Raw genomic sequence first — 60,948 nt, 5'->3', positions numbered from 1 at the left:
TACACATACTTTGATTTGAAATCAAGCTGAGGTGTTACTTGAAGATGATGTGGTTTGAAGGTCGGATTTAATTTTCAATCTGAAAACTTAAATCTTTAATGTATCTTTTCATTCCCTTTTCCCTTGTAGAGACTGTTATGTGCTTTTATTGTGCATTCTTCCTGACTACTGTACCCCCCTTTCTTTGGGAGTCAGTTGGTTGTGTCTTTCTTACCTGCAGCTGGTTAAAAAAGTGATTTCAATTAATATAACGAGGGAAAGGTACACTTATATTCATACTCAAAACTTGGCTACTCCACCAATCATTGCAATTTCCTTTTGTTGTTAAAATTAAATGTTGTTAGAAGGTGATTATCTCACTCCTCAGCTACTTCTGTTAGCTGGAAAAAAAACCCATTTGTCTTAGAATGTTACAAAGACCTTTTTGTGATCGTCCCACACAAGGAAACAAAAACCGTGAGGCAAACTCCACTCCACTTGCAATTGCCTACTTTTCATATCATGAGGTGTGGTTGTGCGTCACAGGCTGTGGCTGTGGACAAAGAGCCAGTAAGTCATCAAACAGGTTCCACGAATGTTTGATTGTTCTCAACAGGCACCATAGGAAAGTTCCATTTTTTGATGGGGGGTAAAATATTCAACATAATACGTCCAAAATTCTCTTTGGTCAAAGATTACACTACACTTAGCATTGAGCAAATTGAAAAAATCCTTTTGATACAAATACATTTTATACATCAATCGATCAATCCATTTTCTTCCTCTCATTGGGGGTCAGCAGCCTCCAGTCAAATTACAGAAGCGTGGAGGTGAATCCAATTTTATCTTGCTACTACCGCTTCACCGCCCGCCTTCCTTTCACACCAGAGAGGTGTCATTCCATGTCCCTAGGACCAGTCTGTGATGCCAGGGGTCAGGATGCCTATGTCCCTGCCTTTGCCTGCCACCAAACATACATTGCACCTGTCCCTGATGCCAATCCCTGCAGGTGGTGGGCCCACATTAACACACACTTTTAACTACTTAACCATTTAGAGACTGGTAGATTTATTTTCTAGCATGTAGGACAACCTATGTGGTACTGCATTGTGTTCTCTCATTTTTAAGGCCCCCCTGGAGGACACTTAATCACACTTTCTCTGCTCACTTTTGATTGGGTGCGCCAGGATGGGCTCCTAATGGTGTCATAATTTTCAATAATAGTAAAGTTTTGAGTTGACCAAAGCCTTGTGGTGATCAGGACGTCTCCAAAAGTGCAGCCACATTATCTTAAAAAAAAAATACATGCAATTCTCCATAAGCATTTAAAGGATAACTACCGTTTTTTACAACCTGGACCTTATTTCTAGCAAAATATATGATCATTTACTCACCCAGATAACTTTGGTGTCATTTGGCGTCGTTCGGACGAAATTAGATCCAGTGTAGCGCCGATATATCCATATAATGCGAGTGATTGGGGCACCGAAGCGCAGCCTCTATGAGCATTATCTGCCACGAAACTAGTTCATTTCACCAATATTTTGTTACGATGCGCTAGCGCTATTCCCCTCTGAGTCCGGCCTCGTCTGCTGTCAACATCCGGGGTCTGTAGGTTGAGCTACTACCTCTGACCTGGAAGATGTTGTCTCTGAGCTGCGCGCGCACCCGCGACAGCCGGCTTGTTTACCTGTAGCTGCTACTGCTAGTTTGACCCCGGATGTTGATAACGGACGAGCCCGGACTCAGAGGGGAATAGCGCTAGCATATCGTAACAAAATATTAGTGAAATTAACTAGTTTCGTGGCAGATAATGCGTTATATAGAGGCTGTGTGTCGCTGCCCCGTTACTCGCATTATATGGATATATCGACGCTACACTGGATCTAATTTCGTCCGAACGACGCCAAATGACACCAAAGTTATCTGGGTGAGTATATGACCATATCTTTTGCTAGAAAAAGGGTCCAGGTTGTAAAAAACGGTAGTTATCCTTTAATGTGTCTTAAAAATAACCAAGGTTTATTTACCTGAAACCCTCAGTACTTTAGGAACTAAATACTCCTCAATATGTTAAATTTATTTCTGACTAAGATGTGTTGATGAGAAAACTGATTTTTCTTTTCGCTGCAGAGATTTGATGATGAGAAAAGGAACTTTCTTGTTGCTTTTGGGAACTGGAGGATTTATGGTATTTTACCTCCATAAAGAGGTTGAAGACATCTTCAGGGTCCAATATGTGAAAAAAGACGATGGTCACATGATGCCATCCACCAAAAACAGCTCCTATGTGTACTCCTGGCCAAGATGTCAACAAAACACGTCTGTGGCCAACGTCACCGGCTTCAACTCTCTTCCTCTTAATATAAAAGACTTTCTGTACTATCGACACTGTCGCCATTTCCCAATGCTTTTGGACATTCCTGACAAATGTGGAGGAGCTGAGAAATCAGCAGAAGTCTTCCTTCTTCTGGTCATTAAAAGCACTCCTGTGAACTCCGACCGCAGAGAGGTGCTGCGCAAAACCTGGGCTAAAGAGAGGTTACACAATGGTGTGTGGATCCGGAGGATCTTCATCTCAGGAACAATGGATTCTGGTTTTGAGAAAGAAAGACTGAACAAACTACTGGAGTTTGAGCAACGTGAGCACAATGATATCCTCCAGTGGGACTTTAGAGACACATTCTACAACCTCACCTTGAAGCAGATACTCTTCCTGGAATGGATGGAGAGAAACTGTCCAAACGCTTCCTTCCTGCTCTTTGGGGATGATGATGTCTTTGCCAACACAGACAACATGGTCAAGTATCTCCAGAGCCTCAATGACAATAATGGAAGGAAGCATCTCTATACTGGCCGTCTAAGGCAAGATACAGGGCCAATTAGATCATCTAGGAGCAAGTATTTTATCCCAGTACCGGTATATAAGTCAGAATCATATCCCCCCTACTGTGGTGGTGGAGGCTTCCTCTTGTCTGGTTATTCAGCTTCGGTCATATACAGTATGTCTCAGTCCATCACCATTCTTCCCATTGATGATGTTTACATGGGGATGTGTCTGGCCAAAGCAGGACTCGGTCCTGTTTCCCACAAGGGTGTGAAGATAGCAGGACTACGCCTTCCCTCCACACTAGATAGATACGACCCTTGCTTTTATAAATACATTTTAGTCGCACACAGATTCCTTCCAGCTCAAATCGATCTTATGTGGCACAAATTACACGATCCCCATCTTAAATGTGGCGTGATGAAATGGTTTATTAGCTTACTTGTGTTGTATACCTAATACCTTATCTAAAAGGTAGAGCACTCAGGCTGCTTTTGAAGAATAAAATCAATCATTTGTTAATGACAGTAATGTTGTTGGTTGGTTGTTATTGGTTACAATCAGAAGAACAATGTACACAGCAAGTGTTATAATGTGTGTCATGGTCAGTGGATTACAAATACAAAATGGTAGATCCTGACTTTAAGTGGACATATGCTTTTTGGAGTTTATACAGTGGGCTTTAAGGTCAAAACACAACAACACCTGAGTGTGTTTTATGAAATGTTGTGTTTTGAACTTCAGGGCCACCGTAGATTTCCCTTTTCTTTAGTGTGTTGTGTACGTTTTTGTGCATGTATAACATCTGAACATCTGAATAGAAAACATTTGCTTATTTGGGGTCAAAAATGGTGTTGACTTGTCTACAGTATATCACCAGCTATTGGAAACTTTTGCTTTATTTGCAGCTGTGAAATATACATGTCTTTAATCAAAATCAAAAAGATGATCAGATCTGGGAACTGCATCAAAACTGACTCATACATAGATACCAGCCACCAAAATAGGCCTGATTTAAAAAAAAAAAATCCAGATCCATACATTAATCCCTGAGAAATGAACGTGAATGTGAAAAATGCCCTATCTCACTATGTTAAAAAAAAGTTAGGAAAGAAATTCCTAGATCTGTGCCTTTGATCTGAATCTGCAGATCCCTCAGAAGTTTTTGTGTAATCCTCCTGACAAACAAACCAACAAACCAACAGACAGGTGAAAACATATCCCCTTGGAAGAGGTCATAAAAATACAACCAGTATTCAAAAACTATGGCCAAGACATCTCAAAGTGACTTCACATTTTAGTCATTGTCTTGACAAAACATTTATTCATGATTTTGATTCAGCCATGTGTTTTAAACACATCAGCATTTCATTTTTTGGAGACACAAATGTAAAATTCACATATGTCATCCAACACATCCTTTGCATTGCGCATTCCAATGTGCCTTACATTTTCTAGCTTATACTGTATCTTAATTTGTTATAATAATGGCATGAGCAATGAGTTGTAGTTGAATATCTTTTAATTAATTTGACAAAAATAACTTAAATGAGGGCTTTGCGCATTTAAACAGTTTTTCCTCTTACACATGTTATGACTGTAATTGACTACAAGTTACCACAATAAAATGAGCCACACTAAGATCTTACATAGGACACAGTTGGACTAAAAGTGTATTTAGCGATAGATTGTACACATGTACTCATAGAACTGAAGTTACATCCAGGTAACTTCTATTTTTCATCTGCCTTTTGTTGACCTCTTTCCTGGTGAGGCAGGAATTTACATCAAATCTGCTTGTTTGTAAATGATACTGGTAACAAAAACAGCTTTCTCAGATCTCTCTGTAAACTGAATTTTGAACTTTAACCATGAGACACAACAAGGCTCCTTGTTAGCCTTTCAGGTTCTCTCTCTCGTCCTGCATGATGGTTTCAATTTGGTTTCCCAGGCTGGAGAAATACGGCCGCTCCTCAGAGTTGAACCCCCAGCACTCCTTCATCATACCGTACACCTGGTGTTACAATGAGAAAAAACATAAAAATCTTCTGAGCAACCCGATCTTGACACAACTTTACACTTTTAAATTGCATGCAGTGCAACTGCCTAAGTTCAATTTTGCATGCAGCTTATATACCTCTGTGGAGAGCAGATACATTGTCAGGTGTCCTTCAGTTATGGTAACAAAAATAAATATGTGATGGTCGCAGTTTGGGTTAGGTTTAGGAAAAGATGACATAAGTTATATACGTTACATCTGTTATATTATGGACTAAGGCCTAAGGGGGTTTATGTGTAGCAATGCCGTCATGCAAAGATCTATGTTACGTCACGTGGGAAAAAAGATTTCAGATGGGCATCGGAAAATAGAATTTTGACTCTTAAACATTCAAACTTTGACCAAAATTTTAATTTCCGGATTCGAATCAGAAAAAAGGAATTACTACTGGAGGAAAAAAATACATAGTAATCGACCTGCCCTTTAGGGTATTTACAATCGAGATCAGAGACTTCCAAAAAGGTTCCTGTTTTTCAGGAAACAACCCACATAGAATGAACATACCTTGGGTGGGCAGTTTGGAGGAGAGGGTAACCTCCAGTCAGTCTTCAGAATATTTGCCAGATGCACTGAAATGGATGGACCCTGCACATTGTGTCCAATCTCCTGCATGTATAGCTAAAACAGTGAAACCACAATGGTGTTAACAGTACCGTTACACAATTATTGATAGTTTAAAGACATTGTCCCTCCATATACATATCAATAGTAAACCTTCTTACTCTCTTTGGGTTGGAGTTCATGTCGCAGTAGGAGAAGAGCTCGTGAAGAACGACGCCAAAACTCCAGACATCTGACTTGTGGGAGAATTTGGACTCGCTGATGGACTCTGGAGCGTACCTGCAATTAGATGAGCATTGTTTGGTCAGGAACTGAACTCAAGATAATCTTCATTTAAAGGATGGCTACTTATCAGAGCAAAATCACACAGTAATCACCATATTCTCTGACTTTAGATCTTTGATTATGTCCTATTTCCTACTGGCTGGCTTTATCCAAAACATTTGTTTCTGTATTATCAGATAGAAAATTTGACGTTTTGGGAAATACACTTATGTGATTTCTGCTGCAGAGGTATAGATGAGAAGATTGACACCACTATTGTATCTGTATGTTAAGTATGAGGCTACAGACAGTAGCTAGATGGCTAGCTTAGTTTAGTGCAAAGACTGGAAACAGGAGGAAACAGGAGGCTTCCACACAACCCGCCACAACAATTTTTGCAGCAGGGTCCACAAACTGCAGAAAGTTACAAATTTCTGCTTTAACACCTTTGATTTAAGAGTATCTTAGGTTTCAAACATGAGGTAAGCTACCAGAAAATGGGGCTCTCTCCAGGCTGAGTGACTCGGTAGTACTCCTTGTCGAAAGGAATAATCTTGGTCAGCCCAAAGTCGGCAATTTTCACCAGCGTGTCACTGGCCACAAGGATGTTTCTGGCTGCGAGGTCTCTGTGCACATAACGCAGGGACTGCAGGTACTCCATCCCCTGGGGAAATGTGAAACAGCAAAAAAAAAGAAAATGAAATACATTTGACCCTTGGTATTATCTTACAGTGAAAATGAAGTTAAAAAAATAAAGGGTCATCTCACAGAGAGCTATCTTTGTTGTATATTTCAGAAGAATAAAACAATTTATTTTTTTTGACGCATGCATGGAAGGCTATAACATGTGAGGTGGTTCTGATTCCTGATTGCCAAAACAATCTTCTTTTCCTTCAGGATTCAGTCCAAATTCTCGCCAGATATCTCCCAAATAAACACTAATAAATAAATGCAGTAGAGTTACTTTCCTGCAGAAATTTCTGTTACTGTTTTTCCGGGAGGAATTACCTCTATCTTTTTCTTGAGGATTCCTCTCAGTGATTGTTTTTGTGAGGGACAAATTTGAATGTATTTTTCACCCAATAATGAAATGTTTAGCTCATATGTTTTACTCTTCTTACCTTACAGATCTGAGAAGCAAAAAGCAGCATCCGCCTGGTGTTGACGTTATGTCGGTTACTATCCAAGTAGCCAATGAGGCTGCCGTAGGGGAGGTACTCCATCACCAGACTCATGCTGAGGCGACCTGTGAACGGGCAAACATTAAAATCGTTCAGCAGAGGAAAACCTTTTTAAACTGAGAAGATGCTCCACATCATCTCTCATTTCTTGAATCGGTCACAAGTCACTCTGGACAATGGTGTCAGCTAAAGACTCAGATCATGCAGGGGAGATCATGAAATACACATAGTGTATTTTTAAGAAAGCACCGTAGGAAACATACAAATACATGGCCACCTTAAAAAGCAAATGTTAAACAAACTAGCACTGAAGAGTAATGAGTACTGGCCACGCATATAAACATTGCAGTTTTGCAGTTCAAAGAATCATGCACATGAGTCAAGGTGCATGCAGCCTGTTGCCTATTATTGGGGCGGAGCTGGAGCTGTACCTCCTGGCGGTGAAGTTATGCATCATCTCGGACAATGTCTCCCACTCACTTCATGATGAGCTGGTCAAACGCAGGAGCACATTCAGTCAAATACTCTAGACTGGCACCTGAACTTATTACTCCCTGTTAACAGCCATAACTCCATAATAATTTCTGATAATATAACTTGTACATTTTTTTTGCAATTGTTACAGTCAAGATCAGTTGGACATTTTATCATCTTATCTTTTAAGTTCATTAGAAAACATGAGTAGATTTATCTCAGTGATTTATTGGGTTTTACAGGATGCGTATTTATGGGGAGGAGTATTTATTACTCACTTATATTAAAACGTGAGGTCGGACACATACTAACAGCAATGGAAAATTGCCGATCAGAGAACATGAAATTTAAAATAGGAAATAAGAACTAAAATCTAAGCAGTGTAACAATTTTGTTCCTGAACTGGAGTTGATTATTTTAATGAGCTACAGTGAGTTTCTTTATTACCCGCGCTGTAGCAGACTCCTCTGTATTTGACGATGTAGTCGCAGTGGAAAACACTGAGGGTGTTGACCTCCTTCTTGAAGTCCTCCAGGGTCGACTGCTTGTTGGGCTGCAGCTTCTTCACAGCCACCAGCTCGCCCGTGTGATCGCCCAGTGGGTCGTAACGGCAAAGTTCAACGCTGCCAAAGTTTCCCTGGAAAGATTTTGTGGCAGTCAGTCAGTCAGTCAGGGTACACATAAAACGGAGGTTTGTTGTGAGAAGAGAGAGCTTATCATATAATACTTTTTTCTCATATAATATGATGATGATAGAAGCTTTAATTAATGCTGTCCTCCATAACATCAATACGCTCTGGTCTGATTATTCATCAGTTTGTCCAGTAAACACAATGTTTGGGGCACCACCAATTAACTCTTAATGATAATTCAGGGATTAAATTGAAATGCAGTCAGTTACTGAATACAATTACATTGTACTATTTATAATTAGTTACATATTCATGAGATTATGATCATTAAAGTGCCCATTATGTACATGCTGTCTGTTGAGTGCAGACTTACTTTCCCCAGAAGGGAGATGTAGCGTAAGTGTCTCTCCTCAAACAACGTCTGGTCGTGTTGAGCTGGGCTGAGGGCTCTCCACACAGGGCTCTGTGTGACCGGCTCAGTGGCGTGTAGTATCACATAGTCTGCCACCAAACAAGAAAACTTCACAGTAATGGTTTTTGGTTATCTCTTCTCATTCAGTAGCCAGATTCCTAAGGCACTACCCGTTTTGAGAAAGACTTTCAGGATCAAACAGAAGGGAAATTAACAACCATTAACAAATTAATACAAAGATAAAACACATTTCTAATACACCGTGCTTCAGAATCAAAAGCTGCATGCCTCACAAGTTAAATTATAAATCCAACAAAGAGTTGACTTTTGGCAGTCTTTGCCTGAGTAATTTGCCCTCCACACCAGCAGGTGGTGCTATGAGTCAGCATAAAATGCCAGGCGGTTGAGCTTGGATTGAACAACTAAACTTAAAAAAGGATATTTTTCTACCTGTGAGTCATGCTGTATTTGTTTCTGAATGTTGTGTATTTCTTTGATTAGTATGTTTTGTATCTGGAACTGTGTTTTTTTAGTGAATCATATGTTTGTTAAGTTTTGCCAGGAAATAGCCTCTGTACTTTTCTTTATTTTACAATGACCCATTGAGGAATAATGTAGACACAGTTCACATGAAATCAGAGTGGACAAATAATGCAAATGATAAGTAAATAAATGAACATGCCAATCATTATACTACAATTTGGATCAGATAGTCTGCTAATGCAATTTGTAAACTGTGATTTTGCTGTTCTTTTCTGTACAGCTACATCTATTGCATGTCTGTCCGTCCTGGGAGAGGGATCCCTCCTCTGTGGCTCTTCCTAAGGTTTCTTCCATCTTCTTCCCCCCCATTAAAAGGTTTTTTTTCCCTCAACATGGCAAGTTTTTCCTCACTTGAGTTGGCATGCCTTGTTCCTCAGTTTTGATGTGGCGTATCTCTCCTTCCTATATTCAATATATTGTATTCATATGATCACAATTGATCAGAAGATTTTGGTACAGTTTATCATTTTTTTTTTACTGAAGTAAAGAAACTTCAACTTGATATATTTTTAGATGAGTGGTTTATACTGTCTGTCTCACTATCAGCTGAGTAATGCTACACGTGATCATTACCTGAAGTGATCAGACTGTTGAGCTGACGGAGGATGCTGCGACAGGAAGGTCTGAAGGCTGCACGGTAGTCCATACACTGACTGATGAGATCAGCCAGCTCTGTCCACTGGGAGGAAGGCAGCTGCCGGCAGCTCTCATAAAACTTCCGCTTCTACAGGAAACACATAAGAAGAATGATTCACTATATATTTCCTGCACTTACTATTTATGATTTTAATTGTTTATATGCCTTCTTCTGTTTTTCTTTTTTCTTAGTTTAATTTCTGTGTTTTGGCGAGATCTTTTTAATCATTGCTAAACTTAAAAAATATGCCATCTGACCTGTGATTCCAGAGGGCTTATTCTGTACATTTTGATGTTGGGATAGGGTGAAAATCAATACAATTTCTGCTGTATCTTGATTCAGATGCTCTATAGATGTTGGTTCTTTTAAACACACTGCCCCTTCAGTTTCAGTTTGTTTGAAGGAAGGGTTAGGATGTCCCATCCTAACCCTTCCTTCAATCTATTTTCCCTTTTCAGAACTATAAACAAATGAAGCATATATTAAAGTCACTTGGACTGACGAGCAGCTTATTTAATGGACTTTGATGTTTGATCAGCGCTCAGTGCACAGTTTGACTGATCAGGAATAAGGGGGAGTACCTGCTTCAACTCCAAGCCTTGCAGTGGGTTGTTTCCACTGTTGAAGATTTCCCACACAGTGGCACCAAAGCTCCACTTATCACACTCCAGAGTCAGGTTGTCCGGGGCCTCCAGCACCTCAGGGGCCACCCAGGGGATCCTGTCCAGGATCACTAAACAAACATGCACACAGACATATAAAGGCTAGGTATCAGAATTTAAATGTGTTATACTTTCTTGGTGGATATGAATATAATTTTGTTTATGTTGTAAAGTCTTATTTTAATATTGTATTACTATGCTTGGCTATCTGTTTGTTTCTTTGGTCCATTTTAGTATGGACCTGATGCTGTCAGACATGGTAACCTTTCTTATTTACCATCCTGGCCAAGCGTGACCACACTGATGCCGGGGTCGCTCAGCTTGACGAAAGGAGAGCTGCCCTGTGACGGGTCACCTTCTCTGGCCAGCAGCAGGTTTTTTGCACAGATATTTCCATGAACGATGTTCTTTTCCTCCTGAAAGACAGTTACAGGTTAATGTTGGCTCATTATTGTGTGATTGTCATAGTTTGAGTTTGTGGTTTTGTTGTTTTCTGTTTTATTTTGAAGTTATATCCCTCTGTGTCATGTCTCACTTTCTACTTCCTCCCGTTGTCCATTTTCCCGCCCATTTTGCTCCTCACCTGTGCTCTATCAGTTAATCACCCTTTGTGTATTTAAGTCCTTGTCTTCCCCTTTATCTTTGTCAGGTCATCTGTTTCCCCATGTTAGTCCAATGTCTAGCATCGGCTCCCTGTCTTCTCCTCATGCTTAACCTGCGTTTGCTGCCTGTGTCCTTGTGTTTTGTACTTTGTTTTCGCTGTTGTTCTTGGACTTGGTTTTGCTATGTGTCTTATGTTTCTTCTATGTTTGAATTTTGGATTTTATAGATTTTTTGTGATTAAACCTCACTTTTTTTTCTGTTGTGTGTCTGCCTGTATGTCTTGCGTTTGGGTCCCCTTTGTTAAACCGTGACAGTGGTCATCAGTATCGGCCATTTTGACCAAGTTTCAGACCCAAATTGAATATTGCTTCTGAGGGCGGGTAAATTTTGGTCTTTATAATGGACAAATTATATTTTGGGACTAGTCATGTATTTTAACATCCAAAATCACATCAAACATCACACCCAAATCTACATTTGATATTTGACATGAATAAAGTCACTACAGGTGAATAGGATGACATTTTGAACTCATAGTTATCGCTGTGAAACTTCCCCAGTTGATTATTAATACAATTAATTTCATGGCTACAAGTTTTCTGAAATGTTATGATCAAATATGCAAATTAAGCATTATCTTATTAAAATTAATTGATTTGCATACATTTCCAGAACAGACATTTAAGTTAAAAATAAATACATAAAAATGTGTTTTTGGACTTCCACTTGTGAGAAGAAGAAGTATATGAAAGAAAAATAGCCCACAATTGATCAGTGGACTGGTGTAGACTGGGTCAGTGCCATTACTGTTGTAAGATCTGGTAATTCTCTACCTCAGAAAGTTTCTCTTACCAGAAAGATCAGCACAGACGCGAGCTGTTTGGCTACGTCAAGTTTCCAGCTCACTGACACAGACGTCCCCCTCTTCAAGTAAAGGTCAAGGGCCCCGTACTCGACAAACTCCTGCACCATGATGTCTGTAAGGCACAGCGAGGTTTGTTTCTACAGCTGTACTTCAAACCAAACACAGAGACACAAACGCTCGCCCACAGACGAGGGACTGAGTCGGGGTCACATTAGGATTTCATGTGAAGATAGTTATTTTGCTCAATATGAAGAGAATAATCACAAATATTTACATTTGCGCAACATTATTCACAGAACATTAACACATCTAGAAAACATCAAGCACACTGGCTTCTTGACGCTGATGAGAAAAACAGTCATCAAACTAGCAAATTAAAGGATAGTCTGGAAGAAGCTGCAGTTTGGCTTCAACTCACTTTTTACTCTGTGAACACTAACACCATATACATGAAGGAGGTGTTTGTGAGAAATCTGACTCATCAAGCTGGCAGCTTCAAAGAATGACTAAGAAAAAGGCAGAGACAAGACAACAACATGAGTTAGATGACAAACATTTGAAAAACAAAATACAACAGTAATTCAATCAGAAGAAACCCACCTCCCAGCAGTTTTTGTGAGCGACATCAAGCTCTTTCAGGAAAACTTCGGTCACGTGTTTCTTCCCATCATGAATCTCTATTTTGTAGCCTTTGAAATTTCGAGTGAAGGATCCCTGACCGAGGCTTTCATCCTTACAGGAAAAATACATACAGAAACTACATTAAAGTGTTCTCCATCATAAAGAACATTTTAGCTTTGAAGTACCTTTTTATATTAGTTTGACTTGAGTACCATGGTAGCAGCATTTCTCGTGTAATAGTCATGGTAATGTAGGATTAGTTGTAGCAACAGAGGTGATAGTGCAGGAGGAGGAACTAGTAAGAAAAATAATGTGGAAGAAGACCAGTAGTGGTACTATAGTATTAGGTCTGGTCCAGTTTGAGTTATCTTACCCATTTCAGGTCTTCATATTTGATCATGTGGAACTGGATGTGACTGAATTTGTTCCTTTCAGGTGTCGGTGACCCCTGAGCTTCTACAGCGCTGCTGTTGCTTATGATGATCAGATTTGTGAGCTCTGTAGGAATAGCAGAGGACGTTTTTATTGCTATACAGTCCATGACGGTTGCAAATATGACAGGCACGTATCTCAGTTCAACAAAGAAATGGTGTTTTTTAGGTTGTTGCATTATTATAAATGAGTGACCACAAGTTAATTTATATATCCAGTTTTGTAAAAACTACCCAAAAGTCATACACAAGTATAAAGATATTGTGCTAACAGATTACTTTGGTAAAGTGAATGTCTTTAGTACTTGAGTAAAAGTCTCAAAGTGTCTGATATTAAATTTACTTAACACGACATACAGTACTATCATATGTGGACACTAGTGTGGATGTAAACACTTATTTAAATTCTCTTGATATGGACAAATTTGGATTTTATTTGCTACACAAGACTTTGCAGTGAAGCTACCAGTGTTTTTTTGCTCATTCTGGTGAACTCTGTAGAAAGAAGATGACAGTGGTGAACTGAAGTAAACGTTGTTTTAGTGCTGTATGTTACTATACCACCAGACTATAGAGCAGCTTCTTTCCTCAGGCTGTGAGATCCCTCAGATCATCCTTACAACACCATGAAAAATAGTTTTATACTGTTATAACTTATCCAGCTCAGATAAGCTGGAATCCAACCCGGCGACAGGCATTAAAAATATATATAAAAAATATAATCAGTTTTTAACACAGTATTAACCAGTAAATCTGATCTGAGTTTTTCATTTTGCACATACTGCAGATGAGAAACACACCTTGGGGTCGGGGTGGACAGCAGCGGGCCAACTTGACAGGTACTTCAGCCAGTAACAGCTTGTTGTGTTGGTAATGGCTGGTGAGCTCTCTCAGGCTGGAAAATGTTTTCTGGACACCAGGAAGACTGAACTGCTGATTCTTAATAATTAGACAGTCTTTATAATCAAGTCCAAGGGGAGTCTGTAAAAAAAAAAAAAAAAAGGTACATAAAACCTTTACAGCACTGAAAAGGCTGTTGGAAGAAGATTCTGGAGTAGACTTCAGAAAACAGACTACACACAAATCTGAGTGACATGGTAATGACTTTTGAACAAATTGGAGTGTGCAGATACTTCTCTCACAAGTTTGTTTTTGATCAGAAACAGCGTTCATAAAAACGAGTGTATCATCTGCATAGAGTTAAACTTTTATGATTGCAACTGAGTCTTGTGATTTACACATACTTTTAAAATTCATACATTACATTGTCACATTCTTATCAATTATGGGGCATCTTTTTTGTGCTCACCTCCCTAAAGTAAAAATAAAAATGTGCACAGACATAATTAATAAATTACTCTTCAAAGAAAAAAGCCCATTGTGTTGCTTTAACAGGAATCTTTACCTGAACACAAACAGTGAGGAAGAAGTTGTCATAGTTCTTGGGACTCTGCCGAATAAGGAACGTGCCACCTTTAAAACCTGACTTTTTCAGCTTGTTGACGGCAAACTCTGATCTGATCAAACAAGATATGAAGGAAACATCTAAAACAGCTGCATGTGAATGGTGTCACTGGATTCAGTTTTAATCAAACTGACTCACGTGATTGGGCCATGACAATGGTTTTTGATCCCTTCCAAAAGACTTGGAGGAGCAATGTCTTGGCAGAAGTAGTGGCTTGAGTCTGTGGTCAGTCTGAAGTAGCCGTCAACAAGTGACACAAATGAAAGTGCATACTTGAGACTCTGGAACTTGGCTTCCTGTTGAGCAAACCAAGGATAAATAAACATGCATGTGTTAGATCAAATCATAGCAGGAACATTGTCAATAAACAGAAAACAATGATTGGGGAAGTGTTGATTATAAGATCCCTCCCCTACCAAGCATCTGTCATCTTTGCGTGTTATTGTCACCATCCTGCTGTCTTGTGGAGCCTGCTCATGGCAAGCCCTTTTTATACTGATGTCGATGATATCTTTGAAATCACAGAATGTCTGCCACTGCAACAGAAAAAAGAAGAAGAGAGGTCTATTAATTCATGGGTGGGGATATGACCAGTGGAGCTTGGATGGCTACATTTGGATGTTTTCTGAAGGGCCAAATAAAGTCATCATAAATGCAGAGCTCAGAGAGTTTTACAAAGACAAAGTGAGCTACAGCTAAACAATTAAGACCGTATCACAAGACAATGCAATGCAGGTTACAAGCAAAGCAAAATTGAGAACACAAGACAAGACTCAGTGTGGGAAGCTCAAATGTCGTACTGCTGTGTTTCATGTGTTGTGCATTAGGAGCTTTCCACCTTTACTCTCCTCCATGTTACGTCACACTCAGGGATCGACGCATCTCGACTGGCAGGACGGCGGCGAGCGGAGCAAGCTACTGCTAGTGTGAGTAGTTCAAAAACCTTTTTAGTAAACTCTGTGTACACAAACAATGTTCTCAATGCTCATGTTCATGTGTAGAGACCCTGGTGATACTACGAGCAAAGTTTCATGTTGTGTCAAGTCTTCTTAGTGTTTTAAAAATAGCGATTTTGCTGCTGCCGCAATGTTGCCCCTAGCACGCCATTGAAAATGATTTTGACCCAAAAATGAAAATACGGTAAATCTTAAAAGTGGCTTTTTCGTCGTAATTATGATTTTACACAAAGGTTTGACTCAGGTTCCTTCACAAAAAAAGCCTGGTTGCATTTTGGCAAGAGTTTCACTTTAAGGATTTTTCAACAACTGAAAAGACATTCGATGGGGAAATTCTGGATGGAAATCTAAAACTAAAATAAATAAAGTAATTCTAATAATCATTGCACATCTTAGACACATTTATTTGAGCATGGAAGTGAAACACAGTCAATGTAATCAAATGGTAATCTCAGCTGGGAAGTTGTTGAATGCCAACGTTCGTTTTCAGTTGCTGATCAACTGGGACGTGGTAAAAAGATAATGATTTGTGGGATTACCTATTTTTTAAATGATTTACAGCCCAGAATAAAGCAGCATAACATTATCCTAGCATTTTAACGTCAGAGGAAAATGGCTGCTGTTTGAATATGGTCTGTTGATGTATGAACTAGCAGACCTACGTCAATCAGCTGAGCTGAGCTGATCAGATCCTTAGTACTTTCCATGTAATGAGATAACAAAACAAAGCAGAAGAAGCATGGCTACGCAGATTCTTTTTAAATAAGAGCGCTCAGGTAATCTAATAGAATGACTAGCTCACCACTATGCCCCATTTCTACTCAAACTTGAGTTGTTCTTACCAGGGCACCATCAGGATGACTTCCGCTGGTTTGAATTCCAGTTCCTCCAGTGACCCGAACAAGAGAGAAAGCTGAATTCGAGTGAGAGGCAGACACATTCACTCGGTAGGTTTCGTTTCCCAAAGAAGGTTCGATGCCAGTCAGTTCAATCAGGTACCTGAGCTTCAAGCTGCACTCATCTACTGAGCAGTTGCCAAGCTTCTTTAAGAAACGCTTGAGGGTGTTTCTGATTCGGTAACGGTCCAGGCGGTTTCGTTTCTGGATCTCATGGCGATGTGACTTTGGAAGGCATGATTTGTAGCTGAAAGAGTAGGAAGAGTATAGTTATTCTGTTTATGATAGAAGAAAATGTATTGGTTGTTTAAACTTTAATTGGTGAGGTCTAGTTTGGATAAAATGAAACACAATCCAAATGTAAATACCTGACAGTCTTGCAGAGCTCTTTTACACTCTGATGGCGCTCTTTAGCCATTCTCCATAAGTCCAACACTGCAAGGCCAAGGCATTCCTCTTGGGCACTCAAAGGTGGAGACACTCCTGCCTCACTAGCAATGAAGTCGGTTCGCAGCTATGAATCAAAAAAAAATCAGTGATCGATATAGTCTTTATTAAATGGTACATTTAAAGTTAATTCAACCTAAGTTAATAGTGATTTTACTGCTAATTTTTATTGCTTATAAACATTAAACATATAAACCACTTACTAAGTTACCCATGGAAATTTTTCTGGTGTTTTACTGTTTGCCATCAGATTAAAAAAGTGACACTGGTTGCATCTTGAAGCACCAAACATTTTGAGATATTGGGATAAGTAATAGAGAACAATGAGAATGTTTGCCAGAAAGGACTAGGTGGGTAGGATGAGTCAATAATTCAGTAATATGAAAATAACATCAGACCTTTTTCTCCCTTGACATGATGATTCTTTGTTTTGTATAGGAGTTCAGGAGTTGTCAAAATTACATAATACTATAAGAGTATTGTAGATTTACATCAAATAAATTCTGAATACACATTGTTTTGAATTCAAATAAAATGTACTTTGAAATGATGTTACTCAATGAGGCAATAAATTACATTTTTTGAAGTATTTTATACTTTTACCTGAGCAAAGAGATACTCAATGACACTGTAGTCAAGCACTGGAGTGAATCTGCCTCGGGTCAGACTGTAGCGGTATGATGTTCTCGGTCCTTGTCCAAACCAGTTTCCAAAGAAAAACCTGCAAACCAAAAATGAAGTCTATTGTTGATCATAGAATGACATTATTACCAGGAACAAAGTTAACTTCTAGGAATATGTATATTCACTGTTTGACGAAGATAACTTCTTAGAATAGGCATATATACTTTTTAACATGCTGTGTGCTTTCTGTAAGATCAAGATCAAACAACAAGAATATTTCTTTGGCTTTGGGATAAGTACTAGAGAACAAGCTTCCTCTACAAACAAAGGATGACAATCAGTCTTTTTTCATTCAAATGTTTCTAAAAATATACTTTATTTCTCTTAATGTCTCTTTTTTTTTTATTTACAGGTTACCTTTTTACATCCCATTTCATAAAATAATGAAGTGATATACTTCTTGAGATAAATGAGTGAATGCACGATTATTATAGTTTTCTTTTTCACCTACCGGACTCTAAAGTGGACCAGTAAGTTTTCTTCTGTGTTGAACATGTGTGATGGAGGATACCAAAATGACAGATCGTCTGATGCCAAACCAAAAAGACTTTGGTACACTGGTAAGATTCCTGGAAAAAGAGACCACATACAGTATATCATCATAGCATGACTGACCAGTTGATGCTTTAATTAGCAATACGATGTATCCACACTTGCAAATTTAAGAAACTCGGAGAAATGTTAAATATGTTTTTGAAATATATAATAGGGTGCAGTTTATTTTATACAGCCTTCAGTCAGTCTCATGACCATCCAGTGAAATCTTACCACATTTTTTGCCCACTTGGATGCAGACATTTTCAGCAGAGATCTGTCCACACAAAATATGTATTGTTGTTGCCTCCTTTGTGGTTGGGAGGAAGTAGAGGTGTACTTGTAAACTGGGACCAGTGCTTGAACTGGACCTCTGGCTGCCTCCCCGGTCTCTGATCACCAGAGGGGCCGACTCCTCTTCACTGAGATCCATCGCTACTTCTTCTAGATTAAGCAGACATAATTTCAGCAGTTTCAAATGCAAATTAAGTTGTTGGATATTTGAGGTATTGCACTTGATCCATTGCTTGATTTTATAAAAAAAAAAAAATCAGTAGTCTGACAAATATTTATACAATGGTAAAAAATGCATGCTGCATATGCAGAGGGAACTTTTTATAGACATATGGAAGCACTAATGGAGGTAATTAGGAACACTGGGAATGACGCTGAATACTGTCTGTGTAAGGTGAATTTATACACAACTCATGTTTAGTTTTATTTTGATAGGTTTGTATTATTTACGTTGGTTATTTTTTTTATGTTGTTGCACTCCAATAAATGTGTGCGGTTTGCAGCTCTTCACTGTTTTAACACCACTGTAGCTGATTTTGCTTTGGCTTCAAATCAAATATAGTAAAACTTTACTTTCTAAAATAACTATCAGTAAGAAGATTGCTATTGGCTTCTAATGTAGCCACAGTAGCCATTAGCTAGTTACAATATTCTGTGTTTCTTATTTTCTTACTTTCTGATTATTTGATTCAGATTTTGTTTATTTATTTGTGGAAAAGCCAACAATAAATCTCCATCCTTCTGTTCTCTTGTTATGTTTCCAAAAGATATTGATATCTTTGACTCAAGTAAAAGGTCTCAATAAAAAGTAACAATGCATATTTTATAAGGTGATGTTTTACCAACCAATTTTTTTTATCTGAAAAGTAACTAGTAACTATAGCTGTCAATGAAGTGGAATAAAAAGCACAATATATTCTCTGTGATACATATGTGCTGAAGCAGAAGTATAAAGTATAGCAGGAAACAGTAATACGCACTATTTAAGCACAGTAATTAAGTAAATGTACTTGGTTACATTCCAACACCGACGAATGTACACATTCATTCAAACCAATTGAGTGATTCATTTTATTTTTCATTATCTAGCTATCCTCCTGAGTTTGCTAAACTGATACAAATTCATGTAGTTTTTGTTGTAGATCTTTCTCACAGCCTACGTCTGCAGTTACTGAGATAAGGGCATGAAAAGGACGAGTGATTCAGAGTAATTTTCCACACCACAACTTTACCAGCAAGCCTCAACTCAGAGTGTTACTGTAAAAAGATATTCGATTTTTAAGAAACATTTATTTACATTTACATTTATACATTAAGATGTAAATGTCATTGTTGTTTGAGTACAGAATTGTGTATATTTGTAAACTTCAGTTTATATGTACAACGACTGACTGGCTGATGTTCTAAAGTGCATGTGTGGGGATTCCCGTCATATCAGACGAAACAGCTTGCCATGTTCAAGATCAAGAACACAGTATGTGAAATAAATAATACTGTGTAATAATAACACATAACATTGTTTCACATTTCCTTGCTTACTTTGATAACAATATGGATCTGATTACGTTCACTTGGTAGATGATCATTAACATAAACAATATTTAAATGACAATTATCACTACAATCCATCACATGTACAACCAACGCTTTATAAAAGAGTTGGGAACATCAAGTCCCCTGTCATGGCAGAAGCTACAGAAGAAGCTAAAACACGTCCACAGTTTATTGTGGGTGTCCTCGAAATAAAATGAAACATATCTGAACTGCACAACAGCTTCAAGCTTACAGATTTTAGAGTTAAAAGTCAACATTTTGTGTTATTGAAGGTATTTGTTGGAGTGGAGTGTTACCTTTACATTTGTACGGCAGATGTCGTCAACTCGATCATTTGTTCCTGTAAACCAGAACTGTGTGGTGTGTGTGTGTGTGTGTGTGTTGACAGGAAGTTAAATAGGATTTCCTGATTTCGACAAGCAAATGCGACACCATCGACAGTTTCTTGTCATCTCTGACTGAACTGACACAATAAGTAAACAGTGAAATGTGGAACCCCTCACTTTTCATAACTATTGCATTCTGAAAGTGGTACACATTGTGCCAGTGTTCACACAGTTCTGCTGATTAAATGAGGAGCCTCATCACAAAATATGACTTGGGTTGTTTCATAAATGGAATGATGTGTGCTCTTTCATAGATAATGTAGCAGCAGTTCAGTTATTTTTTGAATATATACAGTATATATATATTATTTCATCTTAATCTTTGCTTCCAAGGGAAATTAATAACAATAATAAAGAAAACTATGCAACAACAAAAGAAACATTGTATCGGCCAAGAACTTTTGACCCCTCTCCTTGGAAACCTTAAAATTTTAACCCCACACTAAGAATACAGAATACGATAAAAAAAAAGAAAGTGAAAAAGAAAGAAAGACAAACATCGTTTCTCTTCATCAATTCATTGCTTTTATATTGTGGGTTGTATATAACATCACAGCTTCTGTGGGCTACAGAAACGGACCTTTCATTTAGAAAAACGGATTGATTAAGAATAAAATCTTCATTGGCTTCTCGGTGGGAGAAATCAGTGCAAAACATGCAAACATTTTTGATGTTCAGGTGCTGTTCTAAAGTAATGTATGTCTTAATTATTGGAGGGAAAGCAAGTGGGGAAAAAACAACAAACAAAGAAAACAGAAGAAAAAAAACAGAAAAATAAAGTATAGAGAAAGAGGTATACGCCATATTAAAACACATAAGGCAACAAGCCACAACGAGCCACACTGAACTTAGTGAGTCAGTCCTGCGCAGAAACTCATCTGACATTACAGGAAGAGAACCAGCTGACAGCTGTGGTTTCCTTGTTTAACAGTATGGGCTACAGCAGTTTCCTGTTAAGCAGTCAGAGAACCACCTGAAGTGCAAACATAATTTAATATTTGGATTACATTTTCCTTTAATTACTGTTTTTTTACCTCCTGATCCCTGTCATAGTTTTTTCCCACTTTTTTTTGTTTTTGGTTTTTAACTTTTTTTTTTTAACATGTTTGTGTATTTTTAAAATAGCCTACACATTAAATAATATTTTGGTAAACATAGTGATACATAAACAGTCCTTCGTTTGAGCATCAGACATCAAAACAAATGTCCATAAAGTTTTCAAACTTAACCCACTACTTCTCTATGTGCTCAATATGATTCAGAGGAAGTGTTTTGCTAAAATCCGGCCAATGACTCATCTTCCAGTAGAGATTTAGATCACTGATGATCAAACAACATGACAGCATATTGAGATGGATCGTTTGTGAAGCGTTGAGCATACTGATGGACAGCGGAGGACTTTATTACGATGCAGGAGTAGTCAGAGATGTTTCTGGCTGAATTCAAGCTGTCACAATTTCTAGCATGAAAAATGTAAACCTCCTTAGGTGTAGGTTAAAAGTTAATACTGGATCACAGGTTAAATTGCAGTTTAAAGTTTTGGTGCCATAGAATTAAATTTATCTTTATAGTCAAAACTAAACTGAGGTTTAAAGAATGTTTTATATTTAATCTTTTTTTCATTTTAAGCTATATGTTAAAGTTATTTAATCTTTAAAGTTATAACCTGATTTAATCGCTTTTCTTTTTTAAATAATCCTTATTGGTGCAACCCAGCTATAATCTTTGTCTTTGTTTGTTTGTGTTGGCAAATTTAGTTTTAAGCGTGTAAGCATGCTAACATGAGCAAACTAGCTCTAGAAACAAAAAGTACAGCTGAGGCTGAGATATTTTAGCCTGGACCAAATGATGAAAGACCAACCGAGTCTGGGCTGGATCCAGGCATAGGCATTTGTAGGCACATGCCTGGGGCCTCCCTGCCACTAGGGGGCCAGTAATGAGGGGGAAAGAACATCAACTACCTTCATTAAATAATGTTGAACATATATTTCAAAATATTTTAAAAATCTGAAAAGAGTTCAAACTTTATTCCAGTATTTATGTATGTAATATTTTTCTTTAAACATACACAACATTAACATTATGTACAGGAAGAAGTTTTTAAGTGGTTTCACCTCTTCAAACATCAGGAGAAAGTATCTGTAAATGTATGTTTTCCGTTTAAATATCTAAATCTGAAAAAGTAAAGACACATTAAAATGAAATGTAAAATGCATATAAATGAAATGTATAACATATGACTATACATTTCCTATAAATATGTGACTAACCAACTGCAATTTGAATGCAGAAATAATAAACTAACACATATATACCTAACTAAATAGACCCTTTTCACAGCAGACATTTTGACTTCACAAAGCAGGAAAAGCACAGGTAGAGTTTCTAACATTAGTGACGGCTGGATTCCATTCAGGTGAACTTGATCCAGGGCTCTGGTTTTGTGCATGCTCACTCTGATATGGCTTACTGGGCCACTTAATAGAATATAGCCATCGTTAATGTTATTGGTGACCTGTGCTTTTCCTGCTTTGACAAGTCAAAATGTCTGCCGGGAAAACGGTCTATTAATGAGATTGATATTCATATGGCGGGTTAAGTTTTTGTTTGTTTACCAAATATCAAAATATGTCTATAGTCTGTGTAATCTATCCATTTAATCCAGCCTGTCTAGAGCCATGCTGCTAGTGGGATTCAAGAGATTGAAAACAAACTTGAATATCCAGTTGTGTCAAGCCAATTACCTTAAAACTCCTGAGCATATTGACATTGGTGCTGCCTTGAGTGTTGAACTTTGTACACCTATTTCTAGCACCTCCCTCAGGTCAATCAGTCAACAGCACCAGCATGATCTCAGGTATAATCACTCTTCAGAATACATATGATCCATTTGAGGGATTTTTGTAAATTTACAAGAAGTAGGGGGTCATTTTTAGAAACTGTCAGCCCTTGAGATGATGGTTGTAATTGTTTGGTGTGGTTTGTTGTGGTCATACATCACCTGAGAAGAGGAGGAGGGAGTGATAATCAGTGTCTACAAGGAAGTGGGATGATGGAGAATTTGTTATTTCACCCGTCCTCAGGTCAAATCCACCTGTTCAGAACAGTCGATCACTGAGAGGTCACGTCACTCTAATTATAATACCTATAAGTATAATGGCTGGCAGCCTGCTGGAACTGGAAGTCACCATGTCACTTTTCACAGTGCTGTGAAGAACCTTCGCTGTTTTGATGCTCATGCAATCTGAATGAACTGGATCACAGTGTTCCCGTTGCAACATGACGCTTCGTCATGCTTGAATTCTTAAAAACAAGAAGCAGAAACCTCGTTAAAGATTCTGGATGAACTAAAGTGATCTCTTTGACTTGGTTAGCCAACACCTAAACAGCGTGCAAACTGTATGATCTTTAACCTTTATTTCGTGAGAAATGCTTTTATAGACTTATGGATTTTACATTATGTCCGCTTTATGATTTACTTTATCTGATGCCGTCTAACTGCTTGTGCTGCCATGTGTCATCCCATCAAGGGTATGAATTCTTGTTTGGAAGATTTTGGATGAACTGAAGTCTGATTTCTTTGTTTTAATTCGCAAACAAACTAAATAGCTTGCGAACTGTATGATCTTTAACCTGTAGTTTGAGAAAAATACTTTTATAGACTTGATGATTGATTTACTATCTCTGATGCCGTCTAACTGCTTATGCTGCCATGTGTTATGCCATCAAGGGTGTGAACAACAACACAGCAATACTTCATCTATAGCCTCCCTAAGGTGGCAGCCAGCAGCCACTTAGCTTAGTTTAGCACAAACTCCTTACCAGCACCTCAGTGTTTAACCTGGTCAAGGACAATTCCACATTTTTATGGGGTGTTATCTACCCAAGTGTTTTCGGGCAGGTAGCAGGAACTTTCTTTTTCCTTATAGAGAAATATTCTGGCACATAACCCCCTGTAAAACAAGGTACAATGTAAATATGTGAAGATGTGAAATCTCTCCACCAAGTGACACCTTTTCCTGTTTTAGTGTCAGACTGGTCCCACAGAGTATTTAGGCTAAAATATGGTGAGCTGAAATAATACAAGATAAAGAATAAAAGATAATACAGGCAAGGAAAAGAATGATAACGTCATAAACACATTATCATGAAAACACACACACACACACACACACACACACACACACACACACACACACACACACACACACACGGGTTCCCAGTCCTTCCAGCCACTTCACCATCCTTATGTTTTTGGTCACAGACTGTCAACTTCCGACTGCACTCATGACACACCCACCCACCACACACACACACACACACACACACACCTGAGCGGAGGAACCCGCCACGGGAATTTTTGCGGTGCACGCACGCCTTACGCGTGCGTGCACGCTCATGGAGACGCAGCAGCTGCTGAGCATTTAAAGGGCTGTCAGCACATTCCTGTTACGACCAGCGGGAGAAACTGGACTTCATGGAGTAGCACACCAGTGGTGAGTCTTTGGACATTTTATTCAGTTATGATTAGGAGAAAAAAAAATGCAGATTTATTGTCGGCAGCAGGTAAAAACAAGTGTTTCAACCTGATGACCACATTTTAGCTGCGGCTTCCTGTCCTGTCAGCCGAATCAGACGCAATAATAGACCTTATTCACATATTATAGATTATTCACCTCCTAAATGAAAGAATATTGAGTTATAGCACCACCATAGACTTATACAGGCTACTCTGAGCATGTTTCTAATCAAACTGAAACATTTTGCTCTAATTTGAGATCGCACTTTCTCCAATTCTTTATTCTTTACAATGGAGAGACAACAAAATAAATCATTCAAGGGAAATAAAAAGAAATTAAAATATACATAAATACATATTTATAATTGATTTAATTCGATGTCGTATGAAAGCACTCAGTCCTATGTTGTAAATTAATGACTTTAATTGCTGCATTGCTGGAGCTTTCTTTATGCAGCATATGTCAACAGCCCATATGAGCTTCTTTCATGTCAGGTTCAGATGTGGTTAGAGGACGTTACATCTGCAGTAAACACTGGGGAATGATGGGTCAATAGAAATAGTTGATTGCATTATTTTCTTTGATTGTTGGGAGAAGACCAACCTGACCTGCATGTCAAAGCCAGGTAATTTGTATACCCATTCATACCCACTGATCAAGACACCTTTGCTGTTGTTTCACTGAGAAAAGATTAAATTACAGAGTTGATGAGAAGTGGGAAATGTTTTCATCAAGAAGACCTGTCATGTTTTTTTTTTTAATTCTAAATGATTAATTAAATGTGGAAAAATATTATACATTCATTACATTTTTTTGCAGGAAAAAGTCCATTTGTTTCATTGTTTTAGTCTCATTCCCAGTGTATCTTTCCTGTGTACAAGCAGCTAAAAGTTAGGAGATTGTGATCACTAGTAGTACTAAAGAGTAATGTTTTTATGAGCAGGTCCAGTTTTTATTTTTCACGCACAACAAGATATGCTTTCCCAACAAGAGTTTTTTTTCCACTTGTTGAGTTTGTGTCAGTACTGAGCCTGGAAGCACAACAATGAGCCATGAAGGGATGATGAGAGGAGGAAGAAGGAGGAAGAAATGGGAAGAAGGTTTAATATAACCTACATATGAAATGTAAACTTCCCTGGACCTCGTTTAAAGGTTCTCTGCGGAGCTTTTGACCACCAGTAGCTCTACTGAGCGATGTTTTCACAGGTGGGTTTTGTTTTAGTATATTAGCAGCATGATAAACATTCTTCCCACCAGCTATTCCAGTGATCAACAGTTTTTGGCATTGACGGGCAATGACGTGTAGCAGTGCACCAACAAAGACGTAGAAGAAGAAGACTGCAAGCAAGAAACATGGCTGTAAAAACAACAGATCAAAGATATTCAAAAAAATTGACTTTGTCTTGGAAGGAAAATGCGTTTGACATCTGGGTTTTCCATATGGTTTTGTGGAGCGCCTCGGTGCAAGTATCAGGTGTTGTTATGGGGATTAATTAACTAAACTGTAAACAGGTTGTCTGACATGAACCTTGGGGAAATGTGAGCTACAGATCTATTTATTCTATTTAAATAGTTATATAAACGTGCTGAGTAATATTGAATAAAAATCTAAATGAGGTACGGTAGCCTTTGCTTTTCAATAAAGGGAAAGCACAACACAACTCTTCACTTCCAACAACTTCCAGCCAAAACAGGAAAATTAAAGATCTCTCACTTTTACAACCATCAGTACATACACATGATGTCCAGCCTACACTTTCATATTTAGGTTCACAGTAGTTGGTTGACCAAATGAATTTACATTTGGGATAAAGGAACCCTTGTAGATATTCTGTATCGTCTCCGGGGTGTGTTTTGTCATTTATGATTGACAGGGCTTATCTGTGCTGTAAAGATCATCTAGCTGCTTCTGTTGCCGTCCTATTATCCCCCCTGCTGTCTTAACAAACCTATGATGCCTAAACCTTATCATGGTGGAACACATGTTAAAAAGATGTCAAAAACACACAATGTTTTTTGGTGAGAAAAACTGAATGTAAACTGAACTTTTTTTGTTTACATAACATGATTTATTTATGTGAAAGTAACAAATGTCATGCCTTGTGTCTGCATCAGTTGTTGCATGGTCACTAATCGACTTGCATTCCCTCTGACAGATCTATCAAACAACGAGGCAGAGAGCATCGAAGTAAAATCATGGAACAGCAGTCCTTCGTCTGGGCTGACTATGCAGTCTTTGCTGCCATGCTGTTGGTCTCCATGGCCATCGGACTCTTCCAGGCCCTGAGGAAGAGCCCGAACGAGGCCACGGCTGACGACTTCTTCACCGGGGGTCGGAGCATGCCGGCAGTACCTGTTGGCCTGTCTCTCTGTGCCAGTTTTATGTCAGCCGTCCAAGTTCTGGGTGTTCCTTCTGAAGCTTTTCGCTACGGCTTTAAATTCCTCTACATGTGCCTCGGACAGAGCATCAACTCCCTGCTGACAGCTTTTCTATTCCTGCCAGTTTTCTATCGACTGGGCATCACAAGCACCAATCAGGTCAGAATGGGCTTCTAGCTAGTTTAATATGTTTTCATGTAATCTGTCAGCAAAGATCTAGAGATTTAAATTTTGGATTGTTTAGAAATAATAAAAACTGTTAACAAACAGCAGGTTTTCACAGTAAATTCTCACGGTGAAGTACTGTAATTGTGCTTTTGACATGTATGGCAGGTAACTATTTGGAATAATACCATCAGCTGCCTTAAATTCGAATTTGAGTGGTATCTGAAGCCACCGTTAAAAAAAACAAACAAACTTAAAAATGGTACATTACAAGGAAATACTGTATTAGGTTACTGCACCATACAGCAATTTAGTGATAAAATATTGTAGGCTTACAACAGGCTTACATGCTAGCATGTTACCAGGCCTACAAGTGGTCTAACAAGGCTCCCAGGCTAACATGCTAACAAGCAATATGGTTGGGTTAACGTGAAAACACAGCACATTGCTGTAATATAACTGTAAATTTACTGTAAACTTGTATATTTACAATAACTCCAGATGCCTATTACAATAACATAGTGTAATTCTACATCAAAATAATGTATTTACAGTAACATTATCTCTGTGTTACAATAGAAACACAATATATTACCGTGATTCCCATCTATATTACTCTAAATAATATCAGTATAGTACTGTGAATTTACTGCAATTATTATCTGCTGTCAAATTATTAGTTTTTGATGGACTTCTGAGAGTTTGATATGAGGGTTTAAACAAACTAAACATAATATAATGAAGCATTGAGTATTATTCACTGAACATAGCGTACAAAAAGGGTCAGGATTTCTCTGACACGATGATGAAATGCACCTGTGGGTCATTAAAATGATGAATATAAGAGGTGAGGAAGGATGAGCTATGCATGCAGAGATACTCCGCCGTGTTATAACTCTAGCCGTCTGCCTGTCACAGTACCTGAAGATGAGATTTGGCCGAGGGATGCAGCTGTTGGGGAGTATCCAGTTTCTTGTTGCGACGGTAAGAAAGACATCTCTGTGTTCTCCGATACTCTTCAGTGTTAAAGGCGAAATCATGTTCAGTGCTCATACTGTAACTTCATGCAAATATTTGGTTTGGTTTGGACTCAGTCATCTCCAGGCAGACATTTTTGTAGTGCCCACAAACTGATAATGAAGTCTAAAACTACCTGAGCCCAGTGATTGTCACTGTTGTTTCCTCTTTCTTAGCTGCTTTACACAGGGATCGTCATCTATGCACCCGCCTTGATCCTCAGCCAAGGTAGGAGGATCTTCCTGAAACCCATTTGTCTTGAAATGTTATCAATTATTCATATGTTGAACTGGAATAAGGAAATAAAATCTTGTGTATATTCTCTGCATTTGTGGTTACAGATTGTTTGTTAAGAGCATTTTCTGTCCTTGATTAAGCCCAAGGTGAAAGAAAAATTAACTAAACCATGAACAGGATGTTTGAAATGAACCTTGGAGAAATGTGAGCATTGGATGTATTTATTCTATTTAGATTATTATGCAAAAGTGCCAAAGTGATATTGAAACCCCACTGAAACGTATAGTGTGATGAGGTTTGAGGAATTTTACATAAATATTTTCAAAAACCTGAGAATGAATATTTGATAAAAACCCAAATTAAGCATGTTAGCTTTTGCTTTGCAATGCATTCCTAGGTAAAGCACAATAAACTTTTTCTTGAAGGTTAAAGTTAGAATCTTTAAGACTTATTACACTGTAAAATTCTGATTCTTCAAAATTACCAAATAAAGTAGACTAATAAAAGTTGTTTAGCTCATACAGTTTTCTGACTTTTTTAAAGTAATGTCAACTTTTAAAATGTACAGTGTGTCAGGAAACTGCAGGAGTTATGTTTGAAGTTATCTGAGAAAAACAATGACCACATTTGCTTGCACTCATAAACTCATAAACCGATCATTATCTGATTTATGGAGTTACCAGATTATTCAAGTGCTCATGTAAACAGCCTAAGGCGATATGCTTAATGATAGAAAGCTGTTATCAGATTATGAGAAATCCAGTAAACACACCTGGTTTTTTGCTCAATGTCACCTTTAAATAGTTTATCCACCAGCACAGGTGTAGAGATTTTATACACACTATGGATTTACAGAAGAACGATACCTGCAGGTGCTGGATGAGATTTAGATGACAAAAATAATGTGATATTGGAAGACAACAGTCAATCGTGAGTTCGGTATTACCACGTTATATGTTTGATCACACAGAGACACATCGCTTGAAAAAATGTTGTTTTCTTATGGTACGGTGCGTCTTGCAGGAGCTCCTCTCATGTGCTCCAGCTAATTACGTATGATGACCTGATGCGCCGCGCTGTTTTTGCGCTTTTAAAGTGACTGCATCTGTTGTGACGAGTCTCTTTGTGATCATTAGATCCTTGGACTAAGGCTTTGCAGCCTGCGAGTAATAATAATACATTTAAAACATTATAACGAGTCATTTTTATAAGATGTGTCGGCACATCAAGACCCATCATGACCCTCATCATGAATACAAGGATCCAACAGTGAAGTCCAGATTATTAAATTCTGTAACATATGTGAAAGTGAACCTCATAGACCGTTGCTGATTGCTACAGTTTAAGTTTTCTCTTCCATCCTGATATTACCAATATTGTCATTTCCAAACCAAACACTACATGTATTTGCTTAGCACACAACCACACCAAAGCAAAGTTTAACCTCATTCTTCATGCGTGAAAACATTTTCATTTGAACAGCAAAAATTTAAATAATGGTTCGTACGGAACTGCTGCAGGGCAGACAAAGATTTATACATTGTTTTCAACAAAGGGCTTTCAACATCACACATTTTGAAAATAAAAGCCATTCAGAATGTGGTGATGTGCTGTCAATGACTTGTCATTTTCTGTAGTTTAAAAATAAATGTTAAAATAAAGGGATATTCTGTATTGAAACACTCTAAGAACACCCGTTTCACTTTTTAATTTCAGCTACTGGACTCAACATGTGGGTGTCTCTGTTTTCTACTGGGTTTATTTGCACCCTGTACACCACACTGGTAAGATCTTTTTTTTATTTTCATGTCATCAAACCAGCACAGCACTTTGCGTAAATCAAGAGGTTTCTGTTCAGAGTCCCATCATTTCTAAATATGCTGTTTCCTCGACCTTGATGATTTTATCATAGCTGGATTGTTAGACCTTCAACCAGTGTTGCAGTTAGATATAGCAGTTCATGTTTGCTTGACCTAACTAAGAACTACTCATGCGTCTACCCAAAGTGATATTAGTCTGTGTTTTTAGGGTTGTTTCCTGGAGTTGGTTGGGAGCGCGATGCCACACCTGCATTTGACGATTGTTGAAATTTCAAAAGACAATACGACAAGCGTGCCCACTTTAATTTGCCTTCTTCAGCTCTTTTCATACATACAAACAACTTCAAAACTATGAGGATTGATACTGGAGGATAGAATTTTTTTATTTTTTTGCAACATTTTCTGAATTTGAGCAATTATCGTGTCTCGCCTCAGAAAGGATTACTTTTATAACATTACAAATGTATCGTTGGCTGGAAAGAACTGCACTGTGTTTCTCCTGGAAGAACCATATGTTCAGTTATCCAAATGCAGTGCAATGTACTGCAACACCCATGCCAGCCGTAGACGCTTTAGTAGAACAGCATAAGCGATGAATGCATTCTGCCCTTCAGTTTTTTGTAAAAGTCTCATGCTGTGGTCTGTCTGTCTCTCCCATAATGTCTAACAGGGTGGCATGAAAGCCGTGATCTGGACTGATGTGTTCCAGATTATTGTCATGTTTTCAGGCTTTGTGGCCATTTTTATCCACGGCACAGTTCAGGTTGGTGGTCCTGCACGGGTACTGGAGATCGCCATCAATGGATCACGGATTAATTTTAACAAGTAAAAACACTGTTATTTTTTTTCCATTTCGACACATGACTATGAGTGCACAGTAAGTACATTGAAATGTACTAAATACTGTACTTATTACGTTGATTTATTGTATAATGTTTTCCAATAGTTTTGATGTTGACCCGCGGCAGCGCTATACCTTCTGGAGCCTGACTGTCGGGGGTGCAATGGTATGGCTGTCCATGTACGGGGTAAACCAAGCTCAAGTCCAGCGCTACATCTCCTGCAGAACAGAAAGACAGGCCCAGTGGTGAGTTGAGACCTGTTTGTGATTCATAAAAAGTTCTAGCTCTTCAAGATTTACTATATCAGGTGTTTATGCAATTAAAAAGCTTCCATGAATTGAATTTAGTATGCTGCTCATTTTCAGATTCATATTTTTATTTTGGGGGGAAGATGAAACAGAGAGAGATGAAACATCTTTAAAAAAAATTGAACAAGTCCAGTTGCCTACGATATAACACTTAGAATCACTGAGCATTAAGTTTTCCTCGAAAAGACATTAAAAAACAGTTACAGGCATCCAACTTATGACCGTAATATTTGGTTTCCTTCAATGAGGTTTAACATTCAGTTCAGACCAGAAATCTGGACTAAGATGCACAAAAATATTTCTAGTTTAATAGTTTACGGTGAGTAAAGTTTCGTTTTGCGGGAACATTTTACTACTTCTTCATGATATCTTCAGATAGGTGCGTGAAGAATTATGTGTTGGTTGTTGCAGCCAACAAAAGAGAAATTGGTGTGCTTTGCTCGCACCTCTGACAACACTGTGTTACTGGAGCCAGTGTTAGCAAGGAAATAACACCGGAAGCTGGAAGATGGATTTGATAAACTAGGGTCACCTAGCTTCAGGACAAGAGAGAGGAAGGTCTTTTCTCTAGACACACCAGAGACACATTTTTTTTTTTGAAAAACCTTAAAAAGTGTTCTTTGCTTAATATGTGACCTTTATATCACAAAGGAGACACACAGAAGTGACATTACTGGTAGCCACTGAGTCCTCAACAAGCTTTTGAAATAACTAAACTGACCCTCTCTTTCAATAGCAAATTAGGGAAATTATTGTTCTGACATTAGGTAACTCGGAACCGTTTTTTAATAAAGAAACTTAATATTTCGTAACCTGGGGCTTCCCATAACCTGAAGTACATTTTTGCAGTTCATGCAAATAATCCAGGGCTCAGCTGATGCCAGCACATGCCACAGCATCAAAACTGGTTTTCCCTGCACAGTTTGTAAACTGTGATGAAACTTTAGCTATAACATTCCCTCTGTGTCACACATGTATATTGTGGCATGTGCTTTTAGGTTTTGATGTCTTTGGAAATGCCTGTTAAGTTGGATGTCATGCTAGTTTGCTTGGTCAAGTTAACAAAGTTAGGGTGTGACAGGTCATGGTGTTGACTCCTTGAACATAACACAGCTAAAATGAAATTGGGGAAGTTGACGCTGCAGGGTAAACTGTTTAAGTTCGCTCTTCTGGTCTGGCAGGTACAGTAGTATGGGATAAACAAGAGACATGATGACGTTGAAGGACATCTAGGCAACACCACATAATATTTACCAAGCTGTTCTTTTTCAAACCATTGTTTTAATAGAAGGTGGAGTATTTGATAGTCAAGTTAAAGAACAGGGTTTCATTATTTAAACGGCACATCATCACGTTGTTTCTTATATGTTGACTTACCAATTTACTGCCTGTTTACCTTGGCTGCTTTGGATTCAGAGGCATTTCAGTCACAAGTTTCTTGTAAGGGTGTTGAAACAATGGTTGTATTCATTTATACACACACACACACACACACACACACGCACACACACACACACACACACACACACAAAGATACTAGAATAAATAACTGTGGGTTTGGGGAGGTGTCCATAGAGACTGCATAAGAACAGGGTCTAGAAGTTTGTGCTACACCCCTGGAAATGGACTGGTATGAGGTATTAATGAGGGAATGGAATGCAGATGAGGAGGTGAGGTTTAGCTGAAATAAAAGGCAGCAATGGGTTAATTGAAAGGGCAAGAAAAGGTCGCTGTATCTCCAAGAGTTAGAGATGGGCATTTTATCACATGTACCATTTATTTTTGTAGGCCAACCCGGAAGTTAGCCTTGCCCTGGTTTCCTCGTAAAAAGCCTGTGGGATTTTTCCATTGGTTTTTGGAATATCGCCGAAAAATATGATGATATTTACACATTTTGTTCAGCAAGATAATCTGCACAGGCGAATTTAATAGCTCAAAGTGAAAAACGTTATAAACACACAACATTGCGGTCGCCTGATTTAAACATCACCGCTACTAAAAGTCTTATTACACAATTACTATGCACGTTTTTTGTAAATTGATCTACAAGTCGTAAAGTTACAATTTGAATAATTTGTAACAAAAGTTGGTCTTGTAAAGACGGACTAGTGAGGAGATGAGTATCCGTGTTCGGTGTGATGACGTTTAATGTCTGTAACAACTCAAATCTCATTTAGCCACTTAACTGCCGTTTTTAAGACAAGTTGGCGCTTTATGATTACATTGTGGGACATTTAATAATGTATTAATGTCGTAGAACAAAACATGTAAATGTGCAAAGATGCGAACCGATTTCCGGATTTTAGGACAACAGGCTCCACCACTTCTAAGTGCTGTATACTGGACTGGTTTCAGTTACTTGAAGACGTTTCCCTTCTCATCCAAGAGGCTTCCTCAGTTCTAACTAACTGGAGGGGAGTTGCAGGCTTTTAAACTCTGTGTGGGAGTGTCCTTACAGAGTTGGTTATGTCATGTGTGAAATCTGAGTATCAGAGTCGTTAGCGCCACTTGTGAGTTGTTGACCCAAATGGCATTCCATATGGGATGTTAGGGCGAGGTGAGCCCAGGTGTGAACATCCCACATGAAGGCCGGGCTGGGTGGCTGTAGCTCAGGAGGTAGAGCCGGTCGTCCAGTAATCGGAAGGTCACTGATTCGAATCCTTGGCTCCACTGGCTGCATGTCGAAATATCCTTGAGCAAGATACTGAACCCCAAGTTGTCCCTGATGAGCAGGTCGGCGGCACCTTGCATGGCATCTTTGCCATCAGTGTATGAATGTGTGTGTGAATGGGTGAATGTAGAGTGCGTCAAGCGGTCAGTAGACTGTAAAAGCGCTATAGAAATGCAAAAGTCCATTTACCATTTAGTAACAGATGTTTTTTCCATGTGATGGAATTTGCTTATGCGATACTTCACTGGAATATTATTTCCCGTTGTTTGCATTAGAACTACTCATCTTTACTCAGTTATGGTGTCTTGCACACAGAGCAACTGGGCCAAGTGCGAGTGCACCCTAACTCCCTTTGGTGTGGGCTTTTTCACTTTGTCGACCTTTTACATGCACAAAAATGCAACATTTTTACGCCACATTTGTCTCCAGGCAATCCAAGGCCAAAAGATATGATGTACTCCTAGGCAGACAGTCTCCTTTTAGATTGTGTTACATATGAAGTTAAGATCACACAGCGTCACTTAGGGTAGGTAAACTTAGTTTCTAGTTTAGTTTTCAATAGTCAATAGAATCCTTACATATGTATAGATGAGTGAAGAGAAACCTTATTTGGATACTTAGTAGGTCTTGTGGATCTGGTAAGGGTTAAATACTCCCCATCCAGGAAGCTGCCTTCAGAATTGGTCTGGCACAACACAGTGTTCTCACATGTAATGCTTATGCCTAATCTCCTCGATCAAGCTTAATAAATGTTTCAGCGCAATACATCCAAGTCTCCTGAACCTCTTCCAGAAACAAGTTGACCAGTTCTCAAGAATTCTTTCATTGTGACGTTATTGTGAAGTAGCACACAACAAGGCGCTGCACATATAACTGACCAATGATCCATCGTGCACTGCTTTTAAATCCCCCTGTACTCCTCTGCCAACTCTCCCTCTGCTCTCCAAGTGGCCTGTAAACTGAGGATTAGTGGATTAGGAGTGAGGGAAAGTGGAACTAATAATGAAAGGCAATAATGACACAAGAGGCAGAGCAGGAAATGTGAAAAAATGAGACTTATCATGGGGTGGTGTAGGTCAATGGTTGTGACACATTGTCACACTGGGACACCTGATGGCATTTCCCTCTTGTACAGCTGACTTCTGAGGAAGGACATGGTTGAAGTTAATGTGGATTTTTTGAAAGGGTTTAAGTCACCACTCCTTTCATTTTGACTTCACAAATGAATGACATGAATCCATGAATCTCCGGCTGAAGCTGACTACTTCTGTATGTTGCCAGTCAAGCCTTTCATCAATACGCACCTTATTTCTCACAAATGACAATAAAAGGATGGAACAGTCCTCCAGGTTTTGTGCTTGAAATCATAGATTTTACGATTACAAAACTATCATCAGGCGGTTTGAAGGTGTATTTTTTCCCGACCTGCTAAATGAGTAAATAGTGAAAAAGCAGAAGACGAACATCAAACCCTAGAGTGAAGTTTGCTTTTATTTTCCAGGGCGCTGTGTGTGAACCAAGTGGGCCTGTGTCTGATTGTGGGCAGTGCAGCAACCTGTGGAATCGTCATGTTTGCTTATTACATCAACTGTGATCCACTGAAGTCTGGGAAGATTTCTGCCCCTGATCTGGTACTCAAGACACTGCAGAATAAATATTTATAATGATCCACAACTAGAGCATGATTCTGTGAAGGGTTTTGACAGCTGATGCCAATACTGTTATTATTAATTACAGATTCAGATTAAAAAATCATGAATAGGGTAAAAAATTTATCTTTTACTGTTTGGTGAGTCAAGACAGAGAGAAAATGATTACTTTACAACATGAACAATGATTTTATTTTATCCAGTGAAGAACAACTTGAAATAGTTTATAATTGTGCAACACAAATATTAACTTTTCCACTCTCCCCCTCTCTCTCGTCTGATGAAGTATATGCCGTACTTCGTTTTGGAAATATTCAAAAGCCACCCTGGCTTTCCAGGCCTTTTCCTCGCCTGTGCTTACAGCGGGACTCTCAGGTATTTCGATCTTGGTTTCTAAACTAAACTTAGTCTCCCACTTACATAACAGGGAACCAGCAGTGGAAAAAAATAAGCAGTAAGATATTTAGATGGTAAGAAGTATAATTTTGAGGTAACTGAAAGTATTTATACTCAGGTTAAATACATAACCTCAAAAATTATACTTTGTACGATCTAAATATATAACTTATACATTCATACATACATTTGAGAGGAAATTTTTTGCAATATATATCTACTTTTGATACTTTAAGAACATTTTTCTGCTGATACTTTCATTATTATTCATTACTATTGAATATTTTTACATAATGGGATTGGTACTTAAATAAACAACATGAGAACTTCTTCTGTCACTACAGGAAACTTATTCCATCAATCACAATATGTAGAGTTTTGGAAATGTAAACTGTTTTCAGCCTCTAGTCGTAGTATCAAAAGGCAGATACCCTTGCACACTGTTGTCTGATTGACTCTATATTTTGTGAACTAACCACTAACTGACCAAAGAGAGAATATTAATAGTGGGTAAACCTGACCAGTGAGCAGTGAGGTGGAGTTACTGGCCTGTCTTTATTACAGCACGGCCTCTACAAGTATCAATGCAATGGCTGCAGTAACGATGGAGGATCTGCTGCGACCCTATCTGCGCCACATGACCCAGAGGAAACTGATCCTTATTTCCAAAGGACTGTGTAGGTTGATTCTCATGTAAAAGTCCACTAAATTGAGTTGTTTTACTCCAGCATGAACTCTTAAAACCACTTTTATTTTAAACCCTGACGACAATCATGATATCAGACAGAAAACTGCCACTTGATTTCCAGCAACTATAGAGCACAAATCATATTTTATCAGTTTCAAATTGACTCATGAGTAGATGATGCCACTTCCTGTTTATTTTGAAACCAGGTTAAATGCAAAAGGAAACATTTTCACAGGTCATTATTTTCTCTTCTTCTCTCAGCGTTCCTGTACGGAATTAGTTGTATCACCGTAGCTGCTCTCTCCTCCCTCCTGGACTGGGGAGTACTTCAGGTATTATGTATAAATATTACTATATTACATAATATTTATATCAGTTGTGCAATCTCCAGTGCATTGTAAAAATGTAGCTTTAAAGGTGCTTTAAATGGAACACAGTAACCCAATAATAATAGTTAGAGCAAGAATTAATGAAGCTAAGCTAATTAATTTTCTGACCTCTGGGCTGATGAGCAATGTTTCAGACTGAACTACAGAATAAGATTTGAACTCTGTAATAACTGTAATAAAGTCTCAGCGGTGTGTTTGGTTACTTTTCCTGAACTGCTTTTTTTTCTCTATTCAGGGCTCGTTTACCATCATGGGTGTGGTCAGCGGGCCGATACTGGGCGTGTTTATTTTGGGGATGTTTTTTCCAGCAACAAACAAGCTGGTGAGTGGATTGATTTGTCCTGCGTTTGACACCGCAGTTTGTTCGTCCATTCTCTTGAGAAAACCCATGAGAGATTTTCATAATGGACAGACCTTTAAATCATTTCAAAGTAAAAGCCAGAAATGAGGAATTTGGTCTAAAAGAAATAAAGAAAGAAAGAAAGAAAGAAAGAAAGAAAGACATGGCTGCCAACGTTGATTTTGTTGCCCCTGATCACAAATATTACAACCAAACTATGACTCCTAAAGAAAAAGGGATGTAACTGGTGGGAAAAAAACAAAAAAATTTCAATGAATCCTGAATTACTGTTAGACGTCACGTTTGGATTCATTTAAATGCATTTCCCATAGAATCTCCTGCTTTGTGTCATTACTAAACCACTGCTATCCGTCTGTTCTGTAGAATTTCTGTCCCACCCAATTTATTAAGGAAGTTCATACTTTCGTTATTAGTCACGATATTCCTTATTGACTCCGTGTTTACTGTTTCATTTCTTGATTTTAAGAACGTCACTATGGAAAGCCAAACAAAGACATTTAAAATCATTAACTTGACACCTCATTCATACAACTTTCACAGCAAACAGCCAGGTTTTCTGGAAATCACCCTTTCCCTCACACAAAGCCGACCTCAAACAACTTGCATCTACAAAGACCAACCTTCTTTATGTACTGCTTCCCATTTGCCCCAAATTTCCTTCTAATAAAAGTTGTTCTTGGTCTTTCAGGGGGCGTTCTCAGGAATAACACTGGGCTTCTGTGTCTCTATGTGGCTGGCTATTGGCTCAACTTTTTACCCGCCCAGCGAGGAGACCATGGGTGTCCTGCCCAGCTTCACAGACGGGTGTGGACCCAGCAACATTACGCTGAATAGCAGCCCTACCCCGGACCAAGACTCCATCTCCGTTCCGCTTCGCCCTAATATCGAGGGGTCAGTGAGTTCTTTATTGACGGATCATGTCAGATTAAATAGAGAAAACATGTCCTGACATTGTACAAGACACGTTGCAGCAATAAAACAGTCTTTTTCCCAAGCTAGGGGCCTGCACAACTTCTACTCCATGTCCTACCTCTACTTTGGTGCCATGGCGACAAGTTCGGTTGTACTAGTTGGGCTGATAGTGAGCTATGCCACAGGTAAGATGATAAAGAGACTAAAAGAAAACTGCTGACACACCATGACATGATCATTCAGAAGACCTATGTTTATTCAAGCCAATAAACTACAATGAATAGCCAGTATTATAGATTTACCAACCTTCACTCAGCGCACGACAGCACCATTGTCCTGCAATAAAATCTTGTAATGTTCCATTTTTATGAATCAGGAAGCCGTGATTCAACTTAGGTATGAACGTATTTCTCAGGGGTCAATGCAGGTTCATCAGTCAATAAGCCTCTGCGTACACGCGTACACGCGCGCACACACACACACACACACACATACAGTACAGTGATAGAATGAGGAGTTGTTGAAATTATACACCCAATGGGCTTGAAACAATTTGAACCAACAACTGTAGCCAATTCCAAATTAAAATGATACAAAATAATTATTTTTGGCTCATTTATAAATCAGTTTTGTTTTCAGAAAAAACCTAATATGGCTAATTCATTCATTCAATAATGCAACAAATTTAGCTAGGCTATATGGTTCAAACCCAGTGTACTTCACACACTGTTGTGAAATTACTGTGATTCAAGTATCATTGTATCTTTGTGCTAATTCCCTGCCAAGTTCCTCCTGATATATTTCTCAGATGGTCCTCACATGCCATGTCACATTAGGATCTCTATAGCTGGGTAATTTACCTACAGTTGCAGGATCTAGTCTTGGGATTGCCCTATCTGAAGCATACTCTATTAGAGCTCTCCCTGTAGGTTGCCCTGGCTCATCTGGGATCTTAACAACTTTTGCAACATCTCCATTAACTTTAAAGAAGTCTGTGGTTTCTTTTTCTGAGTATAAAACGTCAATGCCAGTTACATACAGGCAATTTTGTCCACGTAAATCATATCTGTTACAAAGGTCCATTTTTTTCTGTTCGATATTTTCTTCACACTACGTCTAGTAATATCATGTATTGGTGTTGGTGTGAGACTGAAGTATCCACTATAGTTAAATAATCAAAAAGGGAATACTGCTTTCAAATACACCAAATATCTCCTGCCCTCTAGCTCGGCACTTTTGTAACCCACTTGGCACAGGTAGCCAAGTTTAAAGGGCGGATCTAAGTGTCTAGGTTCTAAGAGGAGACTGGCGCACGATGAAACAGTGATGTACAAAATGACATATCTTAATGCCTCCCTTAATAATAACTCACACCAACAACAGAATACTTTTATGTTTAACTGTAGAATAGTCTCAACAAAAAAAGAGCTGGGATACTCAAAAAAAACACGCCGTTTGGACGGGTCAGCAGCTCCGTGGCTGTTGTATAACTCTTCTCTCCAGCTTCCAAGAATGTCTTCTTAGTTATCTTAGTTAGTTTCTACTCTATATATATATATATATATATATATATATATACTGTATATATATATATATATATACAGTATATGTATATATATACAGAATGAATAGCCAGTATTATAGACCCACCAACCTTCACTCAGTGCACGACAGCGCCGTTGTCCTGCGATAAAATCTTGTAATGTTGCATTTTTTATGAATCCAGGGGTCAGTGATTCATAGAAATGGAACATTGCAAGATTTTATTGAAGTATATATATACTGTATACATCATAACCCCAAAATTATACTTTGTACGATCATACGATCAGGAATCAGGAAGTATATATATATACTGTATATACTGTATATACATATATATATATACAAATGATGTTGTGTCTCTCTACACACAGGAGCAACAAAGAGGAGTCATATAAAAGAGGGCTTGCTATGGTGGGATCTGAACAAAAAGGAAGTAGAAGTCCCATCAAAGCGCAGAGTAAGTATGACTATCACCAGCTCATGACTTTCCCCCTTGTTTTATTGGTATAGATGCACTTAAAAGGACAACAGGAGGAACCAAACATCTGAATACATTTGGGAGATTATCTGTTTATCATCACGGGCCCGTTAACACACTGGACTTATTGGTTTACATTCTCTAGGTGTGTGTTTATTTTCCCCATTTAATGTGGAATTCTACCTGTTGCTCTTTATTTTTTCCACAGTCCAAACATGTGCATCTCAGACTTTAATAAGCTAATAAAGGATTTTGTTTCAAAATGTCATACATCCATTTTTTGATACAATTTTACAGCAAAACGTCCCAACAAAAACTCCTTTATTGCTGTTGATGGATCAGTTTGGAACAGATTTGTATTGATGCTGCATGTTTAAATGTTAATGTGTTTCCTGGCTGTGTTTGTTTTAAGACTGGGAAGATGTCCAGGATGTTTCCCTGCCATGTGAACATGAATAGGAATAGCCAGGTAAAAAGATTAATGAATAAATCATTATCTGTGATTATTTGCTAACAAAAATGTAGGCAAAATTTCAAGTCAGAGAAATCAGTCCCACTTTTGATCACCGCTTGGTGCTTGACGCGTGATTTTTCTTTAACTAGAAGCACACTATTGCTTAATTTCCACTGCATGGTGCTGCTCGGCTCTGCTAGGCTTGGATCGACTAAATCAAGCTGAGTTGAGACTGCAGACTACTGATGGATCGAGGAGAGTGTCGCTACTTGACTCATCTGTGCAAACCCACCGTTTTTAAAAAGCCAAGTTAGCATCAACACCAACCTGCAATTTTTCATTCACTCGAACCAGATTTGACATTTCACCGTCCCTTCCATCCTCCATTGTTACTGTGTTTGTGCTTTGAATGAGCCATACCATTCAGTGGAAATTGGACTTTAAGGTATGAATCTAATCTAATGTATGGCATGTCTACAGAAACTCTGAAGGGCTTTACCCAACAGCTACCAGAGTCTCAGCGCTGATTGATTTAAAAAAAAAAAAAATCATGATCGATCATGTGCACCTGGGCATTACTTTTCAGTACGTGTATGTTTCATTTTTATTGTTTTAAAACCAGAATCTTGGTATCTTTTGCAGGTAGACAAGGTGACCGTTAAACCACAGCTTGTGCCTTTGGAGGACCTGCATAAAGAAGAGGAAGAAGATGGGAATATTAAATCATCACTCAGGGTTTAGGTGTTGGACAACCAAAAGTTTTTATCCAAACTGTCACAGATGACTTTTATTTTTTATTTTTTGTTCATTTTTGTCTCTTTGTAGGTCTGCCTTACATTTGGAGGTAAAACAAATTACTATTTTTTCCCCTTACAATTTAAATGAAGGCCTTTATAATTGTGCCAAGGAAGGTGTAGACTATAATCAGATACCCTCTGTGGTTATTTAAATTCCTTTACTGTTGAAAGGCTCTTGTCTCTTGTCAGGACATCCATGCTGGTATGTCCCATATCTGTAGCAATGCCCACCTGCACTTCAGCCAGTGTTAATGGATATGTGACAGGCAGAGTCTGTGTTCGCATCAGCAGCTCTTGTTTCTTTCTTCTCCACTCTGAGTTCACGTCCTTTTATGATGTTACATGAAGCTGCCTCTTAAATGGACAATAAAGGGAGACATGGTTTGTTGGTTTGTTCGACTCCTATAAACATGAGATCTTCTTAGCAGTTATGGCTTTAAATATGAAGGGTAGTGACACTGTAAAGATTTCACAAGCATTTTCAGACACAATAGATCTTTAAAAACTTTCGAACTCATGGGTCATCACGAATTTCAGTCTACATAAATTCAGTCAGCTTCACTAGAGACCTGTTACACAAACATAAGCAGTAAGCAGCATCATTATCATCTATAATTTAAGGCAATTTGCCATAAAGAGCAAGGTAAACTCTACTCTGTCTGGAGTGAATGCAAAGAAGCAAAGGAAGAAGCATTAAAGGAAACTTCTGTTGTGAATAGTTTAGTACCTTGTGGGTCATTTTGACTCTGGTTGCCACTGTTCATGTAAGTCATATACTGTATGTAAGCCACTTGTTGGTTCCAGTATCAATGCAGGAAGATTAAAGTGAGATTAAAATTAAAAAACCAACACAATCTTTCTCTTGCAAATGAAAAGCTGAATTCTTAAGCAATAAAAGACACTGATGCCAAGTTCAATGTTGACTTTATGACTCTGCTCACCTAATCTACTGTTCTGCTGTCTTGGAATAAATCCCATGATTGCAAACACCATCTCTTTATTTTAGATACAGTTTTATGGTACATGTTTATCTTTTTTTGTTTCTGTCTGTGACTACATGCATATGTAACATCCCCAGTGTGCTGGAGATTGGCTGCCAAGAATGTTTTCACCCATATCCATTTGTTGGTTGGTTGGTTGGTTTGTCTGCAGAATTACACAAAAACTACTTAACGGATTTTCAGGAAGCATGGATGGAGGATGGATCTCAGCCCAGAAGACCTCGTTAACTTTTGGATGTGGCTCCGGCTTAAATGGGCTGATACAAGAATTTTTTCTCACCTTCTTTGACATTGTGAGACAGTCCACTTGTTTGGGAATAATGCATGCATCTTGATTTAAAAAAAATCAGGTGTTTTAAGGTGGCTGGTATCTATAAGTGCGTACATTTGATGCGGTTCCTAAATCTGGTGAGCTTAAATTATGGTTAAAGGGTTTGTTTTCATGACTGGATAAACTGAATAAACAAACTGACCTTGAAAGACACCACAGTTTCATACTGTTTAACTTTGTTTATATTTGGTGGACCCTGCCACCTTTCTAGCTTCAAACAGTGTCCTGGGGACCTTATTTTTCTCTGATAACAGCTTGTTTATTCAGTTACGGAGAAAATAAATATGTATTATTTGTATTATTTCCTCATTAATATTGTAAATATTAATATTCTGAGTTTGAATTTCTTTTCCAAAACCACATAGTGCTTCTTTAAGCAGTTAGGGGTAGTTTAAAATTTGGAGTGACAGAGGGCTATCGAGGTTGATATTGGATTCAGCTTGATTGAATTAAAGGGGACAGTTGGGGCTTGGTGGAGGTATGCGCTCTGTGGGAGAAAAATATGATTTTCCCAGGTCATTCTGTCCTCAGGTCATATGTATCCTGTACATACGTTAAAGTCTGGATAAGGATAGTGAAGACTGCTCTATGAGGTTATATTTCATGGTCTCTGCAACCTTGTTATTCAAAGCTACTGAAGTTATGTCTACAGAACAGATGTCTGACGAACCAAGCCAAGGCAAAGCTGACTGTTTGCGTAAAACTCGTAAGGAGGCCTTCGACCTATCTATGTTAGCAGACTTAGTGACTGTGGCCTATTTAACTCCTACTCCTCTGGCTAGAGGTGAGAAACTCTGCATTCACATCCCTTGCTATGTTGTTAAACAGATAACCATGTATGGGAGGGATGCTTCCTGAGCTGTAGATATAATTTGAGCATTTGGGAAGACTTGTCAGGATTTTTGGTATTTGTTATTTTTTGGTATTTTTAGATCATGGCATCACTCTGTGCAGACAGACCTGCTGTTGTTTTGCTCCTCCATGGCCATGTTTTATAAACTATGTCAACGTAAGTCATCGGTGTCTCTGAGTCTTCTTCATCTCCCCGGAATGGTCAAGCGAGCCGAAATTCCACAGCAGAGGTATACGCTCTACTGAATGCCTTTCTAATGTCAAGAATGAAGCTGGGTCATAAATCATTTCCTGTGAGAGTATCTTGTAGTATCTCTCTAGTATCTTGTACAAAATCTACCTCTGGGTACTAATAGTACCTAAAAGTAACTTGAACTTGAACTTGAACTTGAGGTAAAATAGCAGTGTCTCCTGAGATAATGATTGCCAGAAGCTACTTCACTTAAAGCTGTGCAGGCCTCATTAAGATTACTGATCAGTACAGGTCTGGTTTTGTTGTCAATAAGGGATGATTAGTATTTAAAGAACTCAGATCCTGTAATCAGTGGCAATTCCATAGTGTACCGGGGCCCTTGGCGAACATTTACATGAGGCCCTTCCAACCAGTGTTTAATCTGACACCACATTTTTGAGACATTGCCGTGTAGTGAAGTCTTTCAGCCCTCAGGAGCCCCCTACTGACTTGTGAGTCCTGCTTTCTCCTGATCCTCCTGCTCCTATAAGCAGCCCCACTAAGAAGGTTGCTTTGAGGCATCAGTGATGCACTGTATTGTCTTACTGAAGGTTTCAACAGTTGTTATTGCAAAATGTGTCAGAAGGATTTGCCATCGGGGGCCTAAAACATTTGCCTGGATTGCCTCTGCATGCAACAAGCCCTGCATTCAAAACTTTAAAATAAAAGCATGTATGAGAAAAATATACTTAAAGTATAAATAACTATAACTTATACTAAATGTATAAGTAACTTTATGTTTTTGTGGATCTGTTGCAATGGTTTCTTCAGTTTTTTAATGAGTACATTATCAAAGCGGTATTTCATTTCTTCTTTCACTGAGGTGTATTTTTAAAATGAAATATTAAACTTATTGTATTTCTTAGTTGAGAAAAAACCTTTGTGATGATGAAAATCTGGTCCCAGTTCGAGCATCACTTAACTGGAGAAGTTTTTAACTCTTAAAACAAGATTCCAGGAAGTAACTTAACTTTAACCAAGATGTTTTTCTACACAAGTAAATGTACTTTATCTTGTGCAAAGAAAAATAACCATAGCCTACTTTTACCTCACACAGCAGTTTCACATCTTCAGTCATTTGTTTATTTTGATTTTAAGGCCCCTAAAGTGACAATAAGAAGCTTTGTGGTTATATCCGGCCAGCAACAAGGGTTTTATGCTTTGTAATATATTTTGGTGTATACTGACACCTGCTGATGACTGAATGCCACTTCAAAATTCAGACGTACACACAAGCCTGACACACTTCCATTATGGCTGCCAGATACATGAAACCAATGAGTACAAAAGCACGTTGTATTACATGATGGTCATTTATTGCATTTTCCTTAATCATTCACGCTTTGTCTTTATACAAAAGTACGCATAACATCTCCAGACACTCTCCTCTTCCAGAATCAATCGGTAGGCCTGACTGGTCTGTCTTTAATGTAGAGGGATCGTGCTTTCTGTGCACATTGGTCCTGAATCCCTCAGCCACCTCCATGTTGCTGCTGCTGCTGCTGCTGCTGCGTCTCAGCCCGGTGCCTCACCACTCATCTGCGGCCCTGTTTGAGTCCTCGTCCGCTACGGCACAGTCCAGGCGCTGAACACCAGGAAGCGCCAGGTCCCTTTCGTTTAGCTTCTCCAGAAACGAGGAGAGCAGTCGTTTGTTTAAATGGTCCGTCAGGGTCCTTTCTTCTTCGACCCGCTCCTTGGCGACATTTCCACCAGACTCCACTTCCTCCTCCTCGGCGTCCGCGCTGAGCTGCGGCGGGGCCGGCCGGTGGTTCAAGGACAAGCCGTTCGACTGCTCGTCCTCCCCGGGCTGCTGCTCCGTCCAGCTCCCGGCGTCCGCCCCTGATTCCGTCTCCATCCGTGATATTAAAGTGGTCTGCAGGGCGGCATTCTCCAGCTCTTTCAGGCGTTTACTGTGGAGGCCGCAGGCAGGAGGCTCATTACCAGCCGGGTTGTTGTTGCTGTGAGGCGGCTCACCAGTTTGCTCCATCATGTTCTGCGTTAGTGCAGCCCATAGACAGACCTCTGAGGGGCAGACTGACAGGTGTCGCCCCCCAGTGGCCAGCCACAGGCATTACCGCATCAAGACGCACACTGTGGACCTTTGCCAGTGAAAGAAAGTGGTAGAAGATTATTCATCAGCCCTTTAATCACTTAAAGGCACTCTCACAACTCCAGAGTACTGCATTTCATATAAATAGACCATTTTTACCCAAGTAAAAGTACAGGGATCAGATGAAATAGATTTGTGTTGACCACAAAGAGATGCTCAACATTAAAGTAACATAAGAATACAAATTGAAAAACACAAAAGACAAATAATGGAAATGTGTAAAAGGAGTAAATGCTGACATAAGAGCCAATTACAACAGCAATTAAATCAAGATACATTTAGGAAATATAAGTAAACAACAATAAAAACTAAAACAGACAAAAGATATTGAGAAGTAGAGAAAAGCTAAAATTGCATGATTTTAGCAAACATATTAGTTGGGTTGTATTTTATAAGCTAATTATATTAAATTGTATGTAAACTTCACCTCCGTTCTACCTCGTAACTAGTGTTAAAGGAGAATTTGGAGTCCACGTGCACGTGGGTCAGACTGACATGCTGTCCAAATCAAGTAATGTATAAAAAGTTAGCTGTAAGATAAAATGTAGTGGAGTAAAATTTATATTTTCCCCTGCATGATAGCGGAGAGTAAGTATAAAGTAGACACTTAAGTATAAACATTCATAAATTCCCTATTTCATCACTGGCCACAAGTTGTGTTCCAACAAACTTTGCAACAATGAAAAGCCCACATCTTCTTAAAAAGAGGAGGAACACTTTGGACACGCTTGGTGAATCCAAAGCCGTCAATTAATGTCAATTCATTCATCAATTTACCCAAATCGGCATTAGAAATAAAACGCAGATGGAGATGACGCCACCGTCATAAAAATGTCCTCGCTGGTCTTTTTGGCCGCTTTGAGTTTCCGTAGAGCAAGAATCGGTTGCCATAGAGACCATCCCTGGCAGAGCGAATGAACCTCTAAGCTAGCTCAGATACAACACCGACAGGTAACAAACCATTATTAGGTCCGTAAACACGATATGTCACGTTGCTACCTGCTGATCGAGTAGTTTAAAACATTATTCTCTTGTAGCTGACAGGCTAACCTGCTATTTACCTTCGGTGACAAGAGGCCGTAGCTTTTTGATTTTGTCGATGTAGCCACAAGCTAGCTAGTTAGCTATTAGCTATGTAGTGACAACTCTGCTATAGAGTTATACTTACGTTTCCTTCACACACTCACATTCACGATTTTATTTAACATTAAAATTGCAGTGAGCCTTAGCATAAATCACTAATGGTTCTGTTATATTGCACGAAGGGTTTTTTGTATCTTACACCACCCTAAAATGATGATGGAAGTCAGCTGTATTCATGTAACTCAAACACATATCTGAGAGGGCTTTGCAGTCTGTTCAGCATAGCTATAAAACCTTTGATGCTTTCCTTCAACGGACTCAAACGAAAATACAAATTAATGTCCAGAGTCTGTAGCCTGTTTATCTGTAAACACATCTTCTCTCCTTTGCTGTCAGACGAGGAACCAGTGCATATTTTGCTGTACTGTTCCTGCAGGTCAAAATGTCCTTCAGAGACTTAAGAAGTAAGTGATGCTCGCTATCTGCTCCCTGCTGTATGTTATAAACAATCAATTTCTTAACCAAACTGCAATCTGTTTTGTGTCAACACACAAGTTGGTAAGTTGTGTTGCATTTCATTTGACAGATTTCACAGAGATGATGAGGGCGTTGGGCTATCCTCGGTTGATATCTATGGAGAACTTCAGAACACCAAACTTCACTTTGGTGGCAGAAATCCTCATATGGCTTGTAAAGAGGTATACTTGAACTAAAAACAAAAATCTAGATTATTGAAGTGTAAAGTCTAATCCCAGAAATCTGAATGGTTTCTAATTTTTACTCAGCTCAGTACATCACTTACTTTTGCTCTGTACTTTGTTTTTAACCTGCCCTATGGTTTTGATCAAATGTCTTTTTTTTATACTTGGATCAGCCGAAACTTGTGTATATAAATCATGTATGTAAATGGAGAATGCTGGAATATATTTTGCTGTTTGTCTTTAGCTCTTTGTCCTTCTCTTTCTCCTTTACACGCAGATATGAGCCTCAGATGGATATCCCCACTGATGTTGATACAGAGTCAGACAGAATATTCTTCATCAAGGCCGTGGCCCAGTTTATGGTGACGTAGTTTCTTAACTTTCCATAATGTACAGATTACTATTAACTATTGAATGCTTGCTGTTGCTGGTCTGTCTGTCCTAACCAGTGTCTCACGTGGTTGCAGGCAACGAAAGCTCACATCAAGCTGAACACCAAGCGTCTCTACCAGGCCGATGGCTACGCAGTGAAAGAAATGTTGAAGATCACCTCAGTGCTTTACAGTGCTATGAAAACCAAGCAGATGGCCCTGGGAGATCGAAGTGAGGAGGACAACAGCAAGTTTAAGTTTGACCTCGGATCACGGGTGAGATTTTTATAGGGTTATGTATGTTACGATGAAAACCAAGCAAATGCCATATATTGTGCAGTTAAGCAGATGTGAATGTGCCGTCCATTCCTTTGTTTTATTAACTTTTGTAACATCACCTGATTTCAACAGTTGATCACCAAGTCTGACCCACCTGTCTCATTTTTAATATATATTTTTAATTAAAATTAATATTTTGGTGTGTTTTCTATCTGTTAGACCTGGATATAATTAGTTCCCTCAGCTTTCTATTTTATATCTTGTTTACTGTTGCCCTTCCTTTTTAAATCCATCTTTGGTAACACTCTATAATAATTGTTATTAATAAATTGTAATGTTGTTGTCAATTAAACTTTATTTGCTAGTTATTTTACTGTTACAATGAAATGCTTGATAAACCATTTTTTAACCAATTGTTTATTGCCATAACTGATGTTTATAGTACTTAGTAAATGTTTAATAAATACTGTGAAGTTCACCTATAAACATTATTTGGATGGACTTTATAAAGTTGCAACTGATGTTTATACATTTTTGCAATTGCTAAATAAATAGTTTATAAAGCATTTGATTGTTAGTTAACAGTAAAATAACTGTTAATTCAATTGACCATTTTTTAATGATTGAAAATATAATGTGTTACCCTATCTTTTATCAAATCCTAGGTAGATGAGAAACTGTTTTGCTGATTAAGTGTCAATCTGTCCTCACTATAGATCTCAGATCTTAAAGCAGCTCGGCAGCTGGCATCTGAGGTCACATCTAAAGGAGCATCTCTGTATGATTTACTGGGAAAAGAGGTGGACCTAAGGGTGAGGGAAAACACAGATATTACATATATAACACATATAACAGACACACGTTTGTTTCCATTTTTCCTGAGTCAACACCGTCGTAGACAGGAAAAAAAAATTAAGAGTTAAATGTTTTGGTAAAACCATAATCCAGAAATGACGCAGAAGGTTTTTTTTCATGTATTTTTCATGGTTATTACATAGTAATATCTTGGTCGTACAAGACTTCTTTTCTTTGTTTTATTTCCATTTTTATTTTATTTTAGTAATGTTCAAGAAAATGATCTCATTCTTCTTCAAGAAACTACATTCTTAAAGATTAACCTGACGTATAACTGTTAGTGGCCATCGAGTAACGTTTGTGCTGGCGAGGCGATAGCTTTGTTTTTCAGCAGTTAACCAAAGCAGGGATAACAGTCATACAATTACAATGCCATCTATTTGAAAAAACATCAGTGACAGTGATACAGGTGGTGCAGGAGTTAACTCATATTCAATGTCCTCACAGGAAATGAGAACTGCAGCCATCGCCAGACCTCTGGAGATCAACGAGACTGAAAAAGCCCTGAGAGCTGCCGTCAAGGAGGTTTTGGTATGAATTTATCCTGAAAACACTATTTTTTTTAGAAATTCACACAGGACCTGTTCTTATCTCTGAAATGGCACTGAATCTACAACCATGCGCTTTGTGCTCATTGTGAAGGAAAGTGTGGAGAAGACCAAAGACATGCTGGGTAACGTTGTGTCTGATGAAACCAGTCTGGACAATAAGATAGAGAAGAAGAAACAGGAGCTGGAGAGGAATCGAAAGAGGCTCCAGACACTGCAGAGTGTCAGGTCAGTTCACAACCTGACAGGTATCAGATAGGAGTGATCCCACAGTACTTTGGATGAATTGAAACAAAGTATGGAGTAAATGGGAATGAGCTTCATATTAAGTTGAATTATTGGCACTCTTTGCTCAAAACGTGTGTCATTGAAGTTGTACTATTTTTAAGCGTTTAGCCACCTTAAAGTTTTCTTTCTTCAGTCTTGGAACAACAACTCTGAAAAGTGTCTGTGCTCACCCCTTCTAAGTGCTTTTTTGTTCCTGTCATATTTTTAGGCCGGCCTTCATGGATGAATATGAGAAGATTGAGGAAGATCTGCAGAAGCAGTATGACACATTTGTGGAGAAGTTCAGGAACCTCTGCTTTCTAGAGTCTCAGCTGGATGAGTACCATAGACTGGAGCAGGAGAGATTTGAGGTGTGTGTATGATTCATAGAACATTGATTCTCAAACTAACACTTGCGTCATTTTGCTAAAGCATATTGACACTTTGTCTCAGTAATCCTCAGCATAACTCGGAGACCTATATTTGTTTGTGAAACTGGGTTTTAAACACACAAAAATATGGAAATTAGTCAGTTTGTAAAAAAGAACTTCACTTACCCCCGCTTTAGTATTATTTGGTCTAAAGAGAGCATGATCTTTCCTCTTCTCATGTTTTGTCTTGGTTAAACCATTGTTTTACTGCTACACTAAAGCATCTCTAGACATTCTGTGCAAGTCCAACTAACTGAATTTGACTGATGTACAAAAGTTTGCACATACATACTCTCACCAGCCCTCTTTATTGCTGGCTATACTGTATGTGTTTGTCCATTTCTTTCCTCTGTAGGAGGCTGAAAATACACTGAGGATGATGCAGCACAAGCTGAGGGAGGAGGAGAGGGATCTGATGAGGAGTTCCTGTGAGACAGTCAATCAAACACACTGTGAAAGCAAAGCAATAGTCACACGATCTTGATGTCTCTTTACGATTCAAACAAAATATGTTTTCTGCAGTGAAAGATGAGGATTCTGACATGTACGTTCCAGAGGACGAAGGATCAGACAGTGACATGGAAGAGATTCGACCTTCGAAACCACGGCCCACGCGAAATGGGATAATGTCAGGTACAGTGAGGAGGGACAGCCATGCTCTTGTTATTATCACTTATTCATTGCTTGGAAATATTTGCTAAGACTTAAGTTAATCATAGACAAAGCTATCTCCCCTCCTGTTCTGCTTTCTATGATTCTGATTTGTTTTATATCTGCAGTTCAAAAATAAGTACCTTGAATCAAATTTCACATAACTTAACAGGCTTCTTTCACATAAATAGAGTGTTGTTTCTGTTTGCACCATAGAAAGAGGAGCGCGGTTTATCGGGAACATGCAGGGTGGTGATAGTGATGAGGTCAGTAGCAACATCAATGCAAGATTCCTTCGTTTTCCTTTCCTAAAGACTTTTTTTGCTGATTCTGCTCCTAGTGGCCCAAGATGGCGCCCTCTGTGCTGTCTCCTGCTACAGAATGACATGCTGTGTACTTAAATATTCCACGTTTCACATCCCTTTGGTTTTCCATCTTGTAATCTATTCTGTAATTTGCCTTTCTCTGTTATTCACTTGTATTTTAAAAGCCCTCTTTAGCTGTTTCCAGAAGGTCGATCCCTCATGCCAAAAAACAAAGGAAAGGAAAGGTTTGTGCAGGACCAGGATCTAGTCCACTACTCATACATCTGTGTGTTTAAAGGAAAAATCCACTCTCAAATTATTGGATGGTTTTTGTTTGTTCTGCTGCAATAGTTTCTGCACTTTTTTTCTTCATGTAAGACACTGAAAGTACACAAAAAACATATGACTATTTTTCTGCATCATACAACAAGAAAAGCACAGTCACAACCCCTCTACCCTTGTCTTGATGCATCTAAAGAATTAGTGTTTCTGTCTCTTTTGAAATGCATTTTTGGCCTGTATAGCGTGAAACGTTGGTGCAGATGTTTTTATGCAGATGTTTGGGATGGATTTTTCCTCTAAATTAGGTAAATGGTTTAACTGGTCCCTGTAGTTATCTGGCTCCAGGTGGACATGTCCCAGTTCAATGATTCACTGTTGAATTAGTTCGGGACTGGGTGTGTTATCATTACAGCCGAAGAGGTGATTGAGTCGTTAGATCTTCCTGTCTGATAAACGTTTTTGTGAGAAATTAGCTGGTTCAGTGTTTAGTTAGAATGAAAACATGTCTGTCCCTGTTGTAGTTCCACACTGTGTGTTGACTAGTTGCCCACGAAAGTGAAGATGAGTTTACGTTCTTAATATTTGATTCTAAAAACTATGAGCTTTTTGTATTAGTTGTCGTAATTATGTGTCCCTGCTGTTTCAGACTGAAGACAGCGAGATCGATGTGGACGAGGATGATGAGGAAGATGAAGAAGGAGAGGAAGAGGAGAGCAAGGATTTGGAGGATGACAGTCTGGAGGGCCCAGTGTCCAGGGGTGCTCGCCCCTCCAGGGGGGGCATGAGACCGCCTCTGCTGGAGGAGAGCGACAATGACTTCTGAATGAAGACACACACTGACACACATTCAGATGAGCTCCAGCTCAGATTAGACCATCGTTAGTTTACAGAAATATGTATTTATAATGCTACATCATGTTGTTACTGCATTGTAAAACATCAATATAGTTCCTATTTTTGAATATATGTGTAAACTGTTTGCCTTAATAAAATATTTTAAATTGTATTCCTCATTGGTGTATAACATTTTATTGTCTTTCAGGTCAATCAATCTTGTATTAAGGTGTTTAGATTTTGTGCAATACACATGACACTTTTAGAGGGAAATACTGTAGCCTTAATTTTAACTCTGCTTAGGCCTTCAGATAAATAATACTCATTCAGATGTAAAATGTGTATCTTAATGACATATTTTCTTTGACAGTGAAAGAAATTAGGAGGTTTGTACTGTTGACTTGCTCAATGACTTTTAGATGAAAACAAAAAGGAAATTCAGACTGAAAATGACGAAATGATTTCAAACAAAAATGTGTTTACAAACAGACCTGAGTTTGAAATTCACGTGAAGCTGTCTATGACATAATATTTCATCATTGGCAACAATAATGCATCGTTCCGTTTTAAAAAGCAATAATATTGCTAAATGGCAAAAGGTACGCTTCTTGACATCGAGATATGAATGTAAAACAACTAATAGTATTAGTTTATATCTCTAAAGTCGAGTATAAAAGTCTAAAAAAGTAGAACGTCTCAGCGTCGATCGAGCCGCACGTCATCAGAGTGCGCGGTGCTTTCAGAGAGGAGGTGGCAGATGCCTCTTCGAAACAACAGTGAACTGTCGTTTACTTACGACCAGTTTTTCCTCTCATACTGGTATGTAACCATGTTTATACGAATACGGTTGCGTGTTGTGATCATTATCCTCTTCGCTAAACTTCGGCGATATTACATTTTGAGCGGCCAGTTGTTTGGCAAGCAAACCATCCTTATTTATCAGGCTAACATCAGATAGCTAGTGCTAACTAGCTACACTGACAAGCAAAACTGAAACAATGTGTAGCCCGTTTCAAAGAATTCAGTAAGCTTAGTCATTACTTAAAAAACTCTTCTTTTCGAGGTCGCCTGTTTTGTTAAACTGCGTGTTGTTTACCCAGATGTTCAAACTGATACGTAAGCTAGTTCTGATAGATAACTACCAGGCAGTATCGACTTGCGTTACTGTATACACACGTTATAGGAAATTAATTCAGGTAGATCATTGTTGCTATCTATACATGTTTCTCAAAAGAACTGCTGCACATTGTCCATCGTTTGTTTTTGTCAATATACAGGTGATAAACACCAGCTAAAGTCTTCGACAAAAGCCCTATTTTTGTAGGGTTTTGAATCACCAAATTATATTATAAATACACTATATCACCATTTGACACCAGCCTTGAAAAGTGACTGGTTAGTCAGACTCCTCCTTTTCCTTGTTTTTCAGCTGAAGAGGAGCTGTTGGGATGCCAAAGAAGTTCCAGGGCGAGAACTCCAAGGCGGCCACGGCCAGAGCCCGCAAGGCTGACGCCAAGGCAGTGGCAGACGCCCGCAAGAAGCAGCAGGAAGAGGATGCTCTGTGGCAGGAGACTGACAAACATGTACTCAAGAAAGAGCAGAGAAAGGTGAGCTGTCTCTCCAGGGCAGTTCCATGTGTAAATTGTGGATTTTAGCATAGTTGTGCAGCTCCGTCTTTAATCATGTGTGTACAAGTTATGACTGAAACACAAATGACAAGGAAGAAAATCAGGATTAACACATCACTCTGGACAGGAACCCTACTTGTGGCCTCTTATTTATCATACACAATTATCCTCATGTCTAAAGTCTAGATGGGATTAGGTGTCAGTTATCCCCAGTTGGACATTGGGGTGTTGTATTCGTAGGGAGTTACAGAACAATAGGAATAGAGCAAAAGACTTTAAGCAATTATAAGATCAGCATGTTTTAAGTGAACTTGAGTTTCACCATGTACACTCATCGGCCACTTCATTGGGAACACTTGGATAACCTAACTTAATCCTTACAGTGTAGAAACTGTAAAGTAAAGTTGACTAGCAATTGTGAGCTATATAAATGAAACTGACTTGACCTGACAAAACAACATAAATTCTGCTTTTACAAAGATAATAATGTTCAGTTTTGATTCTTACACTGTCAGACATGTTTATAATTGAGGTATACTTTGCAATGATGCGTTATATTTAGTGGTGTGTCTAATATTTTTGCCACGCCATTTGTATACATGAGAGGGACAGAATATTAGAAATACCAGCTCGGCCTAACTTCACAACTTACTATTTACCCGCAGAAGTCCAATGACTACAGGTGACAGTCTTATTACAGAGTATTTAACATGTGATACATTTCAGCATTTCTTTTTTTAACCTTGTGTATTTACTGCAGTGATGTCAGGGGCAAATTAGCAAAGCTTGTTAAATGGTGAAAGATTGCATATGCCATGATACATGTAATAGCCAAACTACTGTAAAACAGCAGATTTTACAGATTTAGAAGTACAAAAGTCTGATGAGAAACGCTTTCTGTCATTGCAGGACGACAAGGAGAAGAAGAGGCTCGAGCTCCTGGAGAGGAAGAAGGAAAACCAGCGACTTCTGGATGAGGAATCTGCCAGGATAAAAGGCAGAGCCCAGAAGGAGGCTGGACCTGGAAAAGTGACTCGTGCCCAGATTGAGGAGCTTCTTCAGAATGAGCAGCTGAAGCAGGAGGATGAGGAAATAAAGCCGAAAGGTAAAGTTGAGGTTGTTAATGAGGGCAAAATACTTGGGTTAGAATAAGAAACAATCTGATGTTGTGTGTTTGGGGTTCAGATCAGCAAATGTTCTTTCCCATGGCACCTCCTTTGTCATCTTTCCTGCAAAATGTGTTCCCACAGAAAAGAGCCACCTGGAGATTCCCCTGGAGGAGAATGTGAACAGAATCATCCCTGATGAAGGAACCGTGGAAGCCAGAACAATAGAAGACGCCATCGCTGTGCTCAGGTACTGATTGGTTGGCCATTCATACTGTGTGTGAAATCTGATTTACCTTGATATTACTCTGATGTTGGGTTTAGTTTAAGTTTCTTAGGCTTACAAAACATGTGAATATTAACAATCCAACGATACATCCTCTTTTCCTGTCTCCAGCACTGGACCTGAGGACTTGGATCATCACCCAGAGCGGAGGATGAAAGCAGCGTTTGCTACCTATGAGGAGGCCAACATGCCTCGCCTAAAAAAGGAGAACCCCAACATGAGGTTGTCTCAACTGAAGCAACTGCTGAAGAAAGAGTGGATGAAGTCGCCAGAGAACCCCCTGAACCAACGCTTTGCCACCTACAACACAAAATGAATGCACTGTTTCCCCCCATAGCTCCATCTGAAAACTGTCTGCCTATGCACATTGGAGACTTCCATTGAAAAATTGAATAATTTCATCTAAAAATGAGCGTTACTGATGAGAGCCGCCCAGAAACAATCTCTCCAGGTCCAGAGGACTTAGCTTTGTTGGTTCACTCACTAGAAAGGAGAAGCTGATTTTCCCTTATCAAGGTCACAACTGATCATCATGTCTGTGCACGTGGCCTCTAATAAGAAATTAAGCATCTAATAAGTTTAATTAAATTTGATTTTTTTTTCTCTAGCACTTCTGGGGAGGTGGGAGAGCAGATGTTTTGAGAGTAACTTATTAAAGTTCACCACTCGATCATCAACATCTCTTGTTGCTTTTCCCTTGTTGTATGAAGGCACATAAATCAACTCACACACACTGAAGTCAACATTTTTGCCAGGTGCTGCTGCTGTACGATCCTTACTCCAAGTATTACATTACAGAGTTAAACATTTACTTCTCATTAATGCAAAAAGTTTAAGTAAAAACATTCTCACTACCATCAACAAAAATCGTGGTAAATTTAAAGTAGTTGCTTGAAATTGTTATTTTTTTCTGTCCTTTTTGTTACTTTGGCAAGTCAACTAGCTTGAAATGCCTGATGTTTGTTTGCTTAAATAGTAAAACGGTTTGACATTGAACGTAAAACCACAGTGAATTAACAGCGTGAAAATGTGCACTTTGTTTCTACTAAGATAGTTTTCCTGTCATCGTGTCTGTCAGCTAGTAAACAAGGACCCAAGATGCTCCAGAAGAGAGTCTGTTAAATGCAGCAAATGTAAAATGTGACAGTCTTGGCTGCCGGTTAGGGCTGTTGTCTCATAACCTCAAGTATTTTCACAAGATAAAGTTAGTTGATACTTTCCTTCCAATATTTTAAGGCGTCGTTCCAAGCAGAGTTTTATCAACTTTACCCAATAAAAGAAACTGTCACTTCGTGGCCTGATAACTCTACTGCAGAAAATAGAGAAGTTTAGCTGTTTTTAAAGGCTGACAGATGCTCTTCAATTCATTATTAGTGACAAAAGTTTTTTTTTAGCATACAGCCCTGATCAGGCTTACACAACAAATTGACTGTTTGTTTTGTTATTTTGTAAACATCTCCAAACTGTGGCTGCCTTTGGCCTCCCTTATCTGCTCCAGCAGACTTCAAGGTCCCATTATCTGCACAAATTTATTGGTGAAATGAGAGTGGATGGATGGTGACCAACTGAAAACAGAGGACACTCAGAGCTGTGTTAGTGCTGTGGTGTGCGTGGATGGAACTTTCCTTTTAGTCACAAGCCTGTTTTTATAATAAGTAATATAAAGTGCAGAACCGGGTCGTACACTGCTCTCTGAGAAATGTCTCCAGTAGCAAAAACAAAACAACTTCAATCCAGTTAACTACAACAACAAAATAGGTACATACTTCCTGTTTGCTTTTGCCATCCAATCCAACAGTTCCAGAATTATTTCTGTATGAGCTCAACACAAACATGGTTGTACTTGTTGCTTCTGAATTAGTTTGCATTCATTTATAAGGCCAGCAATGGTGTCCAGTGCTGCCATTGGTCACAAAGGTTTTCTCCAGCACAGCAACATTTATATACTGAGCTGCTGAGGCAGCAAGCTGCAGGCTTTGTAGGTTTGTCTGCCAGTGAGAGGGACAGAAAGCAGGAGTAAAAACTGAGCTTTAGCAGCCTAAATGTAAGAAATATTTATATACAATGAGACCACAATTAAATTAAACTGGTGTTATAAAGGAAATGGGGTTTAACAAAACAAGGCTCCTCCAGCAGCGTGAAAATTACAGGAAAAAACTGCGGAGTGTAGCCATTTATAAGTTTTAAATGCTCAGTAAATGTAAAAAATTGCTGCTACGATTAGTCGATTGCCAACTATTAATTGATTAATTGTTCTAAGTCATTTTTGGGAAAAAAATTATCTGATTTCAGCTTCTAAAATGGACATTTCCTGGTTTCCTTTTGTCCTCTATGACAGTAAACTGAAAATCTTTGGGTTGTGGACAAAACCAGACATTTGAGGAAGTCATCAATTAATATTTTTCACAATTTTCTGACAATTCATGCATCAAACAACCAGTTAATCAAGAAAATGAATGACTGATTCATCGATAATAAAAATAAATGGAACTTGCAGCCCCCTTTTTTTGGATGATAATCAAGAAAAGCAATTATGCTTCTGGAAATAAGTTTATATTTTTATGTATATACTTCACGCTGAAAGGCGTCAATGACGGAATGCAGATTTTGTACATCTGAGATGATGGACTTCATCGTATATTTTAAAAATCAATAGTTTTTTAAATAGAATTATTGCTTGTTATTATTATTTTAAGTTATTCTCGTTACATTCGTTGCTTCATCTCAGACACATCTGAGGAGGCTTTGCACTCACTGGCTTTATTCATTCAGAACCAGATTTTAAAAGGCCACCTTTGTCCAGTCAGGCTGTTGCGGCGGAGGAGATAAGAGACTGTGCGAAGGCCTTTGAACTGCAGAGGTTCAATGACAAGTTTTTTTGCATTGTACAAAACCAGTCCCTTTTCTTTCCCCTAGCAACCAATCAGACCATTCCCAATTTATTGAGATTTCTTTGAGCTTGTGCGTGTGATGTTCTGCCTTAAAACTCTGGTCTGATGTTACAGGTTTTTTGTTCTTCTGCATTTAAACCTGTCACTGCACCCTCCCACTCCCTGTCCATTTGCATGGCAACCCTTTACCAGGCCAGCTGCTGCTGCCCATTTCTTTCTTCATGTTGAATTCTAATCATTACTTTCAAAGGAAAGCGTCTCCAAAGCTCCTTTATCAAGTGTCGGTACTGGGAGGAGGCAAGCCGCTGTCCAACACCCACTCAGGCTGCTCCTCTTCATCTAAACACTTCTGATCTGCAGAGCGGGAGCGACCTGCCTTTTCAAGTTTGGACGAAAATAACATATGGAAGAATAAGGTAAGGATCACCAGTAGTGGTGAGGATTTGTTTATATGTTATTTTTATTTATTAAGGAGAAAGTTAAAAACATAGATGTTAGATTGCAGCTGAAGGATTACATTTCCAAATAGGACAACCGCCAGTTGGATTGATTAGGTTTGCACTCTTATAAAGTGATTCACACTCAAAAAACTAACAAAACTAAGTTGTAAAGCCAGTTAAGATTATTTATTAGTTCTCATACTGTTACCTTTTGAGTGTTTATATGAGTTAATTTGACAGGGCACACTTCAGCACCATTTGCTAAATCTTTATTTGCAGTCTGGCAATGTACTCGTTTTTTTGAGCTGAGCTTTAGAAATTAAACATATAGTACACTTATCAGTCCTCTTATACGTTGTATCAGGATGACATTTGTTATGAAATAAAAGGATAAATCAGAACTTTTCTTTTTTGGTGGTTGAAAGATGATCACTGTTTGTGCTTTGTCACAGTAAAAATGATAAAATAGTAAACGACTCCAAATAACATCTACTCCTTAAACCTGCAATTTAAATCTTTAGCACAATAACAATCAATGATTCTAAATTATGAATTGCTTTTCTCCAAAACGATCAGTATACATCACCGAGCCATGAGAGGAGGGTGGTCACATCTGCTTCTGACAGAGTGTTTCACATTCAAAACCAGCTGAACACACAGATTGAGAATTAACAAATCATTGCTTTAGCTGAATAAACAGACCACATGTAAGCACAGGAGTGTATTACTAGTCAAATTATAACCGACTGTTATGTTTACTGTTTTTCCTGAACGATTCACATCAAACAAAGGTCATTATTGAGGCTGAAGACAGACAAAATCAAAAATTAAAAAGCCCCGTCAAAGTTTAACAATATTTATTTCTAAAGCAAAATAATACAAGTTTCTTATGTTGCATTACCATCCATATGCTGATACTTCGACATGCAGCCGGGGGAGCCGGGGAATCGAACCAGCGACCTTCCGATTACTGGATGACCAGCTCTGCCTCTTCAGCTGCCACAAATGAAATGCTTTATAAACCATTCATTAAACAATTATGTATTGTGAAGTTGTAACTGATGTTCATAATACTTTGTAAATGATTTATAAATACTGTGAATCAAACATGTGGATGGCCATTTTAAAGCTGCAGCTGATGTTCATAAACTTTTACAATTGCTTCATGAATAGTTCTATAGCATTTCATTGTTTGTTAACAGTGAAATAACTATTAACTAAAGTTTAATTAGCTATGAATTTAACATTTATTAATGATGGTTATAAAAAGGTTACTAATCTTTATTTTATGTCATCCTGCTCGTTATAGTTTTCCATCTTTCTTCACAGTCAAAGGTCGGGAGGGCAATTCTGGAGAAACGTAGTTGATTGAAGTGACTCATTCCCAAGTCGTCAAATACTGACGCTTTGGGTTGCAAAATGTCGGTATTTAACGACTTGTGAATGAGATTCAATCAACTACCTGTCTCCAGAATGGCCCTCCCTAGCTTTAAGAGTGATGAATGATCTGCGTATGTGATCTAATTTCAGCTCTGCAGTGATGCCATGAGGTTGATTTTAGTTAAACCCACCAATGCAACGCGTCGCCTTGACTCAACGGGTGAAGTCTTCCACGATGGAGACCACGAGCATTGCACCTCAGGAGGTCCGTCACGTCTGACAAAATCTCCTGAGGGGGTACACGACCGATTCTCTGGTTCCTCTGTGGAAGCATCGTCTTCCCTGCAGGAGACGAGTCTGTGCTGTGCTTCGTCTTCGCCCCACGAAAGGTCAAATGGAATCAGTCCACAAAGAGTTTCAGGCCAGATGTCGCCACTGAAAACCCGAAATCTAACTTTGTCACAGCTGAGTGACCAGGACTGGCTGCTG

The 60,948-nt window shown here is 38.7% G+C and overlaps 6 protein-coding genes across 9 annotated transcripts in view; 5 read left to right on the top strand and 1 right to left on the bottom strand.

The window, feature by feature from the left end:
* Positions 1 to 2,167: 2,167 nt before the first annotated feature.
* Positions 2,168 to 3,265, top strand: LOC311258098 (N-acetyllactosaminide beta-1,3-N-acetylglucosaminyltransferase 3-like; the record flags this gene model as incomplete). Its single annotated transcript, XM_084354146.1, has 1 exon — positions 2,168 to 3,265. The coding sequence occupies one exon, from the start codon at positions 2,168 to 2,170 to the stop codon at positions 3,263 to 3,265; it is 1,098 nt and encodes a 365-aa protein (XP_084210272.1).
* A 908-nt stretch (positions 3,266 to 4,173) lies between these two features.
* Positions 4,174 to 19,958, bottom strand: jak3 (Janus kinase 3 (a protein tyrosine kinase, leukocyte)). The gene is made up of 24 exons (XM_084355427.1): positions 19,878 to 19,958; positions 17,968 to 18,177; positions 17,651 to 17,768; positions 17,119 to 17,236; positions 16,437 to 16,582; positions 16,015 to 16,315; positions 14,633 to 14,752; positions 14,355 to 14,512; positions 14,157 to 14,268; positions 13,552 to 13,732; positions 12,694 to 12,818; positions 12,300 to 12,431; positions 12,118 to 12,205; positions 11,687 to 11,811; positions 10,509 to 10,647; positions 10,151 to 10,302; positions 9,506 to 9,656; positions 8,351 to 8,478; positions 7,793 to 7,982; positions 6,812 to 6,936; positions 6,182 to 6,354; positions 5,588 to 5,705; positions 5,370 to 5,483; positions 4,174 to 4,820 (listed from the first exon to the last, which is right to left on the bottom strand). The coding sequence occupies exons 2-24, from the start codon at positions 18,164 to 18,166 to the stop codon at positions 4,701 to 4,703; spliced, it is 3,333 nt and encodes a 1,110-aa protein (XP_084211553.1). The 5' UTR covers positions 18,167 to 18,177; positions 19,878 to 19,958; the 3' UTR covers positions 4,174 to 4,700.
* Positions 19,959 to 24,377: 4,419 nt separating this feature from the next.
* Positions 24,378 to 42,582, top strand: slc5a5 (solute carrier family 5 member 5). Of its 2 annotated transcripts, XM_084354843.1 has the most exons (17): positions 24,378 to 24,463; positions 26,644 to 27,025; positions 27,950 to 28,015; positions 28,225 to 28,276; positions 30,002 to 30,069; positions 30,776 to 30,930; positions 31,052 to 31,192; positions 35,428 to 35,557; positions 35,862 to 35,950; positions 36,536 to 36,648; positions 36,921 to 36,991; positions 37,284 to 37,370; positions 38,098 to 38,300; positions 38,409 to 38,506; positions 40,238 to 40,323; positions 40,757 to 40,813; positions 41,441 to 42,582. In XM_084354843.1, the coding sequence occupies exons 2-17, from the start codon at positions 26,684 to 26,686 to the stop codon at positions 41,537 to 41,539; spliced, it is 1,857 nt and encodes a 618-aa protein (XP_084210969.1). In that variant the 5' UTR covers positions 24,378 to 24,463; positions 26,644 to 26,683; the 3' UTR covers positions 41,540 to 42,582. The 2 variants fall into 2 exon arrangements, with proteins under 2 accessions (XP_084210969.1, XP_084210970.1); XM_084354844.1 differs by lacking the exon at positions 40,757 to 40,813.
* A 4,413-nt stretch (positions 42,583 to 46,995) lies between these two features.
* cluap1 (clusterin associated protein 1) lies at positions 46,996 to 52,900 on the top strand. 2 transcript variants are annotated; one of them, XM_084355310.1, is made up of 14 exons: positions 46,996 to 47,072; positions 47,601 to 47,668; positions 47,791 to 47,902; positions 48,183 to 48,267; positions 48,373 to 48,552; positions 49,272 to 49,367; positions 49,858 to 49,941; positions 50,053 to 50,186; positions 50,455 to 50,596; positions 51,012 to 51,084; positions 51,179 to 51,289; positions 51,524 to 51,573; positions 51,798 to 51,857; positions 52,541 to 52,900. In XM_084355310.1, the coding sequence occupies exons 2-14, from the start codon at positions 47,647 to 47,649 to the stop codon at positions 52,715 to 52,717; spliced, it is 1,326 nt and encodes a 441-aa protein (XP_084211436.1). In that variant the 5' UTR covers positions 46,996 to 47,072; positions 47,601 to 47,646; the 3' UTR covers positions 52,718 to 52,900. The 2 variants fall into 2 exon arrangements, with proteins under 2 accessions (XP_084211436.1, XP_084211437.1); XM_084355311.1 differs by lacking the exon at positions 51,798 to 51,857.
* A 480-nt stretch (positions 52,901 to 53,380) lies between these two features.
* Positions 53,381 to 56,425, top strand: ccdc124 (coiled-coil domain containing 124). The gene is made up of 5 exons (XM_084354312.1): positions 53,381 to 53,547; positions 54,158 to 54,335; positions 55,266 to 55,461; positions 55,607 to 55,712; positions 55,860 to 56,425. Exons 2-5 carry the CDS (start codon positions 54,177 to 54,179, stop codon positions 56,062 to 56,064), a joined length of 666 nt encoding a protein of 221 aa, XP_084210438.1. The 5' UTR covers positions 53,381 to 53,547; positions 54,158 to 54,176; the 3' UTR covers positions 56,065 to 56,425.
* A 2,529-nt stretch (positions 56,426 to 58,954) lies between these two features.
* Positions 58,955 to 60,948, top strand: part of kcnn1b (potassium intermediate/small conductance calcium-activated channel, subfamily N, member 1b) — a 10,059-nt gene continuing 8,065 nt past the window's right edge. For both annotated transcript variants that reach the window (XM_084354041.1, XM_084354042.1), the window contains exons 1-2: positions 58,955 to 59,055; positions 60,610 to 60,948. The exon at positions 60,610 to 60,948 is cut by the window's right edge and continues 795 nt beyond it. In XM_084354041.1, coding sequence (XP_084210167.1) covers positions 60,625 to 60,948 — 324 coding nt within the window. In that variant the 5' untranslated portion in view covers positions 58,955 to 59,055; positions 60,610 to 60,624. The remainder of the gene's footprint in view (positions 59,056 to 60,609) is intronic.

The sequence above is a fragment of the Pagrus pagrus genome, assembly GCF_965226575.1.
Source record: "Pagrus pagrus genome assembly, chromosome: 6".
NCBI classification, from domain to species: domain Eukaryota; kingdom Metazoa; phylum Chordata; class Actinopteri; order Spariformes; family Sparidae; genus Pagrus; species Pagrus pagrus.
This window is presented reverse-complemented; position numbering and strand designations above follow the sequence as displayed.

Bases quoted from the DNA above. Each gene is read 5' to 3' on its own strand.
- jak3 (XM_084355427.1), bottom strand. From the start codon at position 18,166: ATGGATCTCAGTGAAGAGGAGTCGGCCCCTCTGGTGATCAGAGACCGG. The intron at 10,648-11,686 runs GTAAGAGAAACT...ACTGTCTTTCAG, and splicing joins CGTCTGTGCTGATCTTTCTG to GAGGAAAAGAACATCGTTCA. The intron at 6,937-7,792 runs GTAATAAAGAAA...GCCCGTTCACAG, and splicing joins AGGAGTCTGCTACAGCGCGG to GTCGCCTCAGCATGAGTCTG.
- slc5a5 (XM_084354843.1), top strand. From the start codon at position 26,684: ATGGAACAGCAGTCCTTCGTCTGGGCTGACTATGCAGTCTTTGCTGCC. The intron at 36,992-37,283 runs GTATTATGTATA...TTCTCTATTCAG, and splicing joins TGGACTGGGGAGTACTTCAG to GGCTCGTTTACCATCATGGG. The intron at 40,324-40,756 runs GTAAGTATGACT...GTTTGTTTTAAG, and splicing joins AAGTCCCATCAAAGCGCAGA to ACTGGGAAGATGTCCAGGAT.
- cluap1 (XM_084355310.1), top strand. From the start codon at position 47,647: ATGTCCTTCAGAGACTTAAGAA. The intron at 48,268-48,372 runs GTGACGTAGTTT...ACGTGGTTGCAG, and splicing joins AGGCCGTGGCCCAGTTTATG to GCAACGAAAGCTCACATCAA. The intron at 49,942-50,052 runs GTATGAATTTAT...CTCATTGTGAAG, and splicing joins CTGCCGTCAAGGAGGTTTTG to GAAAGTGTGGAGAAGACCAA.
- ccdc124 (XM_084354312.1), top strand. From the start codon at position 54,177: ATGCCAAAGAAGTTCCAGGGCGAGAACTCCAAGGCGGCCACGGCCAGA. The intron at 54,336-55,265 runs GTGAGCTGTCTC...CTGTCATTGCAG, and splicing joins TCAAGAAAGAGCAGAGAAAG to GACGACAAGGAGAAGAAGAG. The intron at 55,713-55,859 runs GTACTGATTGGT...TCCTGTCTCCAG, and splicing joins GACGCCATCGCTGTGCTCAG to CACTGGACCTGAGGACTTGG.